This window comes from Pelecanus crispus, chromosome 6 (genome assembly GCF_030463565.1).
Source record: "Pelecanus crispus isolate bPelCri1 chromosome 6, bPelCri1.pri, whole genome shotgun sequence".
Taxonomy (NCBI): Eukaryota; Metazoa; Chordata; class Aves; order Pelecaniformes; family Pelecanidae; genus Pelecanus; species Pelecanus crispus.
Window position 1 is genome coordinate 65,452,427 of NC_134648.1, and position 69,278 is coordinate 65,521,704.

Genomic DNA, 69,278 nt, shown 5'->3' on the forward strand with positions numbered 1-69,278 from the left:
AGAAAACTGCCCGCTGGTTCCAGAGCTTCGTCAGGTCAGCCCGGGTGGCAGTGCCTCGGTCGCGTCGCCACAATACGAAGGTGCTGCCCTCCAGCCGCTCCTGCAAGCTGCAGCTGACGAATGCCTCCGGGAGAACCCTCTTCATTGAGATAATGCTTGGGGTGCGGCAAGGCGACTCGGACATCTTCCTGAGCAGCCAGACTGCAGAGGGCCATCTTCACCCCAAGCACAACGTGGCCAGAGAGCTACGCTGTGGCAGAGGTGAATGGTCTTCAGGCATACGGCCAGGCAGGCCCCGCATAACAGCTTCCACCTCAAATGCCTGCAGCTCTGCGCCCGCATCCTGGCGGGCACAGGCTTTTCCACCTGTGCCTTGAAGACAGCTGTGATGCACCTCCTGACCACCGCACCCCTGTCAGGCTGGCGCAGGAGGGATTTCCTGCTGCGGCTGCAGGGTATCATGCGCTACCTGCGCTGCTGCCTGCAGGAGAAACGCCTCGACCACTTCTTCTTTGGCAATGAGAACATGCCCGACGACGTCATCTTGCTCCCAGCTTTCCAGACGGCCGAGCCACCCAACATCTTCCAGCGCCTGGCACAGGATCCAGCCGCCCGTGCCGAGGCGCTGCTGTGAGTCCGATGAGCTGCAAGATCGGCTCGTAAGACTGCTGTTCTACGGGCACTGAAGGAGGTCTTCATGCACGGGGCTGTGTTTGTGGGACTCACAGCTGATGGCAGACGGCCACCTCACACAGGACGGAGACAGAGGGAAGAATGCGGGACGCAGAAAGGAAAGGGCGAACCCCGTGCAGCAGCCCTCTGCCAAGGGCGGCACTGTTCTCCTCTCGATGGAGTCCCCAGCACAGCAGCCAGGGACAGCTACAGTGGCGACAAGGATGAGTTTTGCCCTGCTTTCCCCTCGCACTGGGCCAGCCAGGATGGCATTTCACACGGGCCCAGAAATTGTTGCTGGCACCTCCGGCTGTGCAGGGACCAAGCGAGAGGCACCGCTGATGTGCCTCTGTGTGTTCACTGGGGGCCAGGTGGAGAATCTGTGCTTCCTAGACGCTCCCCGGGGAGCTGGTGCTGCAGAACCCGGCACGCTGCACACGGAGAACACGCTGCTCAGTCGGCAGCGGGAACTGCTGCCACACCTGCCCCGCAGCTCCGCAGCAAAAGCGCGGTCCGGGCAGTGGGACCCGATGCAGCTGGAGCGGCCGTTGCAAGGAGCCTGGCAACAGAGACTCCCGTTACCACCTGGACAGCCACCGCCCTCCCTCTCTGGGAGAGTCCCTTCCCTCTGGGAGCTTGACCCTGTGCAAAGATGCCAATAAAGGACTCGTTTAACGCACAGACGCCGCTCTGTGAGTGTCTGTGCATCACTCTGGGGAGGAAGGCAGGCACGGGCGACTGGGCTCTGGTTTCAACAATTCACTGGGCTTTGGCTTCCCAGGCGCGGCGGGTTAATCCAGCAGGCAGCTTGGCATCACAGCAGCTCAATCCCTTGCCCCCGGTGGGATGGTGGAGAGAATCTGACGGGCAAAAGCGGGAAAACGCGTGGGCTGGGAGCGGACAGGTTAGTAGGGAAAGCAAAATAAAGAATTCATTCACTACTCCCCTGCTCTGCCGACCAGGCCTGCCTTTAGGGGAAGCGTTCTGCCTCCCTGTGGCTCGGGTAGAAGGCGTCGCCAGGAAGCTTCCTAGCCTTGTACGGCCCTCAGATTATTATCAGCTCTTGCTTTTTCGTGCGGGTACCAACAAAGTCGCGACGAGAAGCCCAGGGCGGTCAAGAGAGACTTCAGGGCCTCGGGGAGATTGGTGACGGGATCACGAGCGCAGGCAGGACTCTCCTCTGTCCTCCCAGCTCTAGGGAATGACATGGAAAGAAACAGGCAGACGCCGCGTATCACTACCTGGCCCCGAGGCTATCGGCGCTGCCAGAGTTTGGGCTTTTTCAATCATGGGGTGGCCTGTGCGACACCAGGCCTGCTGGGGCCTGACGAGATTCACCGTTCTCAACGGGGGAAGAGTATTTTTGCTCACGAATTAGCGGTGCTGCTTGAAAGAGCTTTAAACTAGGTTTGAAGGCGGGGAGGGATAAAATCCGGCCTACTAGTGCTAAGCTATGGGACGGTATGTCACTGCTTGAGGGACGCTGTGCTAGCGAGAGCCTTCGCTCTGCTCCACGATGTACTGAGTACACTGGAGCGCATCTGAAATGTTTGTACGTTTTTTTCCAGTGAGGGTGGTGAGGCACTAGAACGGGTTGCCCAGACAGGTAGTGGAGGCCCCGTCCCTGGAAACCTTCAAGGTCAGGTTGGATGGGGCTCTCAGCAACCTGATCTAGTTAAAGGTGTCCTTGCTCGCTGCAGGGCGGTTGGGCTAGGTGACCTCTAAAGGTCCCTTCCAAGCCAAAGCATTCTACGATTCTGTGATTCTGTGATTCTGTGATTCCATGGAGTAGAGGCCTTGGCTCGGTGCCAGAGCTACGACATCATTGGCGTAAGTGAGACTTGTTGGGAAGAGTCCTGAGAGTGGAGCGCTGTGATGGAGACGGTTACAGGCTCTTCAGGAGAGAGAGGCAGGGCAGGCGAGGCGGACCGGTAGCGCTGCGTGTAAGGGAGGGGTCGGACTGTGCAGCGCTTGCAGGGGAGGACGACCTGGTTGAGAGCCTCTGCGTAAAGATTAGGGGAAAAGCTAATGAAGTGCGTGTTCTTGCAGGAGTCTACTCTGGATTACCCAGCCAGGATGATGACACCGATGTCTTATTCTAGAAGGAATCAAGGGAAATGTCTAGATGAGTCGCCCTGTGTCGTCCTTACGGGCGACTTCAGCTTCCCAGCTGCTAACTGGGACTGCCATCGAGCAGACATGAACAGGCCCAGGAAATCCCTGAAGCCCACACTCAAGAGAACTTTTTGGTACGGGTACTAAGGGAGACGACTCGGAAAGGTGCCCTCCTAGACCTGTTGTTTGTACCTAGAGATGGCGTCGTGGGTGAAGTGACGATCGGTGGCTGTCTTGGCCGTGTAGCGATCGAGAAGCGGTTGAGTGGAAAACCTGGTGATATGGGAAAAACTGTCTGCAGAGCTACTACCCCGCACCCCGGGAGAGCAGACTTCAGGCTGCTCAAGGAGCTAGTTAGTAAGGTCCCCTGGCAGTCTGCTTTTGCGGGTATTGGTGTCCGTAAATGCTGGTCACTTTTTAAGAGCCCTTTCTTAAGAGCACAGGAGCGGGCAATTCCAACGTGTCGCAAGTCAAGCGAGAGGGGCAGAAGGCCAGTGGCTTGGCTGACCAGGAATCTCCTTTGGGAACTTAGGCAGCGAGCAAACACGTATGGGCTTTGGAAAGGGATCTGGGCATTTGGGTTGGTGGTCAGCTCAATAGGAGTCAAGAACGTGCCCTGGTGGCCAAAAGGGCCAGCCGTCTCCTGGGGTGCGCTAGGCACGGCGTAGCTAGCTGCTCGGAAGAAGGGATTGACCCACGACCCTCCGTCCTGGTGTGGCCTCACCTCGAGTACTGTGTGCCCTTTGGGGCACCACAGTGTAGGAAGGATATCAAACTATTAGAATGCGCTTCAAAAGAAGGCAGCAAAGATGGTGAAAGGACTAGCGGGCATGTGCTTACGAGGCGCGGCTGAGGACGCTGGGGTTGTTCAGCTTAGAGGAGAGGAGAGGAGACCGAGGGCTGAGCTCACTGCTGTCTACAAATTCCTCACGACGGGGAGCGCAGAGGGAGGTGCTGATCTCTTCTCTCTGGGGGCCCGTGGTAGGACGCAAAGGAATGGCTTCAAGCGGCCTCAAGGGAAGTTCGGATTGGGTATTAGGAAAAAGTTGTTCACTGAGAGGGCGGGCAAGCAGCGGAGCAAGCTCCTCCCAGGAAACGGTCATGGCCCCAAGCCTGTTGGTATTCAAGAAGCAATGGGGCAACGCTCCTAGGTATACGCTTTAACTTCAAGGCTGCCCGGGGCGGAGTCACGGGTTGGACTCGATGATCCTCGTGGGTCCCTTCCAACTCAGGATATTCTGTGACTATGAGATTGCCGTGGCAGGCCGACGATAATAAATCCAAAAGAAAGCAGCACGCAAGCTCCTGTGGTTAAGCAGTTCACTCTAGGCCAGCCTTAGCCAGTAGAGCAGGGCAGCTGCGAGTGGCTGAGCTGGGGGGGGGGGCCGAAGGGCGGGGCTGGCCGGCGGGCGTGCCTGTGATGCGCTCTGGCGCATAGGGGACGAGTCACAATGGGGGGCGGTTATAAAAGGCGCCAGCAGGCAGCGCTGCCCCAGTACGGCCTGGGACAGCGGTGAGTGCGCACGCGGCGGGAAGCCGGGCTGGACGAGGGCCGGGGCAGAAAGGCGGGCCCCCGGCACGGTGGGTTCTCACCCTGCACCGAGAGCCCAGCCGCTCGTGGCAGTGCCTTGGGCAAGGCACGGTGCTGCCAGGGCTGGGCTCGGGCCTTGCTGCCTCCCAGCTGCCTCGCCCCCTCGCCTACCTGCCCCCAGCTCCCTGCGGCTCCCCTCCCCGCTCCCCCCGCCACCAGCTCTCTCCCTCCCGGACCCAGCCAACCCCTGCTCTCCCTCCTCCTGCAGGCCATGGCTGCCACAAAAGTCCTTGCCGTGCTTCTGCAAAGCATCTTCCAGCTCCCCCAGATGGTCGGTGACGAGCTGGATGAGGCCACGCGCGAGCGCATGCAGCAGCGTGCGGAGCGGCTCAACGCCGAGATGACTCGCCTGCTGCAGGAGCTGGAGCAGAGGAGCCAGGAGCCGCGCAGCATTGCCTGGGGAGGCCAGCTCTTGGCTGCCTTGCAGCAGTGGCAGTTCTGGCTGATTGCCGGAGTCCTTGTCCTGCTCTTCGGGCTCTGCTGGTGGCTCAGGAAAACAATCCACGACGTGGATGGACAGCAGCAGCGACGGGGAGAGCTCCAGCAGCAGCACAGAGCTGGAGGAGGAAGAGGAGCAGCGGGAGGAAGAGGAGCAGGGGGAGGAAGAAGAGCAGGAGGAGGAAGAAAGTGAAGGAGAAGATCCTGCTGATGAGAGGGGTCTCGGCGGGAGTTTTGCAAAGCGCATCCAGTGGCCAGTGCAGAACCTGGCGTACAGGAGCCAGGTGGTGGGCGAAGCTGGTGGCCGACCTCCTCCGTGTCTTCCAGGTGCTCTTGTCAAATAGTTTCTTCCCGGTGCGGCAACCAGCCATCGGGGTGGGCAGTGCTTTTGAAGGTTGCAGTCCCCGTGGGGATGATGCTGTCTCCCGCCTGCTCGTGCCCCTGCAGCCCCGCTGTGGGCACACCTTCCACCTGGAGCTGGGCAACACGGGGGAGATGCAGGCAAAGGACTCCTGCCTCCGCGTGGAGCTGGAGTGCACCTGCACGAGGGAGCAGCTGGTGGAGAACCTGCTGTGCTTCCTCCACCACCCCAAGGAGGAGCTGAGGAGAAATCAGGGTCCCAGCCTCCTAGGCACCCTCTGCACTGGCTCCTACCTAGATGTGCAGAAAACTGCCCGCTGGTTCCAGAGCTTCGTCAGGTCAGCCCGGGTGGCAGTGCCTCGGTCGCGTCGCCACAATACGAAGGTGCTGCCCTCCAGCCGCTCCTGCAAGCTGCAGCTGACGAATGCCTCCGGGAGAACCCTCTTCATTGAGATAATGCTTGGGGTGCGGCAAGGCGACTCGGACATCTTCCTGAGCAGCCAGACTGCAGAGGCCATCTTCACCCCAAGCACAACGTGGCCAGAGAGCTACGCTGTGGCAGAGGTGAAGGTCTTCAGGCATACGGCCAGGCAGGCCCCGCATAACAGCTTCCACCTCAAATGCCTGCAGCTCTGCGCCCGCATCCTGGCGGGCACAGGCTTTTCCACCTGTGCCTTGAAGACAGCTGTGATGCACCTCCTGACCACCGCACCCCTGTCAGGCTGGCGCAGGAGGGATTTCCTGCTGCGGCTGCAGGGTATCATGCGCTACCTGCGCTGCTGCCTGCAGGAGAAACGCCTCGACCACTTCTTCTTTGGCAATGAGAACATGCCCGACGACGTCATCTTGCTCCCAGCTTTCCAGACGGCCGAGCCACCCAACATCTTCCAGCGCCTGGCACAGGATCCAGCCGCCCGTGCCGAGGCGCTGCGTGAGTCCGATGAGCTGCAAGATCGGCTCGTAAGACTGCTGTTCTACGGGCACTGAAGGAGGTCTTCATGCACGGGGCTGTGTTTGTGGGACTCACAGCTGATGGCAGACGGCCACCTCACACAGGACGGAGACAGAGGGAAGAATGCGGGACGCAGAAAGGAAAGGGCGAACCCCGTGCAGCAGCCCTCTGCCAAGGGCGGCACTGTTCTCCTCTCGATGGAGTCCCCAGCACAGCAGCCAGGGACAGCTACAGTGGCGACAAGGATGAGTTTTGCCCTGCTTTCCCCTCGCACTGGGCCAGCCAGGATGGCATTTCACACGGGCCCAGAAATTGTTGCTGGCACCTCCGGCTGTGCAGGGACCAAGCGAGAGGCACCGCTGATGTGCCTCTGTGTGTTCACTGGGGGCCAGGTGGAGAATCTGTGCTTCCTAGACGCTCCCCGGGGAGCTGGTGCTGCAGAACCCGGCACGCTGCACACGGAGAACACGCTGCTCAGTCGGCAGCGGGAACTGCTGCCACACCTGCCCCGCAGCTCCGCAGCAAAAGCGCGGTCCGGGCAGTGGGACCCGATGCAGCTGGAGCGGCCGTTGCAAGGAGCCTGGCAACAGAGACTCCCGTTACCACCTGGACAGCCACCGCCCTCCCTCTCTGGGAGAGTCCCTTCCCTCTGGGAGCTTGACCCTGTGCAAAGATGCCAATAAAGGACTCGTTTAACGCACAGACGCCGCCTCTGTGAGTGTCTGTGCATCACTCTGGGGAGGAAGGCAGGCACGGGCGACTGGGCTCTGGTTTCAACGATTCACTGGGCTTTGGCTTCCCAGGCGCGGCGGGTTAATCCCAGCAGGCAGCTTGGCATCACACAGCAGCTCAATCCCTTGCCCCCGGTGGGATGGTGGAGAGAATCTGACGGGCAAAAGCGGGAAAACGCGTGGGCTGGGAGCGGACAGGTTAGTAGGGAAAGCAAAATAAAGAATTCATTCACTACTCCCCTGCTCTGCCGACCAGGCCTGCCTTTTGGGGAAGCGTTCTGCCTCCCTGTGGCTCGGGTAGAAGGCGTCGCCAGGAAGCTTCCTAGCCTTGTACGGCCCTCAGATTATTATCAGCTCTTGCTTTTTCGTGCGGGTACCAACAAAGTCGCGACGAGAAGCCCAAGGGCGGTCAAGAGAGACTTCAGGGCCTCGGGGAGATTGGTGACGGGATCACGAGCGCAGGCAGGACTCTCCTCTGTCCTCCCAGCTCTAGGGAATGACATGGAAAGAAACAGGCAGACGCCGCGTATCACTACCTGGCCCCGAGGCTAGCGGCGCTGCCAGAGTTTGGGCTTTTTCAATCATGGGGTGGCCTGTGCGACACCAGGCCTGCTGGGGCCTGACGAGATTCACCGTTCTCAACGGGGGAAGAGTATTTTTGCTCACGAATTAGCGGTGCTGCTTGAAAGAGCTTTAAACTAGGTTTGAAGGCGGGGAGGGATAAAATCCGGCCTACTAGTGCTAAGCTATGGGACGGTATGTCACTGCTTGAGGGACGCTGTGCTAGCGAGAGCCTTCGCTCTGCTCCACGATGTACTGAGTACACTGGAGCGCATCTGAAATGTTTGTACGTTTTTTTCCAGTGAGGGTGGTGAGGCACTAGAACGGGTTGCCCAGACAGGTAGTGGAGGCCCCGTCCCTGGAAACCTTCAAGGTCAGGTTGGATGGGGCTCTCAGCAACCTGATCTAGTTAAAGGTGTCCTTGCTCGCTGCAGGGCGGTTGGGCTAGGTGACCTCTAAAGGTCCCTTCCAAGCCAAAGCATTCTACGATTCTGTGATTCTGTGATTCTGTGATTCCATGGAGTAGAGGCCTTGGCTCGGTGCCAGAGCTACGACATCATTGGCGTAAGTGAGACTTGTTGGGAAGAGTCCTGAGAGTGGAGCGCTGTGATGGAGACGGTTACAGGCTCTTCAGGAGAGAGAGGCAGGGCAGGCGAGGCGGACCGGTAGCGCTGCGTGTAAGGGAGGGGTCGGACTGTGCAGCGCTTGCAGGGGAGGACGACCTGGTTGAGAGCCTCTGCGTAAAGATTAGGGGAAAAGCTAATGAAGTGCGTGTTCTTGCAGGAGTCTACTCTGGATTACCCAGCCAGGATGATGACACCGATGTCTTATTCTAGAAGGAATCAAGGGAAATGTCTAGATGAGTCGCCCTGTGTCGTCCTTACGGGCGACTTCAGCTTCCCAGCTGCTAACTGGGACTGCCATCGAGCAGACATGAACAGGCCCAGGAAATCCCTGAAGCCCACACTCAAGAGAACTTTTTGGTACGGGTACTAAGGGAGACGACTCGGAAAGGTGCCCTCCTAGACCTGTTGTTTGTACCTAGAGATGGCGTCGTGGGTGAAGTGACGATCGGTGGCTGTCTTGGCCGTGTAGCGATCGAGAAGCGGTTGAGTGGAAAACCTGGTGATATGGGAAAAACTGTCTGCAGAGCTACTACCCCGCACCCCGGGAGAGCAGACTTCAGGCTGCTCAAGGAGCTAGTTAGTAAGGTCCCCTGGCAGTCTGCTTTTGCGGGTATTGGTGTCCGTAAATGCTGGTCACTTTTTAAGAGCCCTTTCTTAAGAGCACAGGAGCGGGCAATTCCAACGTGTCGCAAGTCAAGCGAGAGGGGCAGAAGGCCAGTGGCTTGGCTGACCAGGAATCTCCTTTGGGAACTTAGGCAGCGAGCAAACACGTATGGGCTTTGGAAAGGGATCTGGGCATTTGGGTTGGTGGTCAGCTCAATAGGAGTCAAGAACGTGCCCTGGTGGCCAAAAGGGCCAGCCGTCTCCTGGGGTGCGCTAGGCACGGCGTAGCTAGCTGCTCGGAAGAAGGGATTGACCCACGACCCTCCGTCCTGGTGTGGCCTCACCTCGAGTACTGTGTGCCCTTTGGGGCACCACAGTGTAGGAAGGATATCAAACTATTAGAATGCGCTTCAAAAGAAGGCAGCAAAGATGGTGAAAGGACTAGCGGGCATGTGCTTACGAGGCGCGGCTGAGGACGCTGGGGTTGTTCAGCTTAGAGGAGAGGAGAGGAGACCGAGGGCTGAGCTCACTGCTGTCTACAAATTCCTCACGACGGGGAGCGCAGAGGGAGGTGCTGATCTCTTCTCTCTGGGGGCCCGTGGTAGGACGCAAAGGAATGGCTTCAAGCGGCCTCAAGGGAAGTTCGGATTGGGTATTAGGAAAAAGTTGTTCACTGAGAGGGCGGGCAAGCAGCGGAGCAAGCTCCTCCCAGGAAACGGTCATGGCCCCAAGCCTGTTGGTATTCAAGAAGCAATGGGGCAACGCTCCTAGGTATACGCTTTAACTTCAAGGCTGCCCGGGGCGGAGTCACGGGTTGGACTCGATGATCCTCGTGGGTCCCTTCCAACTCAGGATATTCTGTGACTATGAGATTGCCGTGGCAGGCCGACGATAATAAATCCAAAAGAAAGCAGCACGCAAGCTCCTGTGGTTAAGCAGTTCACTCTAGGCCAGCCTTAGCCAGTAGAGCAGGGCAGCTGCGAGTGGCTGAGCTGGGGGGGGGGGCCGAAGGGCGGGGCTGGCCGGCGGGCGTGCCTGTGATGCGCTCTGGCGCATAGGGGACGAGTCACAATGGGGGGCGGTTATAAAAGGCGCCAGCAGGCAGCGCTGCCCCAGTACGGCCTGGGACAGCGGTGAGTGCGCACGCGGCGGGAAGCCGGGCTGGACGAGGGCCAGGGCAGAAAGGCGGGCCCCCGGCACGGTGGGTTCTCACCCTGCACCGAGAGCCCAGCCGCTCGTGGCAGTGCCTTGGGCAAGGCACGGTGCTGCCAGGGCTGGGCTCGGGCCTTGCTGCCTCCCAGCTGCCTCGCCCCCTCGCCTACCTGCCCCCAGCTCCCTGCGGCTCCCCTCCCCGCTCCCCCCGCCACCAGCTCTCTCCCTCCCGGACCCAGCCAACCCCTGCTCTCCCTCCTCCTGCAGGCCATGGCTGCCACAAAAGTCCTTGCCGTGCTTCTGCAAAGCATCTTCCAGCTCCCCCAGATGGTCGGTGACGAGCTGGATGAGGCCACGCGCGAGCGCATGCAGCAGCGTGCGGAGCGGCTCAACGCCGAGATGACTCGCCTGCTGCAGGAGCTGGAGCAGAGGAGCCAGGAGCCGCGCAGCATTGCCTGGGGAGGCCAGCTCTTGGCTGCCTTGCAGCAGTGGCAGTTCTGGCTGATTGCCGGAGTCCTTGTCCTGCTCTTCGGGCTCTGCTGGTGGCTCAGGAAAACAATCCACGACGTGGATGGACAGCAGCAGCGACGGGGAGAGCTCCAGCAGCAGCACAGAGCTGGAGGAGGAAGAGGAGCAGCGGGAGGAAGAGGAGCAGGGGGAGGAAGAAGAGCAGGAGGAGGAAGAAAGTGAAGGAGAAGATCCTGCTGATGAGAGGGGTCTCGGCGGGAGTTTTGCAAAGCGCATCCAGTGGCCAGTGCAGAACCTGGCGTACAGGAGCCAGGTGGTGGGCGAAGCTGGTGGCCGACCTCCTCCGTGTCTTCCAGGTGCTCTTGTCAAATAGTTTCTTCCCGGTGCGGCAACCAGCCATCGGGGTGGGCAGTGCTTTTGAAGGTTGCAGTCCCCGTGGGGATGATGCTGTCTCCCGCCTGCTCGTGCCCCTGCAGCCCCGCTGTGGGCACACCTTCCACCTGGAGCTGGGCAACACGGGGGAGATGCAGGCAAAGGACTCCTGCCTCCGCGTGGAGCTGGAGTGCACCTGCACGAGGGAGCAGCTGGTGGAGAACCTGCTGTGCTTCCTCCACCACCCCAAGGAGGAGCTGAGGAGAAATCAGGGTCCCAGCCTCCTAGGCACCCTCTGCACTGGCTCCTACCTAGATGTGCAGAAAACTGCCCGCTGGTTCCAGAGCTTCGTCAGGTCAGCCCGGGTGGCAGTGCCTCGGTCGCGTCGCCACAATACGAAGGTGCTGCCCTCCAGCCGCTCCTGCAAGCTGCAGCTGACGAATGCCTCCGGGAGAACCCTCTTCATTGAGATAATGCTTGGGGTGCGGCAAGGCGACTCGGACATCTTCCTGAGCAGCCAGACTGCAGAGGCCATCTTCACCCCAAGCACAACGTGGCCAGAGAGCTACGCTGTGGCAGAGGTGAAGGTCTTCAGGCATACGGCCAGGCAGGCCCCGCATAACAGCTTCCACCTCAAATGCCTGCAGCTCTGCGCCCGCATCCTGGCGGGCACAGGCTTTTCCACCTGTGCCTTGAAGACAGCTGTGATGCACCTCCTGACCACCGCACCCCTGTCAGGCTGGCGCAGGAGGGATTTCCTGCTGCGGCTGCAGGGTATCATGCGCTACCTGCGCTGCTGCCTGCAGGAGAAATGCCTCGACCACTTCTTCTTTGGCAATGAGAACATGCCCGACGACGTCATCTTGCTCCCAGCTTTCCAGACGGCCGAGCCACCCAACATCTTCCAGCGCCTGGCACAGGATCCAGCCGCCCGTGCCGAGGCGCTGCGTGAGTCCGATGAGCTGCAAGATCGGCTCGTAAGACTGCTGTTCTACGGGCACTGAAGGAGGTCTTCATGCACGGGGCTGTGTTTGTGGGACTCACAGCTGATGGCAGACGGCCACCTCACACAGGACGGAGACAGAGGGAAGAATGCGGGACGCAGAAAGGAAAGGGCGAACCCCGTGCAGCAGCCCTCTGCCAAGGGCGGCACTGTTCTCCTCTCGATGGAGTCCCCAGCACAGCAGCCAGGGACAGCTACAGTGGCGACAAGGATGAGTTTTGCCCTGCTTTCCCCTCGCACTGGGCCAGCCAGGATGGCATTTCACACGGGCCCAGAAATTGTTGCTGGCACCTCCGGCTGTGCAGGGACCAAGCGAGAGGCACCGCTGATGTGCCTCTGTGTGTTCACTGGGGGCCAGGTGGAGAATCTGTGCTTCCTAGACGCTCCCCGGGGAGCTGGTGCTGCAGAACCCGGCACGCTGCACACGGAGAACACGCTGCTCAGTCGGCAGCGGGAACTGCTGCCACACCTGCCCCGCAGCTCCGCAGCAAAAGCGCGGTCCGGGCAGTGGGACCCGATGCAGCTGGAGCGGCCGTTGCAAGGAGCCTGGCAACAGAGACTCCCGTTACCACCTGGACAGCCACCGCCCTCCCTCTCTGGGAGAGTCCCTTCCCTCTGGGAGCTTGACCCTGTGCAAAGATGCCAATAAAGGACTCGTTTAACGCACAGACGCCGCCTCTGTGAGTGTCTGTGCATCACTCTGGGGAGGAAGGCAGGCACGGGCGACTGGGCTCTGGTTTCAACGATTCACTGGGCTTTGGCTTCCCAGGCGCGGTGGGTTAATCCCAGCAGGCAGCTTGGCATCACACAGCAGCTCAATCCCTTGCCCCCGGTGGGATGGTGGAGAGAATCTGACGGGCAAAAGCGGGAAAACGCGTGGGCTGGGAGCGGACAGGTTAGTAGGGAAAGCAAAATAAAGAATTCATTCACTACTCCCCTGCTCTGCCGACCAGGCCTGCCTTTTGGGGAAGCGTTCTGCCTCCCTGTGGCTCGGGTAGAAGGCGTCGCCAGGAAGCTTCCTAGCCTTGTACGGCCCTCAGGTTATTATCAGCTCTTGCTTTTTCGTGCGGGTACCAACAAAGTCGCGACGAGAAGCCCAAGGGCGGTCAAGAGAGACTTCAGGGCCTCGGGGAGATTGGTGACGGGATCACGAGCGCAGGCAGGACTCTCCTCTGTCCTCCCAGCTCTAGGGAATGACATGGAAAGAAACAGGCAGACGCCGCGTATCACTACCTGGCCCCGAGGCTAGCGGCGCTGCCAGAGTTTGGGCTTTTTCAATCATGGGGTGGCCTGTGCGACACCAGGCCTGCTGGGGCCTGACGAGATTCACCGTTCTCAACGGGGGAAGAGTATTTTTGCTCACGAATTAGCGGTGCTGCTTGAAAGAGCTTTAAACTAGGTTTGAAGGCGGGGAGGGATAAAATCCGGCCTACTAGTGCTAAGCTATGGGACGGTATGTCACTGCTTGAGGGACGCTGTGCTAGCGAGAGCCTTCGCTCTGCTCCACGATGTACTGAGTACACTGGAGCGCATCTGAAATGTTTGTACGTTTTTTTCCAGTGAGGGTGGTGAGGCACTAGAACGGGTTGCCCAGACAGGTAGTGGAGGCCCCGTCCCTGGAAACCTTCAAGGTCAGGTTGGATGGGGCTCTCAGCAACCTGATCTAGTTAAAGGTGTCCTTGCTCGCTGCAGGGCGGTTGGGCTAGGTGACCTCTAAAGGTCCCTTCCAAGCCAAAGCATTCTACGATTCTGTGATTCTGTGATTCTGTGATTCCATGGAGTAGAGGCCTTGGCTCGGTGCCAGAGCTACGACATCATTGGCGTAAGTGAGACTTGTTGGGAAGAGTCCTGAGAGTGGAGCGCTGTGATGGAGACGGTTACAGGCTCTTCAGGAGAGAGAGGCAGGGCAGGCGAGGCGGACCGGTAGCGCTGCGTGTAAGGGAGGGGTCGGACTGTGCAGCGCTTGCAGGGGAGGACGACCTGGTTGAGAGCCTCTGCGTAAAGATTAGGGGAAAAGCTAATGAAGTGCGTGTTCTTGCAGGAGTCTACTCTGGATTACCCAGCCAGGATGATGACACCGATGTCTTATTCTAGAAGGAATCAAGGGAAATGTCTAGATGAGTCGCCCTGTGTCGTCCTTACGGGCGACTTCAGCTTCCCAGCTGCTAACTGGGACTGCCATCGAGCAGACATGAACAGGCCCAGGAAATCCCTGAAGCCCACACTCAAGAGAACTTTTTGGTACGGGTACTAAGGGAGACGACTCGGAAAGGTGCCCTCCTAGACCTGTTGTTTGTACCTAGAGATGGCGTCGTGGGTGAAGTGACGATCGGTGGCTGTCTTGGCCGTGTAGCGATCGAGAAGCGGTTGAGTGGAAAACCTGGTGATATGGGAAAAACTGTCTGCAGAGCTACTACCCTGCACCCCGGGAGAGCAGACTTCAGGCTGCTCAAGGAGCTAGTTAGTAAGGTCCCCTGGCAGTCTGCTTTTGCGGGTATTGGTGTCCGTAAATGCTGGTCACTTTTTAAGAGCCCTTTCTTAAGAGCACAGGAGCGGGCAATTCCAACGTGTCGCAAGTCAAGCGAGAGGGGCAGAAGGCCAGTGGCTTGGCTGACCAGGAATCTCCTTTGGGAACTTAGGCAGCGAGCAAACACGTATGGGCTTTGGAAAGGGATCTGGGCATTTGGGTTGGTGGTCAGCTCAATAGGAGTCAAGAACGTGCCCTGGTGGCCAAAAGGGCCAGCCGTCTCCTGGGGTGCGCTAGGCACGGCGTAGCTAGCTGCTCGGAAGAAGGGATTGACCCACGACCCTCCGTCCTGGTGCGGCCTCACCTCGAGTACTGTGTGCCCTTTGGGGCACCACAGTGTAGGAAGGATATCAAACTATTAGAATGCGCTTCAAAAGAAGGCAGCAAAGATGGTGAAAGGACTAGCGGGCATGTGCTTACGAGGCGCGGCTGAGGACGCTGGGGTTGTTCAGCTTAGAGGAGAGGAGACCGAGGGCTGAGCTCACTGCTGTCTACAAATTCCTCACGACGGGGAGCGCAGAGGGAGGTGCTGATCTCTTCTCTCTGGGGGCCCGTGGTAGGACGCAAAGGAATGGCTTCAAGCGGCCTCAAGGGAAGTTCGGATTGGGTATTAGGAAAAAGTTGTTCACTGAGAGGGCGGGCAAGCAGCGGAGCAAGCTCCTCCCAGGAAACGGTCATGGCCCCAAGCCTGTTGGTATTCAAGAAGCAATGGGGCAACGCTCCTAGGTATACGCTTTAACTTCAAGGCTGCCCGGGGCGGAGTCACGGGTTGGACTCGATGATCCTCGTGGGTCCCTTCCAACTCAGGATATTCTGTGACTATGAGATTGCCGTGGCAGGCCGACGATAATAAATCCAAAAGAAAGCAGCACGCAAGCTCCTGTGGTTAAGCAGTTCACTCTAGGCCAGCCTTAGCCAGTAGAGCAGGGCAGCTGCGAGTGGCTGAGCTGGGGGGGGGGGGCCGAAGGGCGGGGCTGGCCGGCGGGCGTGCCTGTGATGCGCTCTGGCGCATAGGGGACGAGTCACAATGGGGGGCGGTTATAAAAGGCGCCAGCAGGCAGCGCTGCCCCAGTACGGCCTGGGACAGCGGTGAGTGCGCACGCGGCGGGAAGCCGGGCTGGACGAGGGCCGGGGCAGAAAGGCGGGCCCCCGGCACGGTGGGTTCTCACCCTGCACCGAGAGCCCAGCCGCTCGTGGCAGTGCCTTGGGCAAGGCACGGTGCTGCCAGGGCTGGGCTCGGGCCTTGCTGCCTCCCAGCTGCCTCGCCCCCTCGCCTACCTGCCCCCAGCTCCCTGCGGCTCCCCTCCCCGCTCCCCCCGCCACCAGCTCTCTCCCTCCCGGACCCAGCCAACCCCTGCTCTCCCTCCTCCTGCAGGCCATGGCTGCCACAAAAGTCCTTGCCGTGCTTCTGCAAAGCATCTTCCAGCTCCCCCAGATGGTCGGTGACGAGCTGGATGAGGCCACGCGCGAGCGCATGCAGCAGCGTGCGGAGCGGCTCAACGCCGAGATGACTCGCCTGCTGCAGGAGCTGGAGCAGAGGAGCCAGGAGCCGCGCAGCATTGCCTGGGGAGGCCAGCTCTTGGCTGCCTTGCAGCAGTGGCAGTTCTGGCTGATTGCCGGAGTCCTTGTCCTGCTCTTCGGGCTCTGCTGGTGGCTCAGGAAAACAATCCACGACGTGGATGGACAGCAGCAGCGACGGGGAGAGCTCCAGCAGCAGCACAGAGCTGGAGGAGGAAGAGGAGCAGCGGGAGGAAGAGGAGCAGGGGGAGGAAGAAGAGCAGGAGGAGGAAGAAAGTGAAGGAGAAGATCCTGCTGATGAGAGGGGTCTCGGCGGGAGTTTTGCAAAGCGCATCCAGTGGCCAGTGCAGAACCTGGCGTACAGGAGCCAGGTGGTGGGCGAAGCTGGTGGCCGACCTCCTCCGTGTCTTCCAGGTGCTCTTGTCAAATAGTTTCTTCCCGGTGCGGCAACCAGCCATCGGGGTGGGCAGTGCTTTTGAAGGTTGCAGTCCCCGTGGGGATGATGCTGTCTCCCGCCTGCTCGTGCCCCTGCAGCCCCGCTGTGGGCACACCTTCCACCTGGAGCTGGGCAACACGGGGGAGATGCAGGCAAAGGACTCCTGCCTCCGCGTGGAGCTGGAGTGCACCTGCACGAGGGAGCAGCTGGTGGAGAACCTGCTGTGCTTCCTCCACCACCCCAAGGAGGAGCTGAGGAGAAATCAGGGTCCCAGCCTCCTAGGCACCCTCTGCACTGGCTCCTACCTAGATGTGCAGAAAACTGCCCGCTGGTTCCAGAGCTTCGTCAGGTCAGCCCGGGTGGCAGTGCCTCGGTCGCGTCGCCACAATACGAAGGTGCTGCCCTCCAGCCGCTCCTGCAAGCTGCAGCTGACGAATGCCTCCGGGAGAACCCTCTTCATTGAGATAATGCTTGGGGTGCGGCAAGGCGACTCGGACATCTTCCTGAGCAGCCAGACTGCAGAGGCCATCTTCACCCCAAGCACAACGTGGCCAGAGAGCTACGCTGTGGCAGAGGTGAAGGTCTTCAGGCATACGGCCAGGCAGGCCCCGCATAACAGCTTCCACCTCAAATGCCTGCAGCTCTGCGCCCGCATCCTGGCGGGCACAGGCTTTTCCACCTGTGCCTTGAAGACAGCTGTGATGCACCTCCTGACCACCGCACCCCTGTCAGGCTGGCGCAGGAGGGATTTCCTGCTGCGGCTGCAGGGTATCATGCGCTACCTGCGCTGCTGCCTGCAGGAGAAATGCCTCGACCACTTCTTCTTTGGCAATGAGAACATGCCCGACGACGTCATCTTGCTCCCAGCTTTCCAGACGGCCGAGCCACCCAACATCTTCCAGCGCCTGGCACAGGATCCAGCCGCCCGTGCCGAGGCGCTGCGTGAGTCCGATGAGCTGCAAGATCGGCTCGTAAGACTGCTGTTCTACGGGCACTGAAGGAGGTCTTCATGCACGGGGCTGTGTTTGTGGGACTCACAGCTGATGGCAGACGGCCACCTCACACAGGACGGAGACAGAGGGAAGAATGCGGGACGCAGAAAGGAAAGGGCGAACCCCGTGCAGCAGCCCTCTGCCAAGGGCGGCACTGTTCTCCTCTCGATGGAGTCCCCAGCACAGCAGCCAGGGACAGCTACAGTGGCGACAAGGATGAGTTTTGCCCTGCTTTCCCCTCGCACTGGGCCAGCCAGGATGGCATTTCACACGGGCCCAGAAATTGTTGCTGGCACCTCCGGCTGTGCAGGGACCAAGCGAGAGGCACCGCTGATGTGCCTCTGTGTGTTCACTGGGGGCCAGGTGGAGAATCTGTGCTTCCTAGACGCTCCCCGGGGAGCTGGTGCTGCAGAACCCGGCACGCTGCACACGGAGAACACGCTGCTCAGTCGGCAGCGGGAACTGCTGCCACACCTGCCCCGCAGCTCCGCAGCAAAAGCGCGGTCCGGGCAGTGGGACCCGATGCAGCTGGAGCGGCCGTTGCAAGGAGCCTGGCAACAGAGACTCCCGTTACCACCTGGACAGCCACCGCCCTCCCTCTCTGGGAGAGTCCCTTCCCTCTGGGAGCTTGACCCTGTGCAAAGATGCCAATAAAGGACTCGTTTAACGCACAGACGCCGCCTCTGTGAGTGTCTGTGCATCACTCTGGGGAGGAAGGCAGGCACGGGCGACTGGGCTCTGGTTTCAACGATTCACTGGGCTTTGGCTTCCCAGGCGCGGCGGGTTAATCCCAGCAGGCAGCTTGGCATCACACAGCAGCTCAATCCCTTGCCCCCGGTGGGATGGTGGAGAGAATCTGACGGGCAAAAGCGGGAAAACGCGTGGGCTGGGAGCGGACAGGTTAGTAGGGAAAGCAAAATAAAGAATTCATTCACTACTCCCCTGCTCTGCCGACCAGGCCTGCCTTTTGGGGAAGCGTTCTGCCTCCCTGTGGCTCGGGTAGAAGGCGTCGCCAGGAAGCTTCCTAGCCTTGTACGGCCCTCAGGTTATTATCAGCTCTTGCTTTTTCGTGCGGGTACCAACAAAGTCGCGACGAGAAGCCCAAGGGCGGTCAAGAGAGACTTCAGGGCCTCGGGGAGATTGGTGACGGGATCACGAGCGCAGGCAGGACTCTCCTCTGTCCTCCCAGCTCTAGGGAATGACATGGAAAGAAACAGGCAGACGCCGCGTATCACTACCTGGCCCCGAGGCTAGCGGCGCTGCCAGAGTTTGGGCTTTTTCAATCATGGGGTGGCCTGTGCGACACCAGGCCTGCTGGGGCCTGACGAGATTCACCGTTCTCAACGGGGGAAGAGTATTTTTGCTCACGAATTAGCGGTGCTGCTTGAAAGAGCTTTAAACTAGGTTTGAAGGCGGGGAGGGATAAAATCCGGCCTACTAGTGCTAAGCTATGGGACGGTATGTCACTGCTTGAGGGACGCTGTGCTAGCGAGAGCCTTCGCTCTGCTCCACGATGTACTGAGTACACTGGAGCGCATCTGAAATGTTTGTACGTTTTTTTCCAGTGAGGGTGGTGAGGCAGTAGAACGGGTTGCCCAGACAGGTAGTGGAGGCCCCGTCCCTGGAAACCTTCAAGGTCAGGTTGGATGGGGCTCTCAGCAACCTGATCTAGTTAAAGGTGTCCTTGCTCGCTGCAGGGCGGTTGGGCTAGGTGACCTCTAAAGGTCCCTTCCAAGCCAAAGCATTCTACGATTCTGTGATTCTGTGATTCTGTGATTCCATGGAGTAGAGGCCTTGGCTCGGTGCCAGAGCTACGACATCATTGGCGTAAGTGAGACTTGTTGGGAAGAGTCCTGAGAGTGGAGCGCTGTGATGGAGACGGTTACAGGCTCTTCAGGAGAGAGAGGCAGGGCAGGCGAGGCGGACCGGTAGCGCTGCGTGTAAGGGAGGGGTCGGACTGTGCAGCGCTTGCAGGGGAGGACGACCTGGTTGAGAGCCTCTGCGTAAAGATTAGGGGAAAAGCTAATGAAGTGCGTGTTCTTGCAGGAGTCTACTCTGGATTACCCAGCCAGGATGATGACACCGATGTCTTATTCTAGAAGGAATCAAGGGAAATGTCTAGATGAGTCGCCCTGTGTCGTCCTTACGGGCGACTTCAGCTTCCCAGCTGCTAACTGGGACTGCCATCGAGCAGACATGAACAGGCCCAGGAAATCCCTGAAGCCCACACTCAAGAGAACTTTTTGGTACGGGTACTAAGGGAGACGACTCGGAAAGGTGCCCTCCTAGACCTGTTGTTTGTACCTAGAGATGGCGTCGTGGGTGAAGTGACGATCGGTGGCTGTCTTGGCCGTGTAGCGATCGAGAAGCGGTTGAGTGGAAAACCTGGTGATATGGGAAAAACTGTCTGCAGAGCTACTACCCTGCACCCCGGGAGAGCAGACTTCAGGCTGCTCAAGGAGCTAGTTAGTAAGGTCCCCTGGCAGTCTGCTTTTGCGGGTATTGGTGTCCGTAAATGCTGGTCACTTTTTAAGAGCCCTTTCTTAAGAGCACAGGAGCGGGCAATTCCAACGTGTCGCAAGTCAAGCGAGAGGGGCAGAAGGCCAGTGGCTTGGCTGACCAGGAATCTCCTTTGGGAACTTAGGCAGCGAGCAAACACGTATGGGCTTTGGAAAGGGATCTGGGCATTTGGGTTGGTGGTCAGCTCAATAGGAGTCAAGAACGTGCCCTGGTGGCCAAAAGGGCCAGCCGTCTCCTGGGGTGCGCTAGGCACGGCGTAGCTAGCTGCTCGGAAGAAGGGATTGACCCACGACCCTCCGTCCTGGTGCGGCCTCACCTCGAGTACTGTGTGCCCTTTGGGGCACCACAGTGTAGGAAGGATATCAAACTATTAGAATGCGCTTCAAAAGAAGGCAGCAAAGATGGTGAAAGGACTAGCGGGCATGTGCTTACGAGGCGCGGCTGAGGACGCTGGGGTTGTTCAGCTTAGAGGAGAGGAGACCGAGGGCTGAGCTCACTGCTGTCTACAAATTCCTCACGACGGGGAGCGCAGAGGGAGGTGCTGATCTCTTCTCTCTGGGGGCCCGTGGTAGGACGCAAAGGAATGGCTTCAAGCGGCCTCAAGGGAAGTTCGGATTGGGTATTAGGAAAAAGTTGTTCACTGAGAGGGCGGGCAAGCAGCGGAGCAAGCTCCTCCCAGGAAACGGTCATGGCCCCAAGCCTGTTGGTATTCAAGAAGCAATGGGGCAACGCTCCTAGGTATACGCTTTAACTTCAAGGCTGCCCGGGGCGGAGTCACGGGTTGGACTCGATGATCCTCGTGGGTCCCTTCCAACTCAGGATATTCTGTGACTATGAGATTGCCGTGGCAGGCCGACGATAATAAATCCAAAAGAAAGCAGCACGCAAGCTCCTGTGGTTAAGCAGTTCACTCTAGGCCAGCCTTAGCCAGTAGAGCAGGGCAGCTGCGAGTGGCTGAGCTGGGGGGGGGGGCCGAAGGGCGGGGCTGGCCGGCGGGCGTGCCTGTGATGCGCTCTGGCGCATAGGGGACGAGTCACAATGGGGGGCGGTTATAAAAGGCGCCAGCAGGCAGCGCTGCCCCAGTACGGCCTGGGACAGCGGTGAGTGCGCACGCGGCGGGAAGCCGGGCTGGACGAGGGCCGGGGCAGAAAGGCGGGCCCCCGGCACGGTGGGTTCTCACCCTGCACCGAGAGCCCAGCCGCTCGTGGCAGTGCCTTGGGCAAGGCACGGTGCTGCCAGGGCTGGGCTCGGGCCTTGCTGCCTCCCAGCTGCCTCGCCCCCTCGCCTACCTGCCCCCAGCTCCCTGCGGCTCCCCTCCCCGCTCCCCCCGCCACCAGCTCTCTCCCTCCCGGACCCAGCCAACCCCTGCTCTCCCTCCTCCTGCAGGCCATGGCTGCCACAAAAGTCCTTGCCGTGCTTCTGCAAAGCATCTTCCAGCTCCCCCAGATGGTCGGTGACGAGCTGGATGAGGCCACGCGCGAGCGCATGCAGCAGCGTGCGGAGCGGCTCAACGCCGAGATGACTCGCCTGCTGCAGGAGCTGGAGCAGAGGAGCCAGGAGCCGCGCAGCATTGCCTGGGGAGGCCAGCTCTTGGCTGCCTTGCAGCAGTGGCAGTTCTGGCTGATTGCCGGAGTCCTTGTCCTGCTCTTCGGGCTCTGCTGGTGGCTCAGGAAAACAATCCACGACGTGGATGGACAGCAGCAGCGACGGGGAGAGCTCCAGCAGCAGCACAGAGCTGGAGGAGGAAGAGGAGCAGCGGGAGGAAGAGGAGCAGGGGGAGGAAGAAGAGCAGGAGGAGGAAGAAAGTGAAGGAGAAGATCCTGCTGATGAGAGGGGTCTCGGCGGGAGTTTTGCAAAGTGCATCCAGTGGCCAGTGCAGAACCTGGCGTACAGGAGCCAGGTGGTGGGCGAAGCTGGTGGCCGACCTCCTCCGTGTCTTCCAGGTGCTCTTGTCAAATAGTTTCTTCCCGGTGCGGCAACCAGCCATCGGGGTGGGCAGTGCTTTTGAAGGTTGCAGTCCCCGTGGGGATGATGCTGTCTCCCGCCTGCTCGTGCCCCTGCAGCCCCGCTGTGGGCACACCTTCCACCTGGAGCTGGGCAACACGGGGGAGATGCAGGCAAAGGACTCCTGCCTCCGCGTGGAGCTGGAGTGCACCTGCACGAGGGAGCAGCTGGTGGAGAACCTGCTGTGCTTCCTCCACCACCCCAAGGAGGAGCTGAGGAGAAATCAGGGTCCCAGCCTCCTAGGCACCCTCTGCACTGGCTCCTACCTAGATGTGCAGAAAACTGCCCGCTGGTTCCAGAGCTTCGTCAGGTCAGCCCGGGTGGCAGTGCCTCGGTCGCGTCGCCACAATACGAAGGTGCTGCCCTCCAGCCGCTCCTGCAAGCTGCAGCTGACGAATGCCTCCGGGAGAACCCTCTTCATTGAGATAATGCTTGGGGTGCGGCAAGGCGACTCGGACATCTTCCTGAGCAGCCAGACTGCAGAGGCCATCTTCACCCCAAGCACAACGTGGCCAGAGAGCTACGCTGTGGCAGAGGTGAAGGTCTTCAGGCATACGGCCAGGCAGGCCCCGCATAACAGCTTCCACCTCAAATGCCTGCAGCTCTGCGCCCGCATCCTGGCGGGCACAGGCTTTTCCACCTGTGCCTTGAAGACAGCTGTGATGCACCTCCTGACCACCGCACCCCTGTCAGGCTGGCGCAGGAGGGATTTCCTGCTGCGGCTGCAGGGTATCATGCGCTACTTGCGCTGCTGCCTGCAGGAGAAATGCCTCGACCACTTCTTCTTTGGCAATGAGAACATGCCCGACGACGTCATCTTGCTCCCAGCTTTCCAGACGGCCGAGCCACCCAACATCTTCCAGCGCCTGGCACAGGATCCAGCCGCCCGTGCCGAGGCGCTGCGTGAGTCCGATGAGCTGCAAGATCGGCTCGTAAGACTGCTGTTCTACGGGCACTGAAGGAGGTCTTCATGCACGGGGCTGTGTTTGTGGGACTCACAGCTGATGGCAGACGGCCACCTCACACAGGACGGAGACAGAGGGAAGAATGCGGGACGCAGAAAGGAAAGGGCGAACCCCGTGCAGCAGCCCTCTGCCAAGGGCGGCACTGTTCTCCTCTCGATGGAGTCCCCAGCACAGCAGCCAGGGACAGCTACAGTGGCGACAAGGATGAGTTTTGCCCTGCTTTCCCCTCGCACTGGGCCAGCCAGGATGGCATTTCACACGGGCCCAGAAATTGTTGCTGGCACCTCCGGCTGTGCAGGGACCAAGCGAGAGGCACCGCTGATGTGCCTCTGTGTGTTCACTGGGGGCCAGGTGGAGAATCTGTGCTTCCTAGACGCTCCCCGGGGAGCTGGTGCTGCAGAACCCGGCACGCTGCACACGGAGAACACGCTGCTCAGTCGGCAGCGGGAACTGCTGCCACACCTGCCCCGCAGCTCCGCAGCAAAAGCGCGGTCCGGGCAGTGGGACCCGATGCAGCTGGAGCGGCCGTTGCAAGGAGCCTGGCAACAGAGACTCCCGTTACCACCTGGACAGCCACCGCCCTCCCTCTCTGGGAGAGTCCCTTCCCTCTGGGAGCTTGACCCTGTGCAAAGATGCCAATAAAGGACTCGTTTAACGCACAGACGCCGCCTCTGTGAGTGTCTGTGCATCACTCTGGGGAGGAAGGCAGGCACGGGCGACTGGGCTCTGGTTTCAACGATTCACTGGGCTTTGGCTTCCCAGGCGCGGCGGGTTAATCCCAGCAGGCAGCTTGGCATCACACAGCAGCTCAATCCCTTGCCCCCGGTGGGATGGTGGAGAGAATCTGACGGGCAAAAGCGGGAAAACGCGTGGGCTGGGAGCGGACAGGTTAGTAGGGAAAGCAAAATAAAGAATTCATTCACTACTCCCCTGCTCTGCCGACCAGGCCTGCCTTTTGGGGAAGCGTTCTGCCTCCCTGTGGCTCGGGTAGAAGGCGTCGCCAGGAAGCTTCCTAGCCTTGTACGGCCCTCAGGTTATTATCAGCTCTTGCTTTTTCGTGCGGGTACCAACAAAGTCGCGACGAGAAGCCCAAGGGCGGTCAAGAGAGACTTCAGGGCCTCGGGGAGATTGGTGACGGGATCACGAGCGCAGGCAGGACTCTCCTCTGTCCTCCCAGCTCTAGGGAATGACATGAAAACAGGCAGACGCCGCGTATCACTACCTGGCTCCGAGGCTAGCGGCGCTGCCAGAGTTTGGGCTTTTTCAATCATGGGGTGGCCTGTGCGACACCAGGCCTGCTGGGGCCTGACGAGATTCACCGTTCTCAACGGGGGAAGAGTATTTTTGCTCACGAATTAGCGGTGCTGCTTGAAAGAGCTTTAAACTAGGTTTGAAGGCGGGGAGGGATAAAATCCGGCCTACTAGTGCTAAGCTATGGGACGGTATGTCACTGCTTGAGGGACGCTGTGCTAGCGAGAGCCTTCGCTCTGCTCCACGATGTACTGAGTACACTGGAGCGCATCTGAAATGTTTGTACGTTTTTTTCCAGTGAGGGTGGTGAGGCACTAGAACGGGTTGCCCAGACAGGTAGTGGAGGCCCCGTCCCTGGAAACCTTCAAGGTCAGGTTGGATGGGGCTCTCAGCAACCTGATCTAGTTAAAGGTGTCCTTGCTCGCTGCAGGGCGGTTGGGCTAGGTGACCTCTAAAGGTCCCTTCCAAGCCAAAGCATTCTACGATTCTGTGATTCTGTGATTCTGTGATTCCATGGAGTAGAGGCCTTGGCTCGGTGCCAGAGCTACGACATCATTGGCGTAAGTGAGACTTGTTGGGAAGAGTCCTGAGAGTGGAGCGCTGTGATGGAGACGGTTACAGGCTCTTCAGGAGAGAGAGGCAGGGCAGGCGAGGCGGACCGGTAGCGCTGCGTGTAAGGGAGGGGTCGGACTGTGCAGCGCTTGCAGGGGAGGACGACCTGGTTGAGAGCCTCTGCGTAAAGATTAGGGGAAAAGCTAATGAAGTGCGTGTTCTTGCAGGAGTCTACTCTGGATTACCCAGCCAGGATGATGACACCGATGTCTTATTCTAGAAGGAATCAAGGGAAATGTCTAGATGAGTCGCCCTGTGTCGTCCTTACGGGCGACTTCAGCTTCCCAGCTGCTAACTGGGACTGCCATCGAGCAGACATGAACAGGCCCAGGAAATCCCTGAAGCCCACACTCAAGAGAACTTTTTGGTACGGGTACTAAGGGAGACGACTCGGAAAGGTGCCCTCCTAGACCTGTTGTTTGTACCTAGAGATGGCGTCGTGGGTGAAGTGACGATCGGTGGCTGTCTTGGCCGTGTAGCGATCGAGAAGCGGTTGAGTGGAAAACCTGGTGATATGGGAAAAACTGTCTGCAGAGCTACTACCCCGCACCCCGGGAGAGCAGACTTCAGGCTGCTCAAGGAGCTAGTTAGTAAGGTCCCCTGGCAGTCTGCTTTTGCGGGTATTGGTGTCCGTAAATGCTGGTCACTTTTTAAGAGCCCTTTCTTAAGAGCACAGGAGCGGGCAATTCCAACGTGTCGCAAGTCAAGCGAGAGGGGCAGAAGGCCAGTGGCTTGGCTGACCAGGAATCTCCTTTGGGAACTTAGGCAGCGAGCAAACACGTATGGGCTTTGGAAAGGGATCTGGGCATTTGGGTTGGTGGTCAGCTCAATAGGAGTCAAGAACGTGCCCTGGTGGCCAAAAGGGCCAGCCGTCTCCTGGGGTGCGCTAGGCACGGCGTAGCTAGCTGCTCGGAAGAAGGGATTGACCCACGACCCTCCGTCCTGGTGCGGCCTCACCTCGAGTACTGTGTGCCCTTTGGGGCACCACAGTGTAGGAAGGATATCAAACTATTAGAATGCGCTTCAAAAGAAGGCAGCAAAGATGGTGAAAGGACTAGCGGGCATGTGCTTACGAGGCGCGGCTGAGGACGCTGGGGTTGTTCAGCTTAGAGGAGAGGAGACCGAGGGCTGAGCTCACTGCTGTCTACAAATTCCTCACGACGGGGAGCGCAGAGGGAGGTGCTGATCTCTTCTCTCTGGGGGCCCGTGGTAGGACGCAAAGGAATGGCTTCAAGCGGCCTCAAGGGAAGTTCGGATTGGGTATTAGGAAAAAGTTGTTCACTGAGAGGGCGGGCAAGCAGCGGAGCAAGCTCCTCCCAGGAAACGGTCATGGCCCCAAGCCTGTTGGTATTCAAGAAGCAATGGGGCAACGCTCCTAGGTATACGCTTTAACTTCAAGGCTGCCCGGGGCGGAGTCACGGGTTGGACTCGATGATCCTCGTGGGTCCCTTCCAACTCAGGATATTCTGTGACTATGAGATTGCCGTGGCAGGCCGACGATAATAAATCCAAAAGAAAGCAGCACGCAAGCTCCTGTGGTTAAGCAGTTCACTCTAGGCCAGCCTTAGCCAGTAGAGCAGGGCAGCTGCGAGTGGCTGAGCTGGGGGGGGGGGGCCGAAGGGCGGGGCTGGCCGGCGGGCGTGCCTGTGATGCGCTCTGGCGCATAGGGGACGAGTCACAATGGGGGGCGGTTATAAAAGGCGCCAGCAGGCAGCGCTGCCCCAGTACGGCCTGGGACAGCGGTGAGTGCGCACGCGGCGGGAAGCCGGGCTGGACGAGGGCCGGGGCAGAAAGGCGGGCCCCCGGCACGGTGGGTTCTCACCCTGCACCGAGAGCCCAGCCGCTCGTGGCAGTGCCTTGGGCAAGGCACGGTGCTGCCAGGGCTGGGCTCGGGCCTTGCTGCCTCCCAGCTGCCTCGCCCCCTCGCCTACCTGCCCCCAGCTCCCTGCGGCTCCCCTCCCCGCTCCCCCCGCCACCAGCTCTCTCCCTCCCGGACCCAGCCAACCCCTGCTCTCCCTCCTCCTGCAGGCCATGGCTGCCACAAAAGTCCTTGCCGTGCTTCTGCAAAGCATCTTCCAGCTCCCCCAGATGGTCGGTGACGAGCTGGATGAGGCCACGCGCGAGCGCATGCAGCAGCGTGCGGAGCGGCTCAACGCCGAGATGACTCGCCTGCTGCAGGAGCTGGAGCAGAGGAGCCAGGAGCCGCGCAGCATTGCCTGGGGAGGCCAGCTCTTGGCTGCCTTGCAGCAGTGGCAGTTCTGGCTGATTGCCGGAGTCCTTGTCCTGCTCTTCGGGCTCTGCTGGTGGCTCAGGAAAACAATCCACGACGTGGATGGACAGCAGCAGCGACGGGGAGAGCTCCAGCAGCAGCACAGAGCTGGAGGAGGAAGAGGAGCAGCGGGAGGAAGAGGAGCAGGGGGAGGAAGAAGAGCAGGAGGAGGAAGAAAGTGAAGGAGAAGATCCTGCTGATGAGAGGGGTCTCGGCGGGAGTTTTGCAAAGCGCATCCAGTGGCCAGTGCAGAACCTGGCGTACAGGAGCCAGGTGGTGGGCGAAGCTGGTGGCCGACCTCCTCCGTGTCTTCCAGGTGCTCTTGTCAAATAGTTTCTTCCCGGTGCGGCAACCAGCCATCGGGGTGGGCAGTGCTTTTGAAGGTTGCAGTCCCCGTGGGGATGATGCTGTCTCCCGCCTGCTCGTGCCCCTGCAGCCCCGCTGTGGGCACACCTTCCACCTGGAGCTGGGCAACACGGGGGAGATGCAGGCAAAGGACTCCTGCCTCCGCGTGGAGCTGGAGTGCACCTGCACGAGGGAGCAGCTGGTGGAGAACCTGCTGTGCTTCCTCCACCACCCCAAGGAGGAGCTGAGGAGAAATCAGGGTCCCAGCCTCCTAGGCACCCTCTGCACTGGCTCCTACCTAGATGTGCAGAAAACTGCCCGCTGGTTCCAGAGCTTCGTGAGGTCAGCCCGGGTGGCAGTGCCTCGGTCGCGTCGCCACAATACGAAGGTGCTGCCCTCCAGCCGCTCCTGCAAGCTGCAGCTGACGAATGCCTCCGGGAGAACCCTCTTCATTGAGATAATGCTTGGGGTGCGGCAAGGCGACTCGGACATCTTCCTGAGCAGCCAGACTGCAGAGGCCATCTTCACCCCAAGCACAACGTGGCCAGAGAGCTACGCTGTGGCAGAGGTGAAGGTCTTCAGGCATACGGCCAGGCAGGCCCCGCATAACAGCTTCCACCTCAAATGCCTGCAGCTCTGCGCCCGCATCCTGGCGGGCACAGGCTTTTCCACCTGTGCCTTGAAGACAGCTGTGATGCACCTCCTGACCACCGCACCCCTGTCAGGCTGGCGCAGGAGGGATTTCCTGCTGCGGCTGCAGGGTATCATGCGCTACTTGCGCTGCTGCCTGCAGGAGAAATGCCTCGACCACTTCTTCTTTGGCAATGAGAACATGCCCGACGACGTCATCTTGCTCCCAGCTTTCCAGACGGCCGAGCCACCCAACATCTTCCAGCGCCTGGCACAGGATCCAGCCGCCCGTGCCGAGGCGCTGCGTGAATCCGATGAGCTGCAAGATCGGCCCGTAAGACTGTTGTTCTACGGGCACTGAAGGAGGTCTTCATGCACGGGGCTGTGTTTGTGGGACTCACAGCTGATGGCAGACGGCCACCTCACACAGGACGGAGACAGAGGGAAGAATGCGGGACGCAGAAAGGAAAGGGCGAACCCCGTGCAGCAGCCCTCTGCCAAGGGCGGCACTGTTCTCCTCTCGATGGAGTCCCCAGCACAGCAGCCAGGGACAGCTACAGTGGCGACAAGGATGAGTTTTGCCCTGCTTTCCCCTCGCACTGGGCCAGCCAGGATGGCATTTCACACGGGCCCAGAAATTGTTGCTGGCACCTCCGGCTGTGCAGGGACCAAGCGAGAGGCACCGCTGATGTGCCTCTGTGTGTTCACTGGGGGCCAGGTGGAGAATCTGTGCTTCCTAGACGCTCCCCGGGGAGCTGGTGCTGCAGAACCCGGCACGCTGCACACGGAGAACACGCTGCTCAGTCGGCAGCGGGAACTGCTGCCACACCTGCCCCGCAGCTCCGCAGCAAAAGCGCGGTCCGGGCAGTGGGACCCGATGCAGCTGGAGCGGCCGTTGCAAGGAGCCTGGCAACAGAGACTCCCGTTACCACCTGGACAGCCACCGCCCTCCCTCTCTGGGAGAGTCCCTTCCCTCTGGGAGCTTGACCCTGTGCAAAGATGCCAATAAAGGACTCGTTTAACGCACAGACGCCGCCTCTGTGAGTGTCTGTGCATCACTCTGGGGAGGAAGGCAGGCACGGGCGACTGGGCTCTGGTTTCAACGATTCACTGGGCTTTGGCTTCCCAGGCGCGGCGGGTTAATCCCAGCAGGCAGCTTGGCATCACACAGCAGCTCAATCCCTTGCCCCCGGTGGGATGGTGGAGAGAATCTGACGGGCAAAAGCGGGAAAACGCGTGGGCTGGGAGCGGACAGGTTAGTAGGGAAAGCAAAATAAAGAATTCATTCACTACTCCCCTGCTCTGCCGACCAGGCCTGCCTTTTGGGGAAGCGTTCTGCCTCCCTGTGGCTCGGGTAGAAGGCGTCGCCAGGAAGCTTCCTAGCCTTGTACGGCCCTCAGGTTATTATCAGCTCTTGCTTTTTCGTGCGGGTACCAACAAAGTCGCGACGAGAAGCCCAAGGGCGGTCAAGAGAGACTTCAGGGCCTCGGGGAGATTGGTGACGGGATCACGAGTGCAGGCAGGACTCTCCTCTGTCCTCCCAGCTCTAGGGAATGACATGAAAACAGGCAGACGCCGCGTATCACTACCTGGCTCCGAGGCTAGCGGCGCTGCCAGAGTTTGGGCTTTTTCAATCATGGGGTGGCCTGTGCGACACCAGGCCTGCTGGGGCCTGACGAGATTCACCGTTCTCAACGGGGGAAGAGTATTTTTGCTCACGAATTAGCGGTGCTGCTTGAAAGAGCTTTAAACTAGGTTTGAAGGCGGGGAGGGATAAAATCCGGCCTACTAGTGCTAAGCTATGGGACGGTATGTCACTGCTTGAGGGACGCTGTGCTAGCGAGAGCCTTCGCTCTGCTCCACGATGTACTGAGTACACTGGAGCGCATCTGAAATGTTTGTACGTTTTTTTCCAGTGAGGGTGGTGAGGCACTAGAACGGGTTGCCCAGACAGGTAGTGGAGGCCCCGTCCCTGGAAACCTTCAAGGTCAGGTTGGATGGGGCTCTCAGCAACCTGATCTAGTTAAAGGTGTCCTTGCTCGCTGCAGGGCGGTTGGGCTAGGTGACCTCTAAAGGTCCCTTCCAAGCCAAAGCATTCTACGATTCTGTGATTCTGTGATTCTGTGATTCCATGGAGTAGAGGCCTTGGCTCGGTGCCAGAGCTACGACATCATTGGCGTAAGTGAGACTTGTTGGGAAGAGTCCTGAGAGTGGAGCGCTGTGATGGAGACGGTTACAGGCTCTTCAGGAGAGAGAGGCAGGGCAGGCGAGGCGGACCGGTAGCGCTGCGTGTAAGGGAGGGGTCGGACTGTGCAGCGCTTGCAGGGGAGGACGACCTGGTTGAGAGCCTCTGCGTAAAGATTAGGGGAAAAGCTAATGAAGTGCGTGTTCTTGCAGGAGTCTACTCTGGATTACCCAGCCAGGATGATGACACCGATGTCTTATTCTAGAAGGAATCAAGGGAAATGTCTAGATGAGTCGCCCTGTGTCGTCCTTACGGGCGACTTCAGCTTCCCAGCTGCTAACTGGGACTGCCATCGAGCAGACATGAACAGGCCCAGGAAATCCCTGAAGCCCACACTCAAGAGAACTTTTTGGTACGGGTACTAAGGGAGACGACTCGGAAAGGTGCCCTCCTAGACCTGTTGTTTGTACCTAGAGATGGCGTCGTGGGTGAAGTGACGATCGGTGGCTGTCTTGGCCGTGTAGCGATCGAGAAGCGGTTGAGTGGAAAACCTGGTGATATGGGAAAAACTGTCTGCAGAGCTACTACCCCGCACCCCGGGAGAGCAGACTTCAGGCTGCTCAAGGAGCTAGTTAGTAAGGTCCCCTGGCAGTCTGCTTTTGCGGGTATTGGTGTCCGTAAATGCTGGTCACTTTTTAAGAGCCCTTTCTTAAGAGCACAGGAGCGGGCAATTCCAACGTGTCGCAAGTCAAGCGAGAGGGGCAGAAGGCCAGTGGCTTGGCTGACCAGGAATCTCCTTTGGGAACTTAGGCAGCGAGCAAACACGTATGGGCTTTGGAAAGGGATCTGGGCATTTGGGTTGGTGGTCAGCTCAATAGGAGTCAAGAACGTGCCCTGGTGGCCAAAAGGGCCAGCCGTCTCCTGGGGTGCGCTAGGCACGGCGTAGCTAGCTGCTCGGAAGAAGGGATTGACCCACGACCCTCCGTCCTGGTGCGGCCTCACCTCGAGTACTGTGTGCCCTTTGGGGCACCACAGTGTAGGAAGGATATCAAACTATTAGAATGCGCTTCAAAAGAAGGCAGCAAAGATGGTGAAAGGACTAGCGGGCATGTGCTTACGAGGCGCGGCTGAGGACGCTGGGGTTGTTCAGCTTAGAGGAGAGGAGACCGAGGGCTGAGCTCACTGCTGTCTACAAATTCCTCACGACGGGGAGCGCAGAGGGAGGTGCTGATCTCTTCTCTCTGGGGGCCCGTGGTAGGACGCAAAGGAATGGCTTCAAGCGGCCTCAAGGGAAGTTCGGATTGGGTATTAGGAAAAAGTTGTTCACTGAGAGGGCGGGCAAGCAGCGGAGCAAGCTCCTCCCAGGAAACGGTCATGGCCCCAAGCCTGTTGGTATTCAAGAAGCGATGGGGCAACGCTCCTAGGTATACGCTTTAACTTCAAGGCTGCCCGGGGCGGAGTCACGGGTTGGACTCGATGATCCTCGTGGGTCCCCTCCAACTCAGGATATTCTGTGACTATGAGATTGCCGTGGCAGGCCGACGATAATAAATCCAAAAGAAAGCAGCACGCAAGCTCCTGTGGTTAAGCAGTTCACTCTAGGCCAGCCTTAGCCAGTAGAGCAGGGCAGCTGCGAGTGGCTGAGCTGGGGGGGGGGGCCGAAGGGCGGGGCTGGCCGGCGGGCGTGCCTGTGATGCGCTCTGGCGCATAGGGGACGAGTCACAATGGGGGGCGGTTATAAAAGGCGCCAGCAGGCAGCGCTGCCCCAGTACGGCCTGGGACAGCGGTGAGTGCGCACGCGGCGGGAAGCCGGGCTGGACGAGGGCCGGGGCAGAAAGGCGGGCCTCCGGCACGGTGGGTTCTCACCCTGCACCGAGAGCCCAGCCGCTCGTGGCAGTGCCTTGGGCAAGGCACGGTGCTGCCAGGGCTGGGCTCGGGCCTTGCTGCCTCCCAGCTGCCTCGCCCCCTCGCCTACCTGCCCCCAGCTCCCTGCGGCTCCCCTCCCCGCTCCCCCCGCCACCAGCTCTCTCCCTCCCGGACCCAGCCAACCCCTGCTCTCCCTCCTCCTGCAGGCCATGGCTGCCACAAAAGTCCTTGCCGTGCTTCTGCAAAGCATCTTCCAGCTCCCCCAGATGGTCGGTGACGAGCTGGATGAGGCCACGCGCGAGCGCATGCAGCAGCGTGCGGAGCGGCTCAACGCCGAGATGACTCGCCTGCTGCAGGAGCTGGAGCAGAGGAGCCAGGAGCCGCGCAGCATTGCCTGGGGAGGCCAGCTCTTGGCTGCCTTGCAGCAGTGGCAGTTCTGGCTGATTGCCGGAGTCCTTGTCCTGCTCTTCGGGCTCTGCTGGTGGCTCAGGAAAACAATCCACAACGTGGATGGACAGCAGCAGCGACGGGGAGAGCTCCAGCAGCAGCACAGAGCTGGAGGAGGAAGAGGAGCAGCGGGAGGAAGAGGAGCAGGGGGAGGAAGAAGAGCAGGAGGAGGAAGAAAGTGAAGGAGAAGATCCTGCTGATGAGAGGGGTCTCGGCGGGAGTTTTGCAAAGCGCATCCAGTGGCCAGTGCAGAACCTGGCATACAGGAGCCAGGTGGTGGGCGAAGCTGGTGGCCGACCTCCTCCGTGTCTTCCAGGTGCTCTTGTCAAATAGTTTCTTCCCGGTGCGGCAACCAGCCATCGGGGTGGGCAGTGCTTTTGAAGGTTGCAGTCCCCGTGGGGATGATGCTGTCTCCCGCCTGCTCGTGCCCCTGCAGCCCCGCTGTGGGCACACCTTCCACCTGGAGCTGGGCAACACGGGGGAGATGCAGGCAAAGGACTCCTGCCTCCGCGTGGAGCTGGAGTGCACCTGCACGAGGGAGCAGCTGGTGGAGAACCTGCTGTGCTTCCTCCACCACCCCAAGGAGGAGCTGAGGAGAAATCAGGGTCCCAGCCTCCTAGGCACCCTCTGCACTGGCTCCTACCTAGATGTGCAGAAAACTGCCCGCTGGTTCCAGAGCTTCGTCAGGTCAGCCCGGGTGGCAGTGCCTCGGTCGCGTCGCCACAATACGAAGGTGCTGCCCTCCAGCCGCTCCTGCAAGCTGCAGCTGACGAATGCCTCCGGGAGAACCCTCTTCATTGAGATAATGCTTGGGGTGCAGCAAGGCGACTCGGACATCTTCCTGAGCAGCCAGACTGCAGAGGCCATCTTCACCCCAAGCACAACGTGGCCAGAGAGCTACGCTGTGGCAGAGGTGAAGGTCTTCAGGCATACGGCCAGGCAGGCCCCGCATAACAGCTTCCACCTCAAATGCCTGCAGCTCTGCGCCCGCATCCTGGCGGGCACAGGCTTTTCCACCTGTGCCTTGAAGACAGCTGTGATGCACCTCCTGACCACCGCACCCCTGTCAGGCTGGCGCAGGAGGGATTTCCTGCTGCGGCTGCAGGGTATCATGCGCTACCTGCGCTGCTGCCTGCAGGAGAAACGCCTCGACCACTTCTTCTTTGGCAATGAGAACATGCCCGACGACGTCATCTTGCTCCCAGCTTTCCAGACGGCCGAGCCACCCAACCTCTTCTAGCGCCTGGCACAGGATCCAGCCGCCCATGCCGAGGCGCTGCGTGAGTCCGATGAGCTGCAAGACCGGCTCGTAAGACTGCTGTTCTACAGGCACTGAAGGAGGTCTTCATGCACGGGGCTGTGTTTGTGGGACTCACAGCTGATGGCAGACGGCCACCTCACACAGGACGGAGACAGAGGGAAGAATGCGGGACGCAGAAAGGAAAGGGCGAACCCCGTGCAGCAGCCCTCTGCCAAGGGCGGCACTGTTCTCCTCTCGATGGAGTCCCCAGCACAGCAGCCAGGGACAGCTACAGTGGCGACAAGGATGAGTTTTGCCCTGCTTTCCCCTCGCACTGGGCCAGCCAGGATGGCATTTCACACGGGCCCAGAAATTGTTGCTGGCACCTCCGGCTGTGCAGGGACCAAGCGAGAGGCACCGCTGATGTGCCTCTGTGTGTTCACTGGGGGCCAGGTGGAGAATCTGTGCTTCCTAGACGCTCCCCGGGGAGCTGGTGCTGCAGAACCCGGCACGCTGCACACGGAGAACACGCTGCTCAGTCGGCAGCGGGAACTGCTGCCACACCTGCCCCGCAGCTCCGCAGCAAAAGCGCGGTCCGGGCAGTGGGACCCGATGCAGCTGGAGCGGCCGTTGCAAGGAGCCTGGCAACAGAGACTCCCGTTACCACCTGGACAGCCACCGCCCTCCCTCTCTGGGAGAGTCCCTTCCCTCTGGGAGCTTGACCCTGTGCAAAGATGCCAATAAAGGACTCGTTTAACGCACAGACGCCGCCTCTGTGAGTGTCTGTGCATCACTCTGGGGAGGAAGGCAGGCACGGGCGACTGGGCTCTGGTTTCAACGATTCACTGGGCTTTGGCTTCCCAGGCGCGGCGGGTTAATCCCAGCAGGCAGCTTGGCATCACACAGCAGCTCAATCCCTTGCCCCCGGTGGGATGGTGGAGAGAATCTGACGGGCAAAAGCGGGAAAACGCGTGGGCTGGGAGCGGACAGGTTAGTAGGGAAAGCAAAATAAAGAATTCATTCACTACTCCCCTGCTCTGCCGACCAGGCCTGCCTTTTGGGGAAGCGTTCTGCCTCCCTGTGGCTCGGGTAGAAGGCGTCGCCAGGAAGCTTCCTAGCCTTGTACGGCCCTCAGGTTATTATCAGCTCTTGCTTTTTCGTGCGGGTACCAACAAAGTCGCGACGAGAAGCCCAAGGGCGGTCAAGAGAGACTTCAGGGCCTCGGGGAGATTGGTGACGGGATCACGAGCGCAGGCAGGACTCTCCTCTGTCCTCCCAGCTCTAGGGAATGACATGAAAACAGGCAGACGCCGCGTATCACTACCTGGCCCCGAGGCTAGCGGCGCTGCCAGAGTTTGGGCTTTTTCAATCATGGGGTGGCCTGTGCGACACCAGGCCTGCTGGGGCCTGACGAGATTCACCGTTCTCAACGGGGGAAGAGTATTTTTGCTCACGAATTAGCGGTGCTGCTTGAAAGAGCTTTAAACTAGGTTTGAAGGCGGGGAGGGATAAAATCCGGCCTACTAGTGCTAAGCTATGGGACGGTATGTCACTGCTTGAGGGACGCTGTGCTAGCGAGAGCCTTCGCTCTGCTCCACGATGTACTGAGTACACTGGAGCGCATCTGAAATGTTTGTACGTTTTTTTCCAGTGAGGGTGGTGAGGCACTAGAACGGGTTGCCCAGACAGGTAGTGGAGGCCCCGTCCCTGGAAACCTTCAAGGTCAGGTTGGATGGGGCTCTCAGCAACCTGATCTAGAGTTAAAGGTGTCCCTGCTCGCTGCAGGGCGGTTGGGCTAGGTGACCTCTAAAGGTCCCTTCCAAGCCAAAGCATTCTACGATTCTGTGATTCTGTGATTCTGTGATTCTGTGATTCCATGGAGTAGAGGCCTTGGCTCGGTGCCAGAGCTACGACATCATTGGCGTAAGTGAGACTTGTTGGGAAGAGTCCTGAGAGTGGAGCGCTGTGATGGAGACGGTTACAGGCTCTTCAGGAGAGAGAGGCAGGGCAGGCGAGGCGGACCGGTAGCGCTGCGTGTAAGGGACGGGTCGGACTGTGCAGCGCTTGCAGGGGAGGACGACCTGGTTGAGAGCCTCTGCGTAAAGATTAGGGGAAAAGCTAATGAAGTGCGTGTTCTTGCAGGAGTCTACTCTGGATTACCCAGCCAGGATGATGACACCGATGTCTTATTCTAGAAGGAATCAAGGGAAATGTCTAGATGAGTCGCCCTGTGTCGTCCTTACGGGCGACTTCAGCTTCCCAGCTGCTAACTGGGACTGCCATCGAGCAGACATGAACAGGCCCAGGAAATCCCTGAAGCCCACACTCAAGAGAACTTTTTGGTACGGGTACTAAGGGAGACGACTCGGAAAGGTGCCCTCCTAGACCTGTTGTTTGTACCTAGAGATGGCGTCGTGGGTGAAGTGACGATCGGTGGCTGTCTTGGCCGTGTAGCGATCGAGAAGCGGTTGAGTGGAAAACCTGGTGATATGGGAAAAACTGTCTGCAGAGCTACTACCCTGCACCCCGGGAGAGCAGACTTCAGGCTGCTCAAGGAGCTAGTTAGTAAGGTCCCCTGGCAGTCTGCTTTTGCGGGTATTGGTGTCCGTAAATGCTGGTCACTTTTTAAGAGCCCTTTCTTAAGAGCACAGGAGCGGGCAATTCCAACGTGTCGCAAGTCAAGCGAGAGGGGCAGAAGGCCAGTGGCTTGGCTGACCAGGAATCTCCTTTGGGAACTTAGGCAGCGAGCAAACACGTATGGGCTTTGGAAAGGGATCTGGGCATTTGGGTTGGTGGTCAGCTCAATAGGAGTCAAGAACGTGCCCTGGTGGCCAAAAGGGCCAGCCGTCTCCTGGGGTGCGCTAGGCACGGCGTAGCTAGCTGCTCGGAAGAAGGGATTGACCCACGACCCTCCGTCCTGGTGCGGCCTCACCTCGAGTACTGTGTGCCCTTTGGGGCACCACAGTGTAGGAAGGATATCAAACTATTAGAATGCGCTTCAAAAGAAGGCAGCAAAGATGGTGAAAGGACTAGCGGGCATGTGCTTACGAGGCGCGGCTGAGGACGCTGGGGTTGTTCAGCTTAGAGGAGAGGAGAGGAGACCGAGGGCTGAGCTCACTGCTGTCTACAAATTCCTCACGACGGGGAGCGCAGAGGGAGGTGCTGATCTCTTCTCTCTGGGGGCCCGTGGTAGGACGCAAAGGAATGGCTTCAAGCGGCCTCAAGGGAAGTTCGGATTGGGTATTAGGAAAAAGTTGTTCACTGAGAGGGCGGGCAAGCAGCGGAGCAAGCTCCTCCCAGGAAACGGTCATGGCCCCAAGCCTGTTGGTATTCAAGAAGCGATGGGGCAACGCTCCTAGGTATACGCTTTAACTTCAAGGCTGCCCGGGGCGGAGTCACGGGTTGGACTCGATGATCCTCGTGGGTCCCCTCCAACTCAGGATATTCTGTGACTATGAGATTGCCGTGGCAGGCCGACGATAATAAATCCAAAAGAAAGCAGCACGCAAGCTCCTGTGGTTAAGCAGTTCACTCTAGGCCAGCCTTAGCCAGTAGAGCAGGGCAGCTGCGAGTGGCTGAGCTGGGGGGGGGGGGCCGAAGGGCGAGGCTGGCCGGCGGGCGTGCCTGTGATGCGCTCTGGCGCATAGGGGACGAGTCACAATGGGGGGCGGTTATAAAAGGCGCCAGCAGGCAGCGCTGCCCCAGTACGGCCTGGGACAGCGGTGAGTGCGTACGCGGCGGGAAGCCGGGCTGGACGAGGGCCGGGGCAGAAAGGCGGGCCCCCGGCACGGTGGGTTCTCACCCTGCACCGAGAGCCCAGCCGCTCGTGGCAGTGCCTTGGGCAAGGCACGGTGCTGCCAGGGCTGGGCTCGGGCCTTGCTGCCTCCCAGCTGCCTCGCCCCCTCGCCTACCTGCCCCCAGCTCCCTGCGGCTCCCCTCCCCGCTCCCCCCGCCACCAGCTCTCTCCCTCCCGGACCCAGCCAACCCCTGCTCTCCCTCCTCCTGCAGGCCATGGCTGCCACAAAAGTCCTTGCCGTGCTTCTGCAAAGCATCTTCCAGCTCCCCCAGATGGTCGGTGACGAGCTGGATGAGGCCACGCGCGAGCGCATGCAGCAGCGTGCGGAGCGGCTCAACGCCGAGATGACTCGCCTGCTGCAGGAGCTGGAGCAGAGGAGCCAGGAGCCGCGCAGCATTGCCTGGGGAGGCCAGCTCTTGGCTGCCTTGCAGCAGTGGCAGTTCTGGCTGATTGCCGGAGTCCTTGTCCTGCTCTTCGGGCTCTGCTGGTGGCTCAGGAAAACAATCCACAACGTGGATGGACAGCAGCAGCGACGGGGAGAGCTCCAGCAGCAGCACAGAGCTGGAGGAGGAAGAGGAGCAGCGGGAGGAAGAGGAGCAGGGGGAGGAAGAAGAGCAGGAGGAGGAAGAAAGTGAAGGAGAAGATCCTGCTGATGAGAGGGGTCTCGGCGGGAGTTTTGCAAAGCGCATCCAGTGGCCAGTGCAGAACCTGGCGTACAGGAGCCAGGTGGTGGGCGAAGCTGGTGGCCGACCTCCTCCGTGTCTTCCAGGTGCTCTTGTCAAATAGTTTCTTCCCGGTGCGGCAACCAGCCATCGGGGTGGGCAGTGCTTTTGAAGGTTGCAGTCCCCGTGGGGATGATGCTGTCTCCCGCCTGCTCGTGCCCCTGCAGCCCCGCTGTGGGCACACCTTCCACCTGGAGCTGGGCAACACGGGGGAGATGCAGGCAAAGGACTCCTGCCTCCGCGTGGAGCTGGAGTGCACCTGCACGAGGGAGCAGCTGGTGGAGAACCTGCTGTGCTTCCTCCACCACCCCAAGGAGGAGCTGAGGAGAAATCAGGGTCCCAGCCTCCTAGGCACCCTCTGCACTGGCTCCTACCTAGATGTGCAGAAAACTGCCCGCTGGTTCCAGAGCTTCGTCAGGTCAGCCCGGGTGGCAGTGCCTCGGTCGCGTCGCCACAATACGAAGGTGCTGCCCTCCAGCCGCTCCTGCAAGCTGCAGCTGACGAATGCCTCCGGGAGAACCCTCTTCATTGAGATAATGCTTGGGGTGCAGCAAGGCGACTCGGACATCTTCCTGAGCAGCCAGACTGCAGAGGCCATCTTCACCCCAAGCACAACGTGGCCAGAGAGCTACGCTGTGGCAGAGGTGAAGGTCTTCAGGCATACGGCCAGGCAGGCCCCGCATAACAGCTTCCACCTCAAATGCCTGCAGCTCTGCGCCCGCATCCTGGCGGGCACAGGCTTTTCCACCTGTGCCTTGAAGACAGCTGTGATGCACCTCCTGACCACCGCACCCCTGTCAGGCTGGCGCAGGAGGGATTTCCTGCTGCGGCTGCAGGGTATCATGCGCTACCTGCGCTGCTGCCTGCAGGAGAAACGCCTCGACCACTTCTTCTTTGGCAATGAGAACATGCCCGACGACGTCATCTTGCTCCCAGCTTTCCAGACGGCCGAGCCACCCAACCTCTTCTAGCGCCTGGCACAGGATCCAGCCGCCCATGCCGAGGCGCTGCGTGAGTCCGATGAGCTGCAAGACCGGCTCGTAAGACTGCTGTTCTACAGGCACTGAAGGAGGTCTTCATGCACGGGGCTGTGTTTGTGGGACTCACAGCTGATGGCAGACGGCCACCTCACACAGGACGGAGACAGAGGGAAGAATGCGGGACGCAGAAAGGAAAGGGCGAACCCCGTGCAGCAGCCCTCTGCCAAGGGCGGCACTGTTCTCCTCTCGATGGAGTCCCCAGCACAGCAGCCAGGGACAGCTACAGTGGCGACAAGGATGAGTTTTGCCCTGCTTTCCCCTCGCACTGGGCCAGCCAGGATGGCATTTCACACGGGCCCAGAAATTGTTGCTGGCACCTCCGGCTGTGCAGGGACCAAGCGAGAGGCACCGCTGATGTGCCTCTGTGTGTTCACTGGGGGCCAGGTGGAGAATCTGTGCTTCCTAGACGCTCCCCGGGGAGCTGGTGCTGCAGAACCCGGCACGCTGCACACGGAGAACACGCTGCTCAGTCGGCAGCGGGAACTGCTGCCACACCTGCCCCGCAGCTCCGCAGCAAAAGCGCGGTCCGGGCAGTGGGACCCGATGCAGCTGGAGCGGCCGTTGCAAGGAGCCTGGCAACAGAGACTCCCGTTACCACCTGGACAGCCACCGCCCTCCCTCTCTGGGAGAGTCCCTTCCCTCTGGGAGCTTGACCCTGTGCAAAGATGCCAATAAAGGACTCGTTTAACGCACAGACGCCACCTCTGTGAGTGTCTGTGCATCACTCTGGGGAGGAAGGCAGGCACGGGCGACTGGGCTCTGGTTTCAACGATTCACTGGGCTTTGGCTTCCCAGGCGCGGCGGGTTAATCCCAGCAGGCAGCTTGGCATCACACAGCAGCTCAATCCCTTGCCCCCGGTGGGATGGTGGAGAGAATCTGACGGGCAAAAGCGGGAAAACGCGTGGGCTGGGAGCGGACAGGTTAGTAGGGAAAGCAAAATAAAGAATTCATTCACTACTCCCCTGCTCTGCCGACCAGGCCTGCCTTTTGGGGAAGCGTTCTGCCTCCCTGCGGCTCGGGTAGAAGGCGTCGCCAGGAAGCTTCCTAGCCTTGTACGGCCCTCAGATTATTATCAGCTCTTGCTTTTTCGTGCGGGTACCAACAAAGTCGCGACGAGAAGCCCAAGGGCGGTCAAGAGAGACTTCAGGGCCTCGGGGAGATTGGTGACGGGATCACGAGCGCAGGCAGGACTCTCCTCTGTCCTCCCAGCTCTAGGGAATGACATGAAAACAGGCAGACGCCGCGTATCACTACCTGGCCCCGAGGCTAGCGGCGCTGCCAGAGTTTGGGCTTTTTCAATCATGGGGTGGCCTGTGCGACACCAGGCCTGCTGGGGCCTGACGAGATTCACCGTTCTCAACGGGGGAAGAGTATTTTTGCTCACGAATTAGCGGTGCTGCTTGAAAGAGCTTTAAACTAGGTTTGAAGGCGGGGAGGGATAAAATCCGGCCTACTAGTGCTAAGCTATGGGACGGTATGTCACTGCTTGAGGGACGCTGTGCTAGCGAGAGCCTTCGCTCTGCTCCACGATGTACTGAGTACACTGGAGCGCATCTGAAATGTTTGTACGTTTTTTTCCAGTGAGGGTGGTGAGGCACTAGAACGGGTTGCCCAGACAGGTAGTGGAGGCCCCGTCCCTGGAAACCTTCAAGGTCAGGTTGGATGGGGCTCTCAGCAACCTGATCTAGAGTTAAAGGTGTCCCTGCTCGCTGCAGGGCGGTTGGGCTAGGTGACCTCTAAAGGTCCCTTCCAAGCCAAAGCATTCTACGATTCTGTGATTCTGTGATTCTGTGATTCTGTGATTCCATGGAGTAGAGGCCTTGGCTCGGTGCCAGAGCTACGACATCATTGGCGTAAGTGAGACTTGTTGGGAAGAGTCCTGAGAGTGGAGCGCTGTGATGGAGACGGTTACAGGCTCTTCAGGAGAGAGAGGCAGGGCAGGCGAGGCGGACCGGTAGCGCTGCGTGTAAGGGAGGGGTCGGACTGTGCAGCGCTTGCAGGGGAGGACGACCTGGTTGAGAGCCTCTGCGTAAAGATTAGGGGAAAAGCTAATGAAGTGCGTGTTCTTGCAGGAGTCTACTCTGGATTACCCAGCCAGGATGATGACACCGATGTCTTATTCTAGAAGGAATCAAGGGAAATGTCTAGATGAGTCGCCCTGTGTCGTCCTTACGGGCGACTTCAGCTTCCCAGCTGCTAACTGGGACTGCCATCGAGCAGACATGAACAGGCCCAGGAAATCCCTGAAGCCCACACTCAAGAGAACTTTTTGGTACGGGTACTAAGGGAGACGACTCGGAAAGGTGCCCTCCTAGACCTGTTGTTTGTACCTAGAGATGGCGTCGTGGGTGAAGTGACGATCGGTGGCTGTCTTGGCCGTGTAGCGATCGAGAAGCGGTTGAGTGGAAAACCTGGTGATATGGGAAAAACTGTCTGCAGAGCTACTACCCTGCACCCCGGGAGAGCAGACTTCAGGCTGCTCAAGGAGCTAGTTAGTAAGGTCCCCTGGCAGTCTGCTTTTGCGGGTATTGGTGTCCGTAAATGCTGGTCACTTTTTAAGAGCCCTTTCTTAAGAGCACAGGAGCGGGCAATTCCAACGTGTCGCAAGTCAAGCGAGAGGGGCAGAAGGCCAGTGGCTTGGCTGACCAGGAATCTCCTTTGGGAACTTAGGCAGCGAGCAAACACGTATGGGCTTTGGAAAGGGATCTGGGCATTTGGGTTGGTGGTCAGCTCAATAGGAGTCAAGAACGTGCCCTGGTGGCCAAAAGGGCCAGCCGTCTCCTGGGGTGCGCTAGGCACGGCGTAGCTAGCTGCTCGGAAGAAGGGATTGACCCACGACCCTCCGTCCTGGTGCGGCCTCACCTCGAGTACTGTGTGCCCTTTGGGGCACCACAGTGTAGGAAGGATATCAAACTATTAGAATGCGCTTCAAAAGAAGGCAGCAAAGATGGTGAAAGGACTAGCGGGCATGTGCTTACGAGGCGCGGCTGAGGACGCTGGGGTTGTTCAGCTTAGAGGAGAGGAGAGGAGACCGAGGGCTGAGCTCACTGCTGTCTACAAATTCCTCACGACGGGGAGCGCAGAGGGAGGTGCTGATCTCTTCTCTCTGGGGGCCCGTGGTAGGACGCAAAGGAATGGCTTCAAGCGGCCTCAAGGGAAGTTCGGATTGGGTATTAGGAAAAAGTTGTTCACTGAGAGGGCGGGCAAGCAGCGGAGCAAGCTCCTCCCAGGAAACGGTCATGGCCCCAAGCCTGTTGGTATTCAAGAAGCGATGGGGCAACGCTCCTAGGTATACGCTTTAACTTCAAGGCTGCCCGGGGCGGAGTCACGGGTTGGACTCGATGATCCTCGTGGGTCCCCTCCAACTCAGGATATTCTGTGACTATGAGATTGCCGTGGCAGGCCGACGATAATAAATCCAAAAGAAAGCAGCACGCAAGCTCCTGTGGTTAAGCAGTTCACTCTAGGCCAGCCTTAGCCAGTAGAGCAGGGCAGCTGCGAGTGGCTGAGCTGGGGGGGGGGGGCCGAAGGGCGAGGCTGGCCGGCGGGCGTGCCTGTGATGCGCTCTGGCGCATAGGGGACGAGTCACAATGGGGGGCGGTTATAAAAGGCGCCAGCAGGCAGCGCTGCCCCAGTACGGCCTGGGACAGCGGTGAGTGCGTACGCGGCGGGAAGCCGGGCTGGACGAGGGCCGGGGCAGAAAGGCGGGCCCCCGGCACGGTGGGTTCTCACCCTGCACCGAGAGCCCAGCCGCTCGTGGCAGTGCCTTGGGCAAGGCACGGTGCTGCCAGGGCTGGGCTCGGGCCTTGCTGCCTCCCAGCTGCCTCGCCCCCTCGCCTACCTGCCCCCAGCTCCCTGCGGCTCCCCTCCCCGCTCCCCCCGCCACCAGCTCTCTCCCTCCCGGACCCAGCCAACCCCTGCTCTCCCTCCTCCTGCAGGCCATGGCTGCCACAAAAGTCCTTGCCGTGCTTCTGCAAAGCATCTTCCAGCTCCCCCAGATGGTCGGTGACGAGCTGGATGAGGCCACGCGCGAGCGCATGCAGCAGCGTGCGGAGCGGCTCAACGCCGAGATGACTCGCCTGCTGCAGGAGCTGGAGCAGAGGAGCCAGGAGCCGCGCAGCATTGCCTGGGGAGGCCAGCTCTTGGCTGCCTTGCAGCAGTGGCAGTTCTGGCTGATTGCCGGAGTCCTTGTCCTGCTCTTCGGGCTCTGCTGGTGGCTCAGGAAAACAATCCACAACGTGGATGGACAGCAGCAGCGACGGGGAGAGCTCCAGCAGCAGCACAGAGCTGGAGGAGGAAGAGGAGCAGCGGGAGGAAGAGGAGCAGGGGGAGGAAGAAGAGCAGGAGGAGGAAGAAAGTGAAGGAGAAGATCCTGCTGATGAGAGGGGTCTCGGCGGGAGTTTTGCAAAGCGCATCCAGTGGCCAGTGCAGAACCTGGCGTACAGGAGCCAGGTGGTGGGCGAAGCTGGTGGCCGACCTCCTCCGTGTCTTCCAGGTGCTCTTGTCAAATAGTTTCTTCCCGGTGCGGCAACCAGCCATCGGGGTGGGCAGTGCTTTTGAAGGTTGCAGTCCCCGTGGGGATGATGCTGTCTCCCGCCTGCTCGTGCCCCTGCAGCCCCGCTGTGGGCACACCTTCCACCTGGAGCTGGGCAACACGGGGGAGATGCAGGCAAAGGACTCCTGCCTCCGCGTGGAGCTGGAGTGCACCTGCACGAGGGAGCAGCTGGTGGAGAACCTGCTGTGCTTCCTCTACCACCCCAAGGAGGAGCTGAGGAGAAATCAGGGTCCCAGCCTCCTAGGCACCCTCTGCACTGGCTCCTACCTAGATGTGCAGAAAACTGCCCGCTGGTTCCAGAGCTTCGTGAGGTCAGCCCGGGTGGCAGTGCCTCGGTCGCGTCGCCACAATACGAAGGTGCTGCCCTCCAGCCGCTCCTGCAAGCTGCAGCTGACGAATGCCTCCGGGAGAACCCTCTTCATTGAGATAATGCTTGGGGTGCAGCAAGGCGACTCGGACATCTTCCTGAGCAGCCAGACTGCAGAGGCCATCTTCACCCCAAGCACAACGTGGCCAGAGAGCTACGCTGTGGCAGAGGTGAAGGTCTTCAGGCATACGGCCAGGCAGGCCCCGCATAACAGCTTCCACCTCAAATGCCTGCAGCTCTGCGCCCGCATCCTGGCGGGCACAGGCTTTTCCACCTGTGCCTTGAAGACAGCTGTGATGCACCTCCTGACCACCGCACCCCTGTCAGGCTGGCGCAGGAGGGATTTCCTGCTGCGGCTGCAGGGTATCATGCGCTACCTGCGCTGCTGCCTGCAGGAGAAACGCCTCGACCACTTCTTCTTTGGCAATGAGAACATGCCCGACGACGTCATCTTGCTCCCAGCTTTCCAGACGGCCGAGCCACCCAACCTCTTCCAGCGCCTGGCACAGGATCCAGCCGCCCGTGCCGAGGCGCTGCGTGAGTCCGATGAGCTGCAAGACCGGCTCGTAAGACTGCTGTTCTACGGGCACTGAAGGAGGTCTTCATGCACGGGGCTGTGTTTGTGGGACTCACAGCTGATGGCAGACGGCCACCTCACACAGGACGGAGACAGAGGGAAGAATGCGGGACGCAGAAAGGAAAGGGCAAACCCCGTGCAGCAGCCCTCTGCCAAGGGCGGCACTGTTCTCCTCTCGATGGAGTCCCCAGCACAGCAGCCAGGGACAGCTACAGTGGCGACAAGGATGAGTTTTGCCCTGCTTTCCCCTCGCACTGGGCCAGCCAGGATGGCATTTCACACGGGCCCAGAAATTGTTGCTGGCACCTCCGGCTGTGCAGGGACCAAGCGAGAGGCACCGCTGATGTGCCTCTGTGTGTTCACTGGGGGCCAGGTGGAGAATCTGTGCTTCCTAGACGCTCCCCGGGGAGCTGGTGCTGCAGAACCCGGCACGCTGCACACGGAGAACACGCTGCTCAGTCGGCAGCGGGAACTGCTGCCACACCTGCCCCGCAGCTCCGCAGCAAAAGCGCGGTCCGGGCAGTGGGACCCGATGCAGCTGGAGCGGCCGTTGCAAGGAGCCTGGCAACAGAGACTCCCGTTACCACCTGGACAGCCACCGCCCTCCCTCTCTGGGAGAGTCCCTTCCCTCTGGGAGCTTGACCCTGTGCAAAGATGCCAATAAAGGACTCGTTTAACGCACAGACGCCGCCTCTGTGAGTGTCTGTGCATCACTCTGGGGAGGAAGGCAGGCACGGGCGACTGGGCTCTGGTTTCAACAATTCACTGGGCTTTGGCTTCCCAGGCGCGGCGGGTTAATCCCAGCAGGCAGCTTGGCATCACACAGCAGCTCAATCCCTTGCCCCCGGTGGGATGGTGGAGAGAATCTGACGGGCAAAAGCGGGAAAACGCGTGGGCTGGGAGCGGACAGGTTAGTAGGGAAAGCAAAATAAAGAATTCATTCACTACTCCCCTGCTCTGCCGACCAGGCCTGCCTTTTGGGGAAGCGTTCTGCCTCCCTGTGGCTCGGGTAGAAGGCGTCGCCAGGAAGCTTCCTAGCCTTGTACGGCCCTCAGGTTATTATCAGCTCTTGCTTTTTCGTGCGGGTACCAACAAAGTCGCGACGAGAAGCCCAAGGGCGGTCAAGAGAGACTTCAGGGCCTCGGGGAGATTGGTGACGGGATCACGAGCGCAGGCAGGACTCTCCTCTGTCCTCCCAGCTCTAGGGAATGACATGAAAACAGGCAGACGCCACGTATCACTACCTGGCCCCAAGGCTAGCGGCGCTGCCAGAGTTTGGGCTTTTTCAATCATGGGGTGGCCTGTGCGACACCAGGCCTGCTGGGGCCTGACGAGATTCACCGTTCTCAACGGGGGAAGAGTATTTTTGCTCACGAATTAGCGGTGCTGCTTGAAAGAGCTTTAAACTAGGTTTGAAGGCGGGGAGGGATAAAATCCGGCCTACTAGTGCTAAGCTATGGGACGGTATGTCACTGCTTGAGGGACGCTGTGCTAGCGAGAGCCTTCGCTCTGCTCCACGATGTACTGAGTACACTGGAGCGCATCTGAAATGTTTGTACGTTTTTTTCCAGTGAGGGTGGTGAGGCACTAGAACGGGTTGCCCAGACAGGTAGTGGAGGCCCCGTCCCTGGAAACCTTCAAGGTCAGGTTGGATGGGGCTCTCAGCAACCTGATCTAGTTAAAGGTGTCCTTGCTCGCTGCAGGGCGGTTGGGCTAGGTGACCTCTAAAGGTCCCTTCCAAGCCAAAGCATTCTACGATTCTGTGATTCTGTGATTCTGTGATTCTGTGATTCCATGGAGTAGAGGCCTTGGCTCGGTGCCAGAGCTACGACATCATTGGCGTAAGTGAGACTTGTTGGGAAGAGTCCTGAGAGTGGAGCGCTGTGATGGAGACGGTTACAGGCTCTTCAGGAGAGAGAGGCAGGGCAGGCGAGGCGGACCGGTAGCGCTGCGTGTAAGGGAGGGGTCGGACTGTGCAGCGCTTGCAGGGGAGGACGACCTGGTTGAGAGCCTCTGCGTAAAGATTAGGGGAAAAGCTAATGAAGTGCGTGTTCTTGCAGGAGTCTACTCTGGATTACCCAGCCAGGATGATGACACCGATGTCTTATTCTAGAAGGAATCAAGGGAAATGTCTAGATGAGTCGCCCTGTGTCGTCCTTACGGGCGACTTCAGCTTCCCAGCTGCTAACTGGGACTGCCATCGAGCAGACATGAACAGGCCCAGGAAATCCCTGAAGCCCACACTCAAGAGAACTTTTTGGTACGGGTACTAAGGGAGACGACTCGGAAAGGTGCCCTCCTAGACCTGTTGTTTGTACCTAGAGATGGCGTCGTGGGTGAAGTGACGATCGGTGGCTGTCTTGGCCGTGTAGCGATCGAGAAGCGGTTGAGTGGAAAACCTGGTGATATGGGAAAAACTGTCTGCAGAGCTACTACCCTGCACCCCGGGAGAGCAGACTTCAGGCTGCTCAAGGAGCTAGTTAGTAAGGTCCCCTGGCAGTCTGCTTTTGCGGGTATTGGTGTCCGTAAATGCTGGTCACTTTTTAAGAGCCCTTTCTTAAGAGCACAGGAGCGGGCAATTCCAACGTGTCGCAAGTCAAGCGAGAGGGGCAGAAGGCCAGTGGCTTGGCTGACCAGGAATCTCCTTTGGGAACTTAGGCAGCGAGCAAACACGTATGGGCTTTGGAAAGGGATCTGGGCATTTGGGTTGGTGGTCAGCTCAATAGGAGTCAAGAACGTGCCCTGGTGGCCAAAAGGGCCAGCCGTCTCCTGGGGTGCGCTAGGCACGGCGTAGCTAGCTGCTCGGAAGAAGGGATTGACCCACGACCCTCCGTCCTGGTGCGGCCTCACCTCGAGTACTGTGTGCCCTTTGGGGCACCACAGTGTAGGAAGGATATCAAACTATTAGAATGCGCTTCAAAAGAAGGCAGCAAAGATGGTGAAAGGACTAGCGGGCATGTGCTTACGAGGCGCGGCTGAGGACGCTGGGGTTGTTCAGCTTAGAGGAGAGGAGACCGAGGGCTGAGCTCACTGCTGTCTACAAATTCCTCACGACGGGGAGCGCAGAGGGAGGTGCTGATCTCTTCTCTCTGGGGGCCCGTGGTAGGACGCAAAGGAATGGCTTCAAGCGGCCTCAAGGGAAGTTCGGATTGGGTATTAGGAAAAAGTTGTTCACTGAGAGGGCGGGCAAGCAGCGGAGCAAGCTCCTCCCAGGAAACGGTCATGGCCCCAAGCCTGTTGGTATTCAAGAAGCGATGGGGCAACGCTCCTAGGTATACGCTTTAACTTCAAGGCTGCCCGGGGCGGAGTCACGGGTTGGACTCGATGATCCTCGTGGGTCCCCTCCAACTCAGGATATTCTGTGACTATGAGATTGCCGTGGCAGGCCGACGATAATAAATCCAAAAGAAAGCAGCACGCAAGCTCCTGTGGTTAAGCAGTTCACTCTAGGCCAGCCTTAGCCAGTAGAGCAGGGCAGCTGCGAGTGGCTGAGCTGGGGGGGGGGGGCCGAAGGGCGAGGCTGGCCGGCGGGCGTGCCTGTGATGCGCTCTGGCGCATAGGGGACGAGTCACAATGGGGGGCGGTTATAAAAGGCGCCAGCAGGCAGCGCTGCCCCAGTACGGCCTGGGACAGCGGTGAGTGCGTACGCGGCGGGAAGCCGGGCTGGACGAGGGCCGGGGCAGAAAGGCGGGCCCCCGGCACGGTGGGTTCTCACCCTGCACCGAGAGCCCAGCCGCTCGTGGCAGTGCCTTGGGCAAGGCACGGTGCTGCCAGGGCTGGGCTCGGGCCTTGCTGCCTCCCAGCTGCCTCGCCCCCTCGCCTACCTGCCCCCAGCTCCCTGCGGCTCCCCTCCCCGCTCCCCCCGCCACCAGCTCTCTCCCTCCCGGACCCAGCCAACCCCTGCTCTCCCTCCTCCTGCAGGCCATGGCTGCCACAAAAGTCCTTGCCGTGCTTCTGCAAAGCATCTTCCAGCTCCCCCAGATGGTCGGTGACGAGCTGGATGAGGCCACGCGCGAGCGCATGCAGCAGCGTGCGGAGCGGCTCAACGCCGAGATGACTCGCCTGCTGCAGGAGCTGGAGCAGAGGAGCCAGGAGCCGCGCAGCATTGCCTGGGGAGGCCAGCTCTTGGCTGCCTTGCAGCAGTGGCAGTTCTGGCTGATTGCCGGAGTCCTTGTCCTGCTCTTCGGGCTCTGCTGGTGGCTCAGGAAAACAATCCACGACGTGGATGGACAGCAGCAGCGACGGGGAGAGCTCCAGCAGCAGCACAGAGCTGGAGGAGGAAGAGGAGCAGCGGGAGGAAGAGGAGCAGGGGGAGGAAGAAGAGCAGGAGGAGGAAGAAAGTGAAGGAGAAGATCCTGCTGATGAGAGGGGTCTCGGCGGGAGTTTTGCAAAGCGCATCCAGTGGCCAGTGCAGAACCTGGCGTACAGGAGCCAGGTGGTGGGCGAAGCTGGTGGCCGACCTCCTCCGTGTCTTCCAGGTGCTCTTGTCAAATAGTTTCTTCCCGGTGCGGCAACCAGCCATCGGGGTGGGCAGTGCTTTTGAAGGTTGCAGTCCCCGTGGGGATGATGCTGTCTCCCGCCTGCTCGTGCCCCTGCAGCCCCGCTGTGGGCACACCTTCCACCTGGAGCTGGGCAACACGGGGGAGATGCAGGCAAAGGACTCCTGCCTCCGCGTGGAGCTGGAGTGCACCTGCACGAGGGAGCAGCTGGTGGAGAACCTGCTGTGCTTCCTCCACCACCCCAAGGAGGAGCTGAGGAGAAATCAGGGTCCCAGCCTCCTAGGCACCCTCTGCACTGGCTCCTACCTAGATGTGCAGAAAACTGCCCGCTGGTTCCAGAGCTTCGTCAGGTCAGCCCGGGTGGCAGTGCCTCGGTCGCGTCGCCACAATACGAAGGTGCTGCCCTCCAGCCGCTCCTGCAAGCTGCAGCTGACGAATGCCTCCGGGAGAACCCTCTTCATTGAGATAATGCTTGGGGTGCAGCAAGGCGACTCGGACATCTTCCTGAGCAGCCAGACTGCAGAGGCCATCTTCACCCCAAGCACAACGTGGCCAGAGAGCTACGCTGTGGCAGAGGTGAAGGTCTTCAGGCATACGGCCAGGCAGGCCCCGCATAACAGCTTCCACCTCAAATGCCTGCAGCTCTGCGCCCGCATCCTGGCGGGCACAGGCTTTTCCACCTGTGCCTTGAAGACAGCTGTGATGCACCTCCTGACCACCGCACCCCTGTCAGGCTGGCGCAGGAGGGATTTCCTGCTGCGGCTGCAGGGTATCATGCGCTACCTGCGCTGCTGCCTGCAGGAGAAACGCCTCGACCACTTCTTCTTTGGCAATGAGAACATGCCCGACGACGTCATCTTGCTCCCAGCTTTCCAGACGGCCGAGCCACCCAACCTCTTCCAGCACCTGGCACAGGATCCAGCCGCCCATGCCGAGGCGCTGCGTGAGTCCGATGAGCTGCAAGACCGGCTCGTAAGACTGCTGTTCTACGGGCACTGAAGGAGGTCTTCATGCACGGGGCTGTGTTTGTGGGACTCACAGCTGATGGCAGACGGCCACCTCACACAGGACGGAGACAGAGGGAAGAATGCGGGACGCAGAAAGGAAAGGGCAAACCCCGTGCAGCAGCCCTCTGCCAAGGGCGGCACTGTTCTCCTCTCGATGGAGTCCCCAGCACAGCAGCCAGGGACAGCTACAGTGGCGACAAGGATGAGTTTTGCCCTGCTTTCCCCTCGCACTGGGCCAGCCAGGATGGCATTTCACACGGGCCCAGAAATTGTTGCTGGCACCTCCGGCTGTGCAGGGACCAAGCGAGAGGCACCGCTGATGTGCCTCTGTGTGTTCACTGGGGGCCAGGTGGAGAATCTGTGCTTCCTAGACGCTCCCCGGGGAGCTGGTGCTGCAGAACCCGGCACGCTGCACACGGAGAACACGCTGCTCAGTCGGCAGCGGGAACTGCTGCCACACCTGCCCCGCAGCTCCGCAGCAAAAGCGCGGTCCGGGCAGTGGGACCCGATGCAGCTGGAGCGGCCGTTGCAAGGAGCCTGGCAACAGAGACTCCCGTTACCACCTGGACAGCCACCGCCCTCCCTCTCTGGGAGAGTCCCTTCCCTCTGGGAGCTTGACCCTGTGCAAAGATGCCAATAAAGGACTCGTTTAACGCACAGACGCCGCCTCTGTGAGTGTCTGTGCATCACTCTGGGGAGGAAGGCAGGCACGGGCGACTGGGCTCTGGTTTCAACGATTCACTGGGCTTTGGCTTCCCAGGCGCGGCGGGTTAATCCCAGCAGGCAGCTTGGCATCACACAGCAGCTCAATCCCTTGCCCCCGGTGGGATGGTGGAGAGAATCTGACGGGCAAAAGCGGGAAAACGCGTGGGCTGGGAGCGGACAGGTTAGTAGGGAAAGCAAAATAAAGAATTCATTCACTACTCCCCTGCTCTGCCGACCAGGCCTGCCTTTTGGGGAAGCGTTCTGCCTCCCTGTGGCTCGGGTAGAAGGCGTCGCCAGGAAGCTTCCTAGCCTTGTACGGCCCTCAGGTTATTATCAGCTCTTGCTTTTTCGTGCGGGTACCAACAAAGTCGCGACGAGAAGCCCAAGGGCGGTCAAGAGAGACTTCAGGGCCTCGGGGAGATTGGTGACGGGATCACGAGTGCAGGCAGGACTCTCCTCTGTCCTCCCAGCTCTAGGGAATGACATGAAAACAGGCAGACGCCGCGTATCACTACCTGGCCCCGAGGCTAGCGGCGCTGCCAGAGTTTGGGCTTTTTCAATCATGGGGTGGCCTGTGCGACACCAGGCCTGCTGGGGCCTGACGAGATTCACCGTTCTCAACGGGGGAAGAGTATTTTTGCTCACGAATTAGCGGTGCTGCTTGAAAGAGCTTTAAACTAGGTTTGAAGGCGGGGAGGGATAAAATCCGGCCTACTAGTGCTAAGCTATGGGACGGTATGTCACTGCTTGAGGGACGCTGTGCTAGCGAGAGCCTTCGCTCTGCTCCACGATGTACTGAGTACACTGGAGCGCATCTGAAATGTTTGTACGTTTTTTTCCAGTGAGGGTGGTGAGGCACTAGAACGGGTTGCCCAGACAGGTAGTGGAGGCCCCGTCCCTGGAAACCTTCAAGGTCAGGTTGGATGGGGCTCTCAGCAACCTGATCTAGTTAAAGGTGTCCTTGCTCGCTGCAGGGCGGTTGGGCTAGGTGACCTCTAAAGGTCCCTTCCAAGCCAAAGCATTCTACGATTCTGTGATTCTGTGATTCCATGGAGTAGAGGCCTTGGCTCGGTGCCAGAGCTACGACATCATTGGCGTAAGTGAGACTTGTTGGGAAGAGTCCTGAGAGTGGAGCGCTGTGATGGAGACGGTTACAGGCTCTTCAGGAGAGAGAGGCAGGGCAGGCGAGGCGGACCGGTAGCGCTGCGTGTAAGGGAGGGGTTGGACTGTGCAGCGCTTGCAGGGGAGGACGACCTGGTTGAGAGCCTCTGCGTAAAGATTAGGGGAAAAGCTAATGAAGTGCGTGTTCTTGCAGGAGTCTACTCTGGATTACCCAGCCAGGATGATGACACCGATGTCTTATTCTAGAAGGAATCAAGGGAAATGTCTAGATGAGTCGCCCTGTGTCGTCCTTACGGGCGACTTCAGCTTCCCAGCTGCTAACTGGGACTGCCATCGAGCAGACATGAACAGGCCCAGGAAATCCCTGAAGCCCACACTCAAGAGAACTTTTTGGTACGGGTACTAAGGGAGACGACTCGGAAAGGTGCCCTCCTAGACCTGTTGTTTGTACCTAGAGATGGCGTCGTGGGTGAAGTGACGATCGGTGGCTGTCTTGGCCGTGTAGCGATCGAGAAGCGGTTGAGTGGAAAACCTGGTGATATGGGAAAAACTGTCTGCAGAGCTACTACCCTGCACCCCGGGAGAGCAGACTTCAGGCTGCTCAAGGAGCTAGTTAGTAAGGTCCCCTGGCAGTCTGCTTTTGCGGGTATTGGTGTCCGTAAATGCTGGTCACTTTTTAAGAGCCCTTTCTTAAGAGCACAGGAGCGGGCAATTCCAACGTGTCGCAAGTCAAGCGAGAGGGGCAGAAGGCCAGTGGCTTGGCTGACCAGGAATCTCCTTTGGGAACTTAGGCAGCGAGCAAACACGTATGGGCTTTGGAAAGGGATCTGGGCATTTGGGTTGGTGGTCAGCTCAATAGGAGTCAAGAACGTGCCCTGGTGGCCAAAAGGGCCAGCCGTCTCCTGGGGTGCGCTAGGCACGGCGTAGCTAGCTGCTCGGAAGAAGGGATTGACCCACGACCCTCCGTCCTGGTGCGGCCTCACCTCGAGTACTGTGTGCCCTTTGGGGCACCACAGTGTAGGAAGGATATCAAACTATTAGAATGCGCTTCAAAAGAAGGCAGCAAAGATGGTGAAAGGACTAGCGGGCATGTGCTTACGAGGCGCGGCTGAGGACGCTGGGGTTGTTCAGCTTAGAGGAGAGGAGAGGAGACCGAGGGCTGAGCTCACTGCTGTCTACAAATTCCTCACGACGGGGAGCGCAGAGGGAGGTGCTGATCTCTTCTCTCTGGGGGCCCGTGGTAGGACGCAAAGGAATGGCTTCAAGCGGCCTCAAGGGAAGTTCGGATTGGGTATTAGGAAAAAGTTGTTCACTGAGAGGGCGGGCAAGCAGCGGAGCAAGCTCCTCCCAGGAAACGGTCATGGCCCCAAGCCTGTTGGTATTCAAGAAGCGATGGGGCAACGCTCCTAGGTATACGCTTTAACTTCAAGGCTGCCCGGGGCGGAGTCACGGGTTGGACTCGATGATCCTCGTGGGTCCCCTCCAACTCAGGATATTCTGTGACTATGAGATTGCCGTGGCAGGCCGACGATAATAAATCCAAAAGAAAGCAGCACGCAAGCTCCTGTGGTTAAGCAGTTCACTCTAGGCCAGCCTTAGCCAGTAGAGCAGGGCAGCTGCGAGTGGCTGAGCTGGGGGGGGGGGGGCCGAAGGGCGAGGCTGGCCGGCGGGCGTGCCTGTGATGCGCTCTGGCGCATAGGGGACGAGTCACAATGGGGGGCGGTTATAAAAGGCGCCAGCAGGCAGCGCTGCCCCAGTACGGCCTGGGACAGCGGTGAGTGCGCACGCGGCGGGAAGCCGGGCTGGACGAGGGCCGGGGCAGAAAGGCGGGCCCCCGGCACGGTGGGTTCTCACCCTGCACCGAGAGCCCAGCCGCTCGTGGCAGTGCCTTGGGCAAGGCACGGTGCTGCCAGGGCTGGGCTCGGGCCTTGCTGCCTCCCAGCTGCCTCGCCCCCTCGCCTACCTGCCCCCAGCTCCCTGCGGCTCCCCTCCCCGCTCCCCCCGCCACCAGCTCTCTCCCTCCCGGACCCAGCCAACCCCTGCTCTCCCTCCTCCTGCAGGCCATGGCTGCCACAAAAGTCCTTGCCGTGCTTCTGCAAAGCATCTTCCAGCTCCCCCAGATGGTCGGTGACGAGCTGGATGAGGCCACGCGCGAGCGCATGCAGCAGCGTGCGGAGCGGCTCAACGCCGAGATGACTCGCCTGCTGCAGGAGCTGGAGCAGAGGAGCCAGGAGCCGCGCAGCATTGCCTGGGGAGGCCAGCTCTTGGCTGCCTTGCAGCAGTGGCAGTTCTGGCTGATTGCCGGAGTCCTTGTCCTGCTCTTCGGGCTCTGCTGGTGGCTCAGGAAAACAATCCACGACGTGGATGGACAGCAGCAGCGACGGGGAGAGCTCCAGCAGCAGCACAGAGCTGGAGGAGGAAGAGGAGCAGCGGGAGGAAGAGGAGCAGGGGGAGGAAGAAGAGCAGGAGGAGGAAGAAAGTGAAGGAGAAGATCCTGCTGATGAGAGGGGTCTCGGCGGGAGTTTTGCAAAGCGCATCCAGTGGCCAGTGCAGAACCTGGCGTACAGGAGCCAGGTGGTGGGCGAAGCTGGTGGCCGACCTCCTCCGTGTCTTCCAGGTGCTCTTGTCAAATAGTTTCTTCCCGGTGCGGCAACCAGCCATCGGGGTGGGCAGTGCTTTTGAAGGTTGCAGTCCCCGTGGGGATGATGCTGTCTCCCGCCTGCTCGTGCCCCTGCAGCCCCGCTGTGGGCACACCTTCCACCTGGAGCTGGGCAACACGGGGGAGATGCAGGCAAAGGACTCCTGCCTCCGCGTGGAGCTGGAGTGCACCTGCACGAGGGAGCAGCTGGTGGAGAACCTGCTGTGCTTCCTCCACCACCCCAAGGAGGAGCTGAGGAGAAATCAGGGTCCCAGCCTCCTAGGCACCCTCTGCACTGGCTCCTACCTAGATGTGCAGAAAACTGCCCCCTGGTTCCAGAGCTTCGTCAGGTCAGCCCGGGTGGCAGTGCCTCTGTCGCGTCGCCACAATACGAAGGTGCTGCCCTCCAGCCGCTCCTGCAAGCTGCAGCTGACGAATGCCTCCGGGAGAACCCTCTTCATTGAGATAATGCTTGGGGTGCGGCAAGGCGACTCGGACATCTTCCTGAGCAGCCAGACTGCAGAGGCCATCTTCACCCCAAGCACAACGTGGCCAGAGAGCTACGCTGTGGCAGAGGTGAAGGTCTTCAGGCATACGGCCAGGCAGGCCCCGCATAACAGCTTCCACCTCAAATGCCTGCAGCTCTGCGCCCGCATCCTGGCGGGCACAGGCTTTTCCACCTGTGCCTTGAAGACAGCTGTGATGCACCTCCTGACCACCGCACCCCTGTCAGGCTGGCGCAGGAGGGATTTCCTGCTGCGGCTGCAGGGTATCATGCGCTACCTGCGCTGCTGCCTGCAGGAGAAACGCCTCGACCACTTCTTCTTTGGCAATGAGAACATGCCCGACGACGTCATCTTGCTCCCAGCTTTCCAGACGGCCGAGCCACCCAACCTCTTCCAGCACCTGGCACAGGATCCAGCCGCCCATGCCGAGGCGCTGCGTGAGTCCGATGAGCTGCAAGACCGGCTCGTAAGACTGCTGTTCTACGGGCACTGAAGGAGGTCTTCATGCACGGGGCTGTGTTTGTGGGACTCACAGCTGATGGCAGACGGCCACCTCACACAGGACGGAGACAGAGGGAAGAATGCGGGACGCAGAAAGGAAAGGGCAAACCCCGTGCAGCAGCCCTCTGCCAAGGGCGGCACTGTTCTCCTCTCGATGGAGTCCCCAGCACAGCAGCCAGGGACAGCTACAGTGGCGACAAGGATGAGTTTTGCCCTGCTTTCCCCTCGCACTGGGCCAGCCAGGATGGCATTTCACACGGGCCCAGAAATTGTTGCTGGCACCTCCGGCTGTGCAGGGACCAAGCGAGAGGCACCGCTGATGTGCCTCTGTGTGTTCACTGGGGGCCAGGTGGAGAATCTGTGCTTCCTAGACGCTCCCCGGGGAGCTGGTGCTGCAGAACCCGGCACGCTGCACACGGAGAACACGCTGCTCAGTCGGCAGCGGGAACTGCTGCCACACCTGCCCCGCAGCTCCGCAGCAAAAGCGCGGTCCGGGCAGTGGGACCCGATGCAGCTGGAGCGGCCGTTGCAAGGAGCCTGGCAACAGAGACTCCCGTTACCACCTGGACAGCCACCGCCCTCCCTCTCTGGGAGAGTCCCTTCCCTCTGGGAGCTTGACCCTGTGCAAAGATGCCAATAAAGGACTCGTTTAACGCACAGACGCCGCCTCTGTGAGTGTCTGTGCATCACTCTGGGGAGGAAGGCAGGCACGGGCGACTGGGCTCTGGTTTCAACAATTCACTGGGCTTTGGCTTCCCAGGCGCGGCGGGTTAATCCCAGCAGGCAGCTTGGCATCACACAGCAGCTCAATCCCTTGCCCCCGGTGGGATGGTGGAGAGAATCTGACGGGCAAAAGCGGGAAAACGCGTGGGCTGGGAGCGGACAGGTTAGTAGGGAAAGCAAAATAAAGAATTCATTCACTACTCCCCTGCTCTGCCGACCAGGCCTGCCTTTTGGGGAAGCGTTCTGCCTCCCTGTGGCTCGGGTAGAAGGCGTCGCCAGGAAGCTTCCTAGCCTTGTACGGCCCTCAGATTATTATCAGCTCTTGCTTTTTCGTGCGGGTACCAACAAAGTCGCGACGAGAAGCCCAAGGGCGGTCAAGAGAGACTTCAGGGCCTCGGGGAGATTGGTGACGGGATCACGAGCGCAGGCAGGACTCTCCTCTGTCCTCCCAGCTCTAGGGAATGACATGAAAACAGGCAGACGCCGCGTATCACTACCTGGCCCCGAGGCTAGCGGCGCTGCCAGAGTTTGGGCTTTTTCAATCATGGGGTGGCCTGTGCGACACCAGGCCTGCTGGGGCCTGACGAGATTCACCGTTCTCAACGGGGGAAGAGTATTTTTGCTCACGAATTAGCGGTGCTGCTTGAAAGAGCTTTAAACTAGGTTTGAAGGCGGGGAGGGATAAAATCCGGCCTACTAGTGCTAAGCTATGGGACGGTATGTCACTGCTTGAGGGACGCTGTGCTAGCGAGAGCCTTCGCTCTGCTCCACGATGTACTGAGTACACTGGAGCGCATCTGAAATGTTTGTACGTTTTTTTCCAGTGAGGGTGGTGAGGCACTAGAACGGGTTGCCCAGACAGGTAGTGGAGGCCCCGTCCCTGGAAACCTTCAAGGTCAGGTTGGATGGGGCTCTCAGCAACCTGATCTAGAGTTAAAGGTGTCCCTGCTCGCTGCAGGGCGGTTGGGCTAGGTGACCTCTAAAGGTCCCTTCCAAGCCAAAGCATTCTACGATTCTGTGATTCTGTGATTCTGTGATTCTGTGATTCCATGGAGTAGAGGCCTTGGCTCGGTGCCAGAGCTACGACATCATTGGCGTAAGTGAGACTTGTTGGGAAGAGTCCTGAGAGTGGAGCGCTGTGATGGAGACGGTTACAGGCTCTTCAGGAGAGAGAGGCAGGGCAGGCGAGGCGGACCGGTAGCGCTGCGTGTAAGGGAGGGGTCGGACTGTGCAGCGCTTGCAGGGGAGGACGACCTGGTTGAGAGCCTCTGCGTAAAGATTAGGGGAAAAGCTAATGAAGTGCGTGTTCTTGCAGGAGTCTACTCTGGATTACCCAGCCAGGATGATGACACCGATGTCTTATTCTAGAAGGAATCAAGGGAAATGTCTAGATGAGTCGCCCTGTGTCGTCCTTACGGGCGACTTCAGCTTCCCAGCTGCTAACTGGGACTGCCATCGAGCAGACATGAACAGGCCCAGGAAATCCCTGAAGCCCACACTCAAGAGAACTTTTTGGTACGGGTACTAAGGGAGACGACTCGGAAAGGTGCCCTCCTAGACCTGTTGTTTGTACCTAGAGATGGCGTCGTGGGTGAAGTGACGATCGGTGGCTGTCTTGGCCGTGTAGCGATCGAGAAGCGGTTGAGTGGAAAACCTGGTGATATGGGAAAAACTGTCTGCAGAGCTACTACCCTGCACCCCGGGAGAGCAGACTTCAGGCTGCTCAAGGAGCTAGTTAGTAAGGTCCCCTGGCAGTCTGCTTTTGCGGGTATTGGTGTCCGTAAATGCTGGTCACTTTTTAAGAGCCCTTTCTTAAGAGCACAGGAGCGGGCAATTCCAACGTGTCGCAAGTCAAGCGAGAGGGGCAGAAGGCCAGTGGCTTGGCTGACCAGGAATCTCCTTTGGGAACTTAGGCAGCGAGCAAACACGTATGGGCTTTGGAAAGGGATCTGGGCATTTGGGTTGGTGGTCAGCTCAATAGGAGTCAAGAACGTGCCCTGGTGGCCAAAAGGGCCAGCCGTCTCCTGGGGTGCGCTAGGCACGGCGTAGCTAGCTGCTCGGAAGAAGGGATTGACCCACGACCCTCCGTCCTGGTGCGGCCTCACCTCGAGTACTGTGTGCCCTTTGGGGCACCACAGTGTAGGAAGGATATCAAACTATTAGAATGCGCTTCAAAAGAAGGCAGCAAAGATGGTGAAAGGACTAGCGGGCATGTGCTTACGAGGCGCGGCTGAGGACGCTGGGGTTGTTCAGCTTAGAGGAGAGGAGAGGAGACCGAGGGCTGAGCTCACTGCTGTCTACAAATTCCTCACGACGGGGAGCGCAGAGGGAGGTGCTGATCTCTTCTCTCTGGGGGCCCGTGGTAGGACGCAAAGGAATGGCTTCAAGCGGCCTCAAGGGAAGTTCGGATTGGGTATTAGGAAAAAGTTGTTCACTGAGAGGGCGGGCAAGCAGCGGAGCAAGCTCCTCCCAGGAAACGGTCATGGCCCCAAGCCTGTTGGTATTCAAGAAGCGATGGGGCAACGCTCCTAGGTATACGCTTTAACTTCAAGGCTGCCCGGGGCGGAGTCACGGGTTGGACTCGATGATCCTCGTGGGTCCCCTCCAACTCAGGATATTCTGTGACTATGAGATTGCCGTGGCAGGCCGACGATAATAAATCCAAAAGAAAGCAGCACGCAAGCTCCTGTGGTTAAGCAGTTCACTCTAGGCCAGCCTTAGCCAGTAGAGCAGGGCAGCTGCGAGTGGCTGAGCTGGGGGGGGGGGCCGAAGGGCGAGGCTGGCCGGCGGGCGTGCCTGTGATGCGCTCTGGCGCATAGGGGACGAGTCACAATGGGGGGCGGTTATAAAAGGCGCCAGCAGGCAGCGCTGCCCCAGTACGGCCTGGGACAGCGGTGAGTGCGCACGCGGCGGGAAGCCGGGCTGGACGAGGGCCGGGGCAGAAAAGCGGGCCCCCGGCACGGTGGGTTCTCACCCTGCACCGAGAGCCCAGCCGCTCGTGGCAGTGCCTTGGGCAAGGCACGGTGCTGCCAGGGCTGGGCTCGGGCCTTGCTGCCTCCCAGCTGCCTCGCCCCCTCGCCTACCTGCCCCCAGCTCCCTGCGGCTCCCCTCCCCGCTCCCCCCGCCACCAGCTCTCTCCCTCCCGGACCCAGCCAACCCCTGCTCTCCCTCCTCCTGCAGGCCATGGCTGCCACAAAAGTCCTTGCCGTGCTTCTGCAAAGCATCTTCCAGCTCCCCCAGATGGTCGGTGACGAGCTGGATGAGGCCACGCGCGAGCGCATGCAGCAGCGTGCGGAGCGGCTCAACGCCGAGATGACTCGCCTGCTGCAGGAGCTGGAGCAGAGGAGCCAGGAGCCGCGCAGCATTGCCTGGGGAGGCCAGCTCTTGGCTGCCTTGCAGCAGTGGCAGTTCTGGCTGATTGCCGGAGTCCTTGTCCTGCTCTTCGGGCTCTGCTGGTGGCTCAGGAAAACAATCCACGACGTGGATGGACAGCAGCAGCGACGGGGAGAGCTCCAGCAGCAGCACAGAGCTGGAGGAGGAAGAGGAGCAGCGGGAGGAAGAGGAGCAGGGGGAGGAAGAAGAGCAGGAGGAGGAAGAAAGTGAAGGAGAAGATCCTGCTGATGAGAGGGGTCTCGGCGGGAGTTTTGCAAAGCGCATCCAGTGGCCAGTGCAGAACCTGGCGTACAGGAGCCAGGTGGTGGGCGAAGCTGGTGGCCGACCTCCTCCGTGTCTTCCAGGTGCTCTTGTCAAATAGTTTCTTCCCGGTGCGGCAACCAGCCATCGGGGTGGGCAGTGCTTTTGAAGGTTGCAGTCCCCGTGGGGATGATGCTGTCTCCCGCCTGCTCGTGCCCCTGCAGCCCCGCTGTGGGCACACCTTCCACCTGGAGCTGGGCAACACGGGGGAGATGCAGGCAAAGGACTCCTGCCTCCGCGTGGAGCTGGAGTGCACCTGCACGAGGGAGCAGCTGGTGGAGAACCTGCTGTGCTTCCTCCACCACCCCAAGGAGGAGCTGAGGAGAAATCAGGGTCCCAGCCTCCTAGGCACCCTCTGCACTGGCTCCTACCTAGATGTGCAGAAAACTGCCCGCTGGTTCCAGAGCTTCGTCAGGTCAGCCCGGGTGGCAGTGCCTCGGTCGCGTCGCCACAATACGAAGGTGCTGCCCTCCAGCCGCTCCTGCAAGCTGCAGCTGACGAATGCCTCCGGGAGAACCCTCTTCATTGAGATAATGCTTGGGGTGCAGCAAGGCGACTCGGACATCTTCCTGAGCAGCCAGACTGCAGAGGCCATCTTCACCCCAAGCACAACGTGGCCAGAGAGCTACGCTGTGGCAGAGGTGAAGGTCTTCAGGCATACGGCCAGGCAGGCCCCGCATAACAGCTTCCACCTCAAATGCCTGCAGCTCTGCGCCCGCATCCTGGCGGGCACAGGCTTTTCCACCTGTGCCTTGAAGACAGCTGTGATGCACCTCCTGACCACCGCACCCCTGTCAGGCTGGCGCAGGAGGGATTTCCTGCTGCGGCTGCAGGGTATCATGCGCTACCTGCGCTGCTGCCTGCAGGAGAAACGCCTCGACCACTTCTTCTTTGGCAATGAGAACATGCCCGACGACGTCATCTTGCTCCCAGCTTTCCAGACGGCCGAGCCACCCAACCTCTTCCAGCACCTGGCACAGGATCCAGCCGCCCGTGCCGAGGCGCTGCGTGAGTCCGATGAGCTGCAAGACCGGCTCGTAAGACTGCTGTTCTACGGGCACTGAAGGAGGTCTTCATGCACGGGGCTGTGTTTGTGGGACTCACAGCTGATGGCAGACGGCCACCTCACACAGGACGGAGACAGAGGGAAGAATGCGGGACGCAGAAAGGAAAGGGCGAACCCCGTGCAGCAGCCCTCTGCCAAGGGCGGCACTGTTCTCCTCTCGATGGAGTCCCCAGCACAGCAGCCAGGGACAGCTACAGTGGTGACAAGGATGAGTTTTGCCCTGCTTTCCCCTCGCACTGGGCCAGCCAGGATGGCATTTCACACGGGCCCAGAAATTGTTGCTGGCACCTCCGGCTGTGCAGGGACCAAGCGAGAGGCACCGCTGATGTGCCTCTGTGTGTTCACTGGGGGCCAGGTGGAGAATCTGTGCTTCCTAGACGCTCCCCGGGGAGCTGGTGCTGCAGAACCCGGCACGCTGCACACGGAGAACACGCTGCTCAGTCGGCAGCGGGAACTGCTGCCACACCTGCCCCGCAGCTCCGCAGCAAAAGCGCGGTCCGGGCAGTGGGACCCGATGCAGCTGGAGCGGCCGTTGCAAGGAGCCTGGCAACAGAGACTCCCGTTACCACCTGGACAGCCACCGCCCTCCCTCTCTGGGAGAGTCCCTTCCCTCTGGGAGCTTGACCCTGTGCAAAGATGCCAATAAAGGACTCGTTTAACGCACAGACGCCGCCTCTGTGAGTGTCTGTGCATCACTCTGGGGAGGAAGGCAGGCACGGGCGACTGGGCTCTGGTTTCAACGATTCACTGGGCTTTGGCTTCCCAGGCGCGGCGGGTTAATCCCAGCAGGCAGCTTGGCATCACACAGCAGCTCAATCCCTTGCCCCCGGTGGGATGGTGGAGAGAATCTGACGGGCAAAAGCGGGAAAACGCGTGGGCTGGGAGCGGACAGGTTAGTAGGGAAAGCAAAATAAAGAATTCATTCACTACTCCCCTGCTCTGCCGACCAGGCCTGCCTTTTGGGGAAGCGTTCTGCCTCCCTGTGGCTCGGGTAGAAGGCGTCGCCAGGAAGCTTCCTAGCCTTGTACGGCCCTCAGGTTATTATCAGCTCTTGCTTTTTCGTGCGGGTACCAACAAAGTCGCGACGAGAAGCCCAAGGGCGGTCAAGAGAGACTTCAGGGCCTCGGGGAGATTGGTGACGGGATCACGAGCGCAGGCAGGACTCTCCTCTGTCCTCCCAGCTCTAGGGAATGACATGAAAACAGGCAGACGCCGCGTATCACTACCTGGCCCCGAGGCTAGCGGCGCTGCCAGAGTTTGGGCTTTTTCAATCATGGGGTGGCCTGTGCGACACCAGGCCTGCTGGGGCCTGACGAGATTCACCGTTCTCAACGGGGGAAGAGTATTTTTGCTCACGAATTAGCGGTGCTGCTTGAAAGAGCTTTAAACTAGGTTTGAAGGCGGGGAGGGATAAAATCCGGCCTACTAGTGCTAAGCTATGGGACGGTATGTCACTGCTTGAGGGACGCTGTGCTAGCGAGAGCCTTCGCTCTGCTCCACGATGTACTGAGTACACTGGAGCGCATCTGAAATGTTTGTACGTTTTTTTCCAGTGAGGGTGGTGAGGCACTAGAACGGGTTGCCCAGACAGGTAGTGGAGGCCCCGTCCCTGGAAACCTTCAAGGTCAGGTTGGATGGGGCTCTCAGCAACCTGATCTAGAGTTAAAGGTGTCCCTGCTCGCTGCAGGGCGGTTGGGCTAGGTGACCTCTAAAGGTCCCTTCCAAGCCAAAGCATTCTACGATTCTGTGATTCTGTGATTCTGTGATTCTGTGATTCCATGGAGTAGAGGCCTTGGCTCGGTGCCAGAGCTACGACATCATTGGCGTAAGTGAGACTTGTTGGGAAGAGTCCTGAGAGTGGAGCGCTGTGATGGAGACGGTTACAGGCTCTTCAGGAGAGAGAGGCAGGGCAGGCGAGGCGGACCGGTAGCGCTGCGTGTAAGGGAGGGGTCGGACTGTGCAGCGCTTGCAGGGGAGGACGACCTGGTTGAGAGCCTCTGCGTAAAGATTAGGGGAAAAGCTAATGAAGTGCGTGTTCTTGCAGGAGTCTACTCTGGATTACCCAGCCAGGATGATGACACCGATGTCTTATTCTAGAAGGAATCAAGGGAAATGTCTAGATGAGTCGCCCTGTGTCGTCCTTACGGGCGACTTCAGCTTCCCAGCTGCTAACTGGGACTGCCATCGAGCAGACATGAACAGGCCCAGGAAATCCCTGAAGCCCACACTCAAGAGAACTTTTTGGTACGGGTACTAAGGGAGACGACTCGGAAAGGTGCCCTCCTAGACCTGTTGTTTGTACCTAGAGATGGCGTCGTGGGTGAAGTGACGATCGGTGGCTGTCTTGGCCGTGTAGCGATCGAGAAGCGGTTGAGTGGAAAACCTGGTGATATGGGAAAAACTGTCTGCAGAGCTACTACCCTGCACCCCGGGAGAGCAGACTTCAGGCTGCTCAAGGAGCTAGTTAGTAAGGTCCCCTGGCAGTCTGCTTTTGCGGGTATTGGTGTCCGTAAATGCTGGTCACTTTTTAAGAGCCCTTTCTTAAGAGCACAGGAGCGGGCAATTCCAACGTGTCGCAAGTCAAGCGAGAGGGGCAGAAGGCCAGTGGCTTGGCTGACCAGGAATCTCCTTTGGGAACTTAGGCAGCGAGCAAACACGTATGGGCTTTGGAAAGGGATCTGGGCATTTGGGTTGGTGGTCAGCTCAATAGGAGTCAAGAACGTGCCCTGGTGGCCAAAAGGGCCAGCCGTCTCCTGGGGTGCGCTAGGCACGGCGTAGCTAGCTGCTCGGAAGAAGGGATTGACCCACGACCCTCCGTCCTGGTGCGGCCTCACCTCGAGTACTGTGTGCCCTTTGGGGCACCACAGTGTAGGAAGGATATCAAACTATTAGAATGCGCTTCAAAAGAAGGCAGCAAAGATGGTGAAAGGACTAGCGGGCATGTGCTTACGAGGCGCGGCTGAGGACGCTGGGGTTGTTCAGCTTAGAGGAGAGGAGACCGAGGGCTGAGCTCACTGCTGTCTACAAATTCCTCACGACGGGGAGCGCAGAGGGAGGTGCTGATCTCTTCTCTCTGGGGGCCCGTGGTAGGACGCAAAGGAATGGCTTCAAGCGGCCTCAAGGGAAGTTCGGATTGGGTATTAGGAAAAAGTTGTTCACTGAGAGGGCGGGCAAGCAGCGGAGCAAGCTCCTCCCAGGAAACGGTCATGGCCCCAAGCCTGTTGGTATTCAAGAAGCGATGGGGCAACGCTCCTAGGTATACGCTTTAACTTCAAGGCTGCCCGGGGCGGAGTCACGGGTTGGACTCGATGATCCTCGTGGGTCCCCTCCAACTCAGGATATTCTGTGACTATGAGATTGCCGTGGCAGGCCGACGATAATAAATCCAAAAGAAAGCAGCACGCAAGCTCCTGTGGTTAAGCAGTTCACTCTAGGCCAGCCTTAGCCAGTAGAGCAGGGCAGCTGCGAGTGGCTGAGCTGGGGGGGGGGCCGAAGGGCGAGGCTGGCCGGCGGGCGTGCCTGTGATGCGCTCTGGCGCATAGGGGACGAGTCACAATGGGGGGCGGTTATAAAAGGCGCCAGCAGGCAGCGCTGCCCCAGTACGGCCTGGGACAGCGGTGAGTGCGCACGCGGCGGGAAGCCGGGCTGGACGAGGGCCGGGGCAGAAAAGCGGGCCCCCGGCACGGTGGGTTCTCACCCTGCACCGAGAGCCCAACCGCTCGTGGCAGTGCCTTGGGCAAGGCACGGTGCTGCCAGGGCTGGGCTCGGGCCTTGCTGCCTCCCAGCTGCCTCACCCCCTCGCCTACCTGCCCCCAGCTCCCTGCGGCTCCCCTCCCCGCTCCCCCCGCCACCAGCTCTCTCCCTCCCGGACCCAGCCAACCCCTGCTCTCCCTCCTCCTGCAGGCCATGGCTGCCACAAAAGTCCTTGCCGTGCTTCTGCAAAGCATCTTCCAGCTCCCCCAGATGGTCGGTGACGAGCTGGATGAGGCCACGCGCGAGCGCATGCAGCAGCGTGCGGAGCGGCTCAACGCCGAGATGACTCGCCTGCTGCAGGAGCTGGAGCAGAGGAGCCAGGAGCCGCGCAGCATTGCCTGGGGAGGCCAGCTCTTGGCTGCCTTGCAGCAGTGGCAGTTCTGGCTGATTGCCGGAGTCCTTGTCCTGCTCTTCGGGCTCTGCTGGTGGCTCAGGAAAACAATCCACGACGTGGATGGACAGCAGCAGCGACGGGGAGAGCTCCAGCAGCAGCACAGAGCTGGAGGAGGAAGAGGAGCAGCGGGAGGAAGAGGAGCAGGGGGAGGAAGAAGAGCAGGAGGAGGAAGAAAGTGAAGGAGAAGATCCTGCTGATGAGAGGGGTCTCGGCGGGAGTTTTGCAAAGCGCATCCAGTGGCCAGTGCAGCACCTGGCGTACAGGAGCCAGGTGGTGGGCGAAGCTGGTGGCCGACCTCCTCCGTGTCTTCCAGGTGCTCTTGTCAAATAGTTTCTTCCCGGTGCGGCAACCAGCCATCGGGGTGGGCAGTGCTTTTGAAGGTTGCAGTCCCCGTGGGGATGATGCTGTCTCCCGCCTGCTCGTGCCCCTGCAGCCCCGCTGTGGGCACACCTTCCACCTGGAGCTGGGCAACACGGGGGAGATGCAGGCAAAGGACTCCTGCCTCCGCGTGGAGCTGGAGTGCACCTGCACGAGGGAGCAGCTGGTGGAGAACCTGCTGTGCTTCCTCCACCACCCCAAGGAGGAGCTGAGGAGAAATCAGGGTCCCAGCCTCCTAGGCACCCTCTGCACTGGCTCCTACCTAGATGTGCAGAAAACTGCCCGCTGGTTCCAGAGCTTCGTCAGGTCAGCCCGGGTGGCAGTGCCTCGGTCGCGTCGCCACAATACGAAGGTGCTGCCCTCCAGCCGCTCCTGCAAGCTGCAGCTGACGAATGCCTCCGGGAGAACCCTCTTCATTGAGATAATGCTTGGGGTGCAGCAAGGCGACTCGGACATCTTCCTGAGCAGCCAGACTGCAGAGGCCATCTTCACCCCAAGCACAACGTGGCCAGAGAGCTACGCTGTGGCAGAGGTGAAGGTCTTCAGGCATACGGCCAGGCAGGCCCCGCATAACAGCTTCCACCTCAAATGCCTGCAGCTCTGCGCCCGCATCCTGGCGGGCACAGGCTTTTCCACCTGTGCCTTGAAGACAGCTGTGATGCACCTCCTGACCACCGCACCCCTGTCAGGCTGGCGCAGGAGGGATTTCCTGCTGCGGCTGCAGGGTATCATGCGCTACCTGCGCTGCTGCCTGCAGGAGAAACGCCTCGACCACTTCTTCTTTGGCAATGAGAACATGCCCGACGACGTCATCTTGCTCCCAGCTTTCCAGACGGCCGAGCCACCCAACCTCTTCCAGCGCCTGGCACAGGATCCAGCCGCCCGTGCCGAGGCGCTGCGTGAGTCCGATGAGCTGCAAGACCGGCTCGTAAGACTGCTGTTCTACGGGCACTGAAGGAGGTCTTCATGCACGGGGCTGTGTTTGTGGGACTCACAGCTGATGGCAGACGGCCACCTCACACAGGACGGAGACAGAGGGAAGAATGCGGGACGCAGAAAGGAAAGGGCAAACCCCGTGCAGCAGCCCTCTGCCAAGGGCGGCACTGTTCTCCTCTCGATGGAGTCCCCAGCACAGCAGCCAGGGACAGCTACAGTGGCGACAAGGATGAGTTTTGCCCTGCTTTCCCCTCGCACTGGGCCAGCCAGGATGGCATTTCACACGGGCCCAGAAATTGTTGCTGGCACCTCCGGCTGTGCAGGGACCAAGCGAGAGGCACCGCTGATGTGCCTCTGTGTGTTCACTGGGGGCCAGGTGGAGAATCTGTGCTTCCTAGACGCTCCCCGGGGAGCTGGTGCTGCAGAACCCGGCACGCTGCACACGGAGAACACGCTGCTCAGTCGGCAGCGGGAACTGCTGCCACACCTGCCCCGCAGCTCCGCAGCAAAAGCGCGGTCCGGGCAGTGGGACCCGATGCAGCTGGAGCGGCCGTTGCAAGGAGCCTGGCAACAGAGACTCCCGTTACCACCTGGACAGCCACCGCCCTCCCTCTCTGGGAGAGTCCCTTCCCTCTGGGAGCTTGACCCTGTGCAAAGATGCCAATAAAGGACTCGTTTAACGCACAGACGCCGCCTCTGTGAGTGTCTGTGCATCACTCTGGGGAGGAAGGCAGGCACGGGCGACTGGGCTCTGGTTTCAACAATTCACTGGGCTTTGGCTTCCCAGGCGCGGCGGGTTAATCCCAGCAGGCAGCTTGGCATCACACAGCAGCTCAATCCCTTGCCCCCGGTGGGATGGTGGAGAGAATCTGACGGGCAAAAGCGGGAAAACGCGTGGGCTGGGAGCGGACAGGTTAGTAGGGAAAGCAAAATAAAGAATTCATTCACTACTCCCCTGCTCTGCCGACCAGGCCTGCCTTTTGGGGAAGCGTTCTGCCTCCCTGTGGCTCGGGTAGAAGGCGTCGCCAGGAAGCTTCCTAGCCTTGTACGGCCCTCAGATTATTATCAGCTCTTGCTTTTTCGTGCGGGTACCAACAAAGTCGCGACGAGAAGCCCAAGGGCGGTCAAGAGAGACTTCAGGGCCTCGGGGAGATTGGTGACGGGATCACGAGCGCAGGCAGGACTCTCCTCTGTCCTCCCAGCTCTAGGGAATGACATGAAAACAGGCAGACGCCGCGTATCACTACCTGGCCCCGAGGCTAGCGGCGCTGCCAGAGTTTGGGCTTTTTCAATCATGGGGTGGCCTGTGCGACACCAGGCCTGCTGGGGCCTGACGAGATTCACCGTTCTCAACGGGGGAAGAGTATTTTTGCTCACGAATTAGCGGTGCTGCTTGAAAGAGCTTTAAACTAGGTTTGAAGGCGGGGAGGGATAAAATCCGGCCTACTAGTGCTAAGCTATGGGACGGTATGTCACTGCTTGAGGGACGCTGTGCTAGCGAGAGCCTTCGCTCTGCTCCACGATGTACTGAGTACACTGGAGCGCATCTGAAATGTTTGTACGTTTTTTTCCAGTGAGGGTGGTGAGGCACTAGAACGGGTTGCCCAGACAGGTAGTGGAGGCCCCGTCCCTGGAAACCTTCAAGGTCAGGTTGGATGGGGCTCTCAGCAACCTGATCTAGAGTTAAAGGTGTCCCTGCTCGCTGCAGGGCGGTTGGGCTAGGTGACCTCTAAAGGTCCCTTCCAAGCCAAAGCATTCTACGATTCTGTGATTCTGTGATTCTGTGATTCCATGGAGTAGAGGCCTTGGCTCGGTGCCAGAGCTACGACATCATTGGCGTAAGTGAGACTTGTTGGGAAGAGTCCTGAGAGTGGAGCGCTGTGATGGAGACGGTTACAGGCTCTTCAGGAGAGAGAGGCAGGGCAGGCGAGGCGGACCGGTAGCGCTGCGTGTAAGGGAGGGGTCGGACTGTGCAGCGCTTGCAGGGGAGGACGACCTGGTTGAGAGCCTCTGCGTAAAGATTAGGGGAAAAGCTAATGAAGTGCGTGTTCTTGCAGGAGTCTACTCTGGATTACCCAGCCAGGATGATGACACCGATGTCTTATTCTAGAAGGAATCAAGGGAAATGTCTAGATGAGTCGCCCTGTGTCGTCCTTACGGGCGACTTCAGCTTCCCAGCTGCTAACTGGGACTGCCATCGAGCAGACATGAACAGGCCCAGGAAATCCCTGAAGCCCACACTCAAGAGAACTTTTTGGTACGGGTACTAAGGGAGACGACTCGGAAAGGTGCCCTCCTAGACCTGTTGTTTGTACCTAGAGATGGCGTCGTGGGTGAAGTGACGATCGGTGGCTGTCTTGGCCGTGTAGCGATCGAGAAGCGGTTGAGTGGAAAACCTGGTGATATGGGAAAAACTGTCTGCAGAGCTACTACCCTGCACCCCGGGAGAGCAGACTTCAGGCTGCTCAAGGAGCTAGTTAGTAAGGTCCCCTGGCAGTCTGCTTTTGCGGGTATTGGTGTCCGTAAATGCTGGTCACTTTTTAAGAGCCCTTTCTTAAGAGCACAGGAGCGGGCAATTCCAACGTGTCGCAAGTCAAGCGAGAGGGGCAGAAGGCCAGTGGCTTGGCTGACCAGGAATCTCCTTTGGGAACTTAGGCAGCGAGCAAACACGTATGGGCTTTGGAAAGGGATCTGGGCATTTGGGTTGGTGGTCAGCTCAATAGGAGTCAAGAACGTGCCCTGGTGGCCAAAAGGGCCAGCCGTCTCCTGGGGTGCGCTAGGCACGGCGTAGCTAGCTGCTCAGAAGAAGGGATTGACCCACGACCCTCCGTCCTGGTGCGGCCTCACC

The 69,278-nt window shown here is 59.8% G+C and overlaps 1 pseudogene; it reads left to right on the plus strand.

Annotated features, from left to right (window-relative positions):
* The first annotated feature begins 639 nt into the window (after window positions 1-639).
* On the plus strand, window positions 640-33,547 carry LOC142593820 (inositol 1,4,5-trisphosphate receptor-interacting protein-like 1; annotated as a pseudogene).
* Window positions 33,548-69,278: the final 35,731 nt, after the last annotated feature.